At 38.6% G+C, this 72,089-nt stretch overlaps 2 protein-coding genes and 1 long non-coding RNA gene across 7 annotated transcripts; all 3 read left to right on the top strand.

Moving 5' to 3' along the window:
- Positions 1 to 35,440: 35,440 nt before the first annotated feature.
- Positions 35,441 to 36,748, top strand: LOC132129437 (uncharacterized). The gene is made up of 3 exons (XR_009428516.1): positions 35,441 to 35,684; positions 36,350 to 36,419; positions 36,492 to 36,748. It is a non-coding gene; the product is annotated as an uncharacterized LOC132129437 (long non-coding RNA).
- A 6,637-nt stretch (positions 36,749 to 43,385) lies between these two features.
- LOC132129067 (small ribosomal subunit protein eS21) lies at positions 43,386 to 45,265 on the top strand. Of its 4 annotated transcripts, none has more exons than XR_009428435.1 (6): positions 43,386 to 43,464; positions 43,823 to 43,903; positions 44,109 to 44,172; positions 44,456 to 44,527; positions 44,765 to 44,887; positions 44,930 to 45,265. XR_009428435.1 is itself a non-coding variant. In XM_059540488.1 (6 exons), the coding sequence occupies exons 2-6, from the start codon at positions 43,854 to 43,856 to the stop codon at positions 45,228 to 45,230; spliced, it is 252 nt and encodes an 83-aa protein (XP_059396471.1). In that variant the 5' UTR covers positions 43,386 to 43,464; positions 43,823 to 43,853; the 3' UTR covers positions 45,231 to 45,265. The 4 variants fall into 4 exon arrangements, 2 of the variants coding, with proteins under 2 accessions (XP_059396471.1, XP_059396472.1); XR_009428434.1 differs by having other exon boundaries at positions 44,922 to 45,265; XM_059540488.1 differs by having other exon boundaries at positions 44,765 to 44,820; positions 45,221 to 45,265.
- Positions 45,266 to 49,085: 3,820 nt separating this feature from the next.
- On the top strand, positions 49,086 to 64,814 carry LOC132129773 (acetyl-coenzyme A synthetase, cytoplasmic-like). 2 transcript variants are annotated; one of them, XM_059541527.1, is made up of 19 exons: positions 49,086 to 49,582; positions 50,502 to 50,697; positions 52,151 to 52,242; positions 52,331 to 52,434; positions 52,648 to 52,720; positions 53,417 to 53,492; positions 53,763 to 53,871; positions 55,656 to 55,703; positions 57,679 to 57,816; positions 57,920 to 58,090; positions 58,200 to 58,333; positions 61,473 to 61,605; positions 61,697 to 61,753; positions 62,295 to 62,375; positions 62,461 to 62,569; positions 62,680 to 62,748; positions 63,026 to 63,202; positions 63,392 to 63,466; positions 63,555 to 64,814. In XM_059541527.1, the coding sequence occupies exons 1-19, from the start codon at positions 49,456 to 49,458 to the stop codon at positions 63,680 to 63,682; spliced, it is 2,097 nt and encodes a 698-aa protein (XP_059397510.1). In that variant the 5' UTR covers positions 49,086 to 49,455; the 3' UTR covers positions 63,683 to 64,814. The 2 variants fall into 2 exon arrangements, with proteins under 2 accessions (XP_059397510.1, XP_059397511.1); XM_059541528.1 differs by lacking the exon at positions 55,656 to 55,703.
- Positions 64,815 to 72,089: the final 7,275 nt, after the last annotated feature.

Below are 72,089 nucleotides of genomic sequence, written 5' to 3'. Positions count from 1 at the left end.
TCTAGAATTTAAATATCTAAAAATCAAAGGTGAGATTTGATACAGTTATGTTTGCATGTGGTTTACTCTTTTTGTTTTTCTAAGGTAGAATATGCAAACCAGCGCTTTTCCTCTGCCTATATTTACTGTGGACGGTGCATTCCAGAGCATGGAATATACTGCAGTGACAACGTAGTTGATGGGATTCTCTGTTTGTGGGATATAATTTCCACATCAAATATGATTCATTCATGGTTTGATTGTTACTTGTCTACAAGAAAGGCATCCTTAAAATGTCAGCTTTATCTATAATGTATCTGTTTTGCATATTTATGATCAATATAATTATATCACAAAACACTAAAAGATAAATAGTCATGGCTTTGTTTAATGCCTTGGAAAACTAAATATTTGATAATAAACTAGCAAATTCTGGTATTATGTGGGAGGATAAGCAAACATTTTGTCGCTTTTGCCCACAACTGACCTTTCTCATTTACCCCAGTCTATCAGCACATTGAAACAGATGACACTGTTTACTATTTTCTCTTCATGCCTCTTTGATAATGATTATGATTGTCACAATCACTTTGCCTGGGGCCAATATAACAGACTGAGTATGAGAGACAGCTCTCTGATTCCATTATGGAAACTATAAAGCAGTCAGTCCATTCACTGGAGCCTGTAACAACATGCTAATTTGTTTGAGAAACACGTTAGTGGTTCACGTCATTCCGTGATGGGTATAGGCTCACAGTGGCTATTAACGCAATTCAGGTTTCACCTTATTACTGGTTATGCAATTACCTAATTAGGATGAGATTTAAGCTGATCTCAGAATGATGTCTGTATTGCTGGTGAGTTACCTGATGATTTTAGCTTGAGACACATTTCTGTCACAAAATCTCAAAATCCTAATTTTAAATTATGGTATCAGCAAACCATCAATGTCTCCATGGACATACAGGTAAGTAGAGTTCCCTTTGTAAAGCAACATTATTCTTCTTTTAATTCATGAACTGAAAATGTGTGATCTGCTCATTGTAAACTGACATTTTTTCAGCTGTACTGTGGATATTCACAGGCTTCCAATGTTCAATTGTAATGATGTACAGTATGTGATAAGTCATTCATTAAGCTTGTTCACACAAAAGCAGCAGGAATAAAAGTCTGCCTAAACACTTTTAGACATTATCCATGTAGCAATGGTAGCTACAGACTCTCTGAGGAAGATTATACATTAATTGTTGGATGCTCATGTATTATTTAATTATTACATTAAAAAAAGTAATAAGCATGAAAACAACTGTGTGAATTGCTTTAAATCTATAAATACACCTGTATCATTATACCTATGTTTCTACTTCATATATTGTGCCATTTAAAAAAAAAAATTACAGAGCAACGGAAAAGAAAGACAATGGCTCAATTTAAGTTTTAAAAAAAAATCTACAAATTTAGGAAATATATTCAAATTAAAAATATATATATTATAAAGGAAGAAATCCTGCACATTCCTGTAGTTTGTAAGAAATCAATCATGTAATTTTCTTTCAGTTGTTTCTGTCACGCTGTCTGGTCTCTGTTTCCCTGAGTCTCCACTAGTGGTCTCACTTCCCCATAGGCACCTCACCGCAAGCACTAAGCACCCCACAAAGCCTTGTCCCTTCATCACAGTAATTGCAATCCTGTTAATTGCACTCAGGTGTCTTCACTTGATAGTCATTACCCTGCCTATATATTCTAGTTCTAGTTCTAGTTCCTGTTCCTGTTCCTGTTCCTGTTCCTATCCCTGTTGTTTGTTTGTTTTGGATTGATTTCTGGTTTTGACCCCTGCTTGTTGGATTCTGATTTGGATTACCCATTAAAACCCACACTGCGTTTGGATCTCTCGTCTCCTGTGTTTCCCTGGGTTCCCGATCGTAACAGTTTCTTATTCACTTCTTTGTTTATTTAATGTTCGGTTTTGTTTCCTTTAAATATATTTATTTATTTTTTTACCCCAAAATGCAAATGGTGAGGGGGGTTACATATGTAACTGTAGAGTTAGTATGTGTAATAGGTATGTGTATCTATAGAAGCGTATTTTATTGCCATTCTCAAAAGACCCTATTGGTTTTGTGAAACATTAAATTTGCATGATATTTTTATCTTTTATCTTACGAATGTAACCATGGTTACCTGAGAGGGAACGAGACACTGCGTCCTCTGAGGGGACACTATGGGGAACACCTCGTCGTGACCCGTGTCTGAAGCATACTTTGAAAAACGCCAACGTGTTGGCCGGCGACAGCCTCTGACCTCACTACCAGCACGACTATAAATATGCGCCCGTAGGACCCGTCACTTATCTTCTTCGTGAAGCTTGCGTCCGAAGCATGGCAGGGAGCTAGAGGACGCAGTGTCTCGTTCCCTCTCAGGGAACCATGGTTACATTCTTAACCTGAGACGTTCCCTGTCAAGGGAACTTCGAACTGCGTCCTCTGAGGGGACACTATGGGGAACAGTATACCCACGCCGCCATGCTGAGGGGAGTGCAGACCAGAATCATGGCAAACACTAAGTACCAACTCTACCATTTCACCGGGAGTCGCCCCTGGGACGGTTCGACGGCTGTCTAAGACATTATCCCTTATGGCCAAAGGCCTAAGCTACATACCCAACTTACCTGTACGGCCCGGCCCGGGGTAGAGCTGAAGGCTTGGAATCACAAAAGATTTCTTTAAAGGGATACGGCTAAGAACCTAGCACTTTCTTCTACCAAGTCTTGCCTGTCACACAGGGGCTACTGCTAGCTTTCGCAAAAACTTGCCGAAAGAGCTGTCCCAACAGTACTCTAGTAGCGGCGCCCTGTTCTAGATAGGTATCAGACGATACCTGGGTGGAGTGGTGCCCAAGATGAACGGCGCTTTAACCAACTCAAGAAAGGGCACGAAGCAGCCACGCGAAGCCCTTACCATATAGGACTTTAGAAAGAACGCAGAGTGCTAGCGTGCGAACTTACCACAGTGTGGATTTCAAAAAGTGTGCAAAGACTTGATTTACAAATACTGTTCTAAGGAGGGGCTCTCGTGGCACTCTGATAGAGAAGCTTGTAGATGGAATGGCCCGGGAGCTGAACAATTGGAGGAAGGAATGTACAGACGAAGCCTCGGCCACATCTGTACCATGGCGTCAAGCCCCAATGGAGCTGGCTGAGTCAGAGGAAGCCAGAGTGGATAGTGCGATGCTCTCTCGAGCCGCAAAACCGATCCACCCAAATCTGGCCAACCTCTCCTAACTCTGCTTCAACACCTTGGTGCGAAGGCGCCATTCCCCGAGCCCCAGCCCCTGCCTCAGCAGGATGTCTGCTCTCACAGTGCGTCTCAAAACAGTATGTAGTACTGGAGCGCTCTGATGAAAAAACCGAGCATTCAGTCTCCTATGAGAGGAGGACTCCGAGCTCCGAGCAGCATGCTCATAGGCGACCCTTTTTCTTTAGAAAAAAGGGGGGCACTGCTAAACTACCACGAGAATTGCCCACACCGCCCCTCATGTTGAGGGAAGCGATGCTCGAGGTGTATAACAAATACACACTGGTTGAATGAAGCCCAAGGAACCCAGGGCTAATCATCTTAAAAAAGGGAACGAAACGGAGCGCGTAACCTCTACCGTACAGGATTTCAGAAAGTGCGGAGAGTCTTGCCTGCACACTTACCACTTACGTGGATTTCAGACAGTGCGCAAAGTGTTCACATGCACACTGACCACCATGTGGTTTTGAGAAAGTACACAGGCTTAGCGTGTGTACTGAAAGGTTACCTGACAACCACAATATGTGGGAGCTCACCTTCAGAGAGGCCTGTGAAGCCTACTACCTGATAACCACAATATGTGGGAGTTCACCTACAGAGAGGCCTAGAGAGGCCTACTACCTGTTACCAGATAACAACCTTAAGTGGAAACTGAAAGTTTACAGGATTTCAGAAAGTGCGCAAAATCTTGCGTGCACACTTACCACTTACATGGATTTCAGAAAGTGCGCAGAGTCTTGCGTGCCCACTTACGTGGATTTCAGACAGTTCGCAAAGTGTTCAAGTGCACACTGACCACCATGTGGTTTTGAGAAAGTACACAGGCTTAGCATGTGTACAGAAAGGTTCCTAAGCATCGCAGAGGCGCTGGATCGCACGGGAGAGGCAAGCTCCAACCCTCAAGCGAGGGGAGCATCGCCTGAGGCAGTACATACAGAAGAATTCCGTAACTACCACCTCCCCGGATGCGCCAAGCGGCCAGGCATCCCCTCAGGGTGACCTGTCCGGACATCCATGAAATTCCCTGCAGTGCTGTGCCAGTTCTGACCATCAGCCAGGCTCCTCAGGAGGGGGTGTGGGATGGACAACCGCAGAGAGCTTGCCTCCCACACACGGGTCCCACTCCGCGGTGGGTGTCGCGCCCCGGGGGGGCGGAACCCATGCGGCGCGGCCGCCTGCCGAAAGCCTGTGATCTTGGCCACCTAATCCCAGGGCACTGTAAAGGAAACTCACAGAGTTTGTTAGTAGACATATAATCACCAGCAACATAACACATATAAGCAGATAAAGAAAGGGTTACGTACTCACCCACCCTCCTGTACTGGAGTCCCGCTTACGGGGCGCACACTTCGGGTCCGGACTGTCAGTAAGGTGGTTACTATGAACATAGAACCAACCAAAACATAATAGGTCCAGGATAGGAGACTGTTATGTGAGAAACTTTCCACCTAACCTCGATCAGGTGGAGAGCTGGTGACTACAGGGGAATTAGGCAGGGGAGGATAAAAACAGAAGTTAAAACAGAGGTTAAAAACATCCAGAGCTACTAGGTATCGCTCCGATCCGGACGAGGACGCTGCCTCGTCTGAATCACATCCCTCAGACCCTGCTTACCTCTCCGTGACCCGCGATTCCTCTTGCCCCTGCCCTTAGGCTGGGGAGGAGCGCGAGCCGCGACACTAGCCCTCTGCGCCCATCTCCGATCCTCAGATCGAGATGGGCCAGGACCCTTTTGTTGTTCGGGCTCGGACCTGGACCTTCGTGGAATGAAGGATTTAAAGGCAGCTGAGCGCACCCTTGCCTCCCTGAACTCTTCGACCACCATCTCGACGGAGGTACCGAAAAGCTCAGAAGGCGAGACCGGAGCATCGAGAAGAAACCCCCTTTCTTCCTTCCCGATGTCTGCCAGGTTCACCGACAGATGTCTCTCCATTACCACCATAGCCACCATAGACCTACCAATGGCGGAGAGAGAGGTCTGTGGTTCGGCGCAGCTCGGCTACCTGGTCAGCTGAAAGGCCCTCGTCTGTATCCAGGTCCTTCAGCAGGTCAGCCTGGTAAGCCTGAAGCACTGCCATCGTGTGCAACGAAGCCACAGCCTGACCTGCTGCCGCATATTATTTGCCATTTAAGCGTGATGTATCCTGGAGGGGCTTAGATGGCAAAGAGGGAGATTTAAGAGAGGACTTTTCCCCCACAGACAGAAAGCTAGCCAGCGTCTCTTTTACAGGGGGCATCCTCTCATAGCCGTTTTCGTGCATGCCTTCGATATTAGCATAACTCGTATGCTGAAACCGATGGATGCGAGAGGAAAACGGCCTCTTCCATTCCTTTTCGACTTCTGCATGTAAGTCTGGCAAGAATGGAAGGCTCACCTGGGCTGGAGGGCTATGGTCAGACAAATAACGCTCATCGAGGCGACCTCGCGACGTTACTTTTCTGGCACGCTTCCATGGCAAGTCTAATTTTGCCGTGGCGCGATCCATAACCTCTAACAGCTCCCCATACGCAGGGCAGGAGATTGAGAAGGCTCAGCCTCAGCTTCTTCACCACTCTCAGACATCTCCTGCTCTTCCTGGGTAAAACCCAGCAGAGCACTAACTTCAGTGTCAGAATAGGTTAATGACAACGCATCTTCCTCCTGAAGTTTACTCTCGTTTGCCGCCAGAGAGTGTGAAAGGAAAAGTCCCTCTCTACACTCCTCAACGAGATCCACCTGTGATCCCCACGAGCTCATTCTCCTCCGTGCCTCAGCAACGGCGGCTCCTGAGCCGCGGGATCCAGATGGCTGTCCCTCTTTCCTCGAAAAGAGAGACAAACGAGAGCAGAGCTTTTTCACAGAAAAACGCTTGCAGTGCACGCAAATTGCCCCCTCGGGGACATCGCGCGCGTGCTCTTCGCCCAAACAAGAGACGCAAAGAGTGTGTGTGTCATCAGATGTCAAATAACGCTGACACGGATGCACACACTGTTTAAACGCCTTGCTAGTGGATGCCATGATAACAATAATAGATCGCTCTTACCGTTTTGGTCGTTTCTCAGATGCATGCTTCAAACAAAACAGTCAATGAAGACCAAGAAGATAAGTGACGGGGTCCTACGGCCCCCTCAGAGGATGCAGTTCGAAGTTCCCTTGAAAGGGAACAAAAAGTACAAACAATGTTGTATTGACTCTCTGAAATATAAATATATAATAACAAAGCAGCTGAAACTGCATCTACAGACTGCAGTCGTTAATTGTCTCTCTCTTCTGTCAGAGCGTGCCTGTGAACTTATTTTAGAGGCTTTTATTTATGAAATCCGCACACACTCTATTTATTTACTAAAATCCTGTACTCTATGCCAATCAGATGAGAGTGGGCGTGTCCGGGCGAGTCGCGCCGGGGTAGAAACAGAGCTGAGCAGCAGTGGAGATGTTTACTTGAGCATGGCTGCAGCTGCATGCAGTACGCAGAGCACACTGAACCCGTGCACTGGCAAACTGCACAGAGAGCATCTGCGGAAAAGTATAGATTCGCGGAGGAGACAAGCTGCGCTTTTCTTTCTCACTAATATATCTTTGGACGGACGTCTTGTGCAGAACAATGTGAGCGGGTCCAAGTGATGCCGAGTTTCAGTGCTCTGACATCGGCGTGACTGTGAGCGGACTGTCCGCTGGGGCGAGTAGCTATGGGACCTTCCCCAGCCTCTCTGTCCCCAGACTCGGACTGCTCAACGTCCCGCCCATCCTGGTTCTGCCGTCGGATTCTAGGTTCAGTGACGCCGGGAGTACCGAGATGTTCCTGGAGAGGGAGAGGGGCTTGTTCTCATCGCAGAGCAATCTCCTGTCTCCGTGCAGTCTGCAGCCCACTCCGCTCGGAGCGCGGAAGTCTCCGACCCTGCTGTCAGTGCAGAGCTGCGGCTCTTCGCTGGAGTCTCGACCGCGGTGGGTTCTGCACAGGTTTCTGAAGGGGGGTCACTTTAGAGGCAGTGCGCTCGAGATAGGACTGGTAATGTATTCTGATAGTTTACATGGACTTCTGTGAAAGACAGTCCATTTGGCCGTGTGTCAAAATGTAGTGAGCTACCTAGTGCACCTTGACTGCATAGTTGGGCGTCATGATTGCAAGGTTCTGAGGTGATCATCACACTTTACACTAGTATTATTTTACTTATTATGTAAATACTGAGTAATTTTGGTGAACAATATGGAATTAACGAGTATATTTTTTTTTCTGGGGCTTAATATAATTGCATTTTATTTATTTTTTATTTTATTTTATTTTTGTAGTTAAATATTACAGTATTAACATGGACACGTAATATAAAGTGTTATCTAACAAGTCTGAATGAGCATGTTTTGAGGAAAAGCACTAAACGAGTGGTTGGAAATATTTATATAAAATGGGACATAGCCTAATGTTGCCAACTGCAACACTCACTTCATTATTTTATTATTTACGGTACTAGAAATTTAAAACAACTGATCACAGAGGACAATGTACATTATACACTAAATGCAAAGTGTATGCATTTGTTTCTTCATGTGATTTTGAGTCATTTGACACATCTGTCCCATCGGAGTCTAATATGTTTGTGCTATAACTGAACACCACAATTTAAAGTGAATGAACCATCTGGGGTGATGGGATTTCTAGTTAACTTGTTTGAAACACACCTTTTTCCGGTTTGCTTCCAAAATCCTTTCCAAATTATTACCATTATTTACAAAGTTTATATATATATATATATATAGCCCATCAGGCTCCTAAACTCAAAACCAGCCTCCACACTTATTCACTTTATCAGTAAGATATTCATTATTCAATTCCTCACATTCTGAAAGTGTCAACCTGTTTGCACATTTGCTTCTTGTACATCCCTGGGTATCTTAATATATAAGACTATAGTTTACTTTCATGCACATTATTTTCCATTTTATATTTAATTCTGCAGTACATTATATATATATATAGTGTTCCTGTAGCTCAAGTGGTAGAGCATTGCATTAGCAAACAAGCAAGCGCAAGGTTGGGGGTTCGATTACCCGGGAAAACATGATAGGTAAAAATTGATAGCCTGAATGCACTGTAAGTCGCTTTGGATAAAAGCATCTGCTAAATGCATACATTTAATTTAATTTAAATTTTACTTTTTTATATTTAATTTGTATATTTTTATTGTTTACATTTATTTCATTCTTTTATAGCTATTTATGTATATTTTCATCTGTGTTGTACTCTTCAATAATTTAATAATAATTGCACTGTCCATAGAGAGGACCTGACTTACATTTCACTGCTGGTTATATATGCTCTATATAATTGTGTATGTGACGAATAAAAATCTTGAATCTTGAATCTTGAATCTTATGTATGTTTATTAATTTTTGTATGTGAATAAAAACCTAAATCTGTCAATTGTCTATAGAAGACTTGAAATGCTTGGATCTGCTCTAATTCATATGAATTAATTTTATGATGTCTTTATGAACTTTTTGAAGTGTCAAAATCATGTGAATTACTGAAAGAATTGTTTCCTGTAGCCGAAGAACCGCTTCTCAATATAATTAACTCATCGTTATCTTTAGGTCACGTCCCAAAATCATTCAAGCTGGCGGTTATTAAGCCTCTTATTAAGAAACCAAAACTAGATCCTAGTGAACTGGCAAATTATAGGCCTATTTCAAATCTTCCATTTATGTCTAAAATTTTAGAAAAAGTTGTGTCTGCTCAATTGAGAACCTTCCTGCACAAAAATGATCTGTATGAAGAATTTCAGTCAGGTTTCAGGCCCCACCATAGCACAGAAACTGCACTTGTTAAAATTACAAATGACCTCCTTCTTGCGTCAGATCAAGGCTGCATCTCATTGCTAGTTTTACTTGATCTTAGTGCTGCGTTCGACACCATAGATCAAAACATATACTCATAGATTGATTACAAAACTAAAATATGGAGTGCCACAAGGATCCGTCCTAGGTCCCCTTCTATTTTCAATATACATGTTGCCCCTTGGTAATATTATTAGAAAATACGGGATTAGTTTCCACTTTTATGCTGATGATACTCAGCTATATATCTCAATGAGACCAGATGAAACCTCTAAATTATCTAAGCTGACAGAGTGTGTTAAAAATGTAAAAGATTGGATGACCAATTTTCTCCAATTAAATTCGGATAAGAGAGAGATATTAATTATTGGACCAAAAAACACTACACAGAATCTTGTAGATTACAATCTGCAACTACACGGATGTACTGTTACTTCCTCTACAGTCAAAAATCTGGGTGTTATATTAGACAGCAACTTGTCTTTTGAAAATCATATTTCCCATGCTACAAAAACTGCATTCTTCCATCTTAGAAACATTTCCAAGCTACGAAATATGTTACCTGTTTCTGATGCAGAAAAGCTAGTTCATGCATTCATGACCTCTAGACTGGACTATTGTAATGCACTTCTAGGTGGTTGTCCTGCTTCTTCAATAAACAAGCTACAGGTAGTCCAAAATGCAGCAGCTAGAGTCCTTACCAGGTCAAGAAAATATGATCATATTACCCCAATTTTACAGTCTCTGCACTGGCTACCTATTAAGTTCCGTATCAGTTACAAATTATCATTACTTACCTATAAGGCCCTAAATGGTTTAAGTTCTGCTAAACCTAACTAGCCTTCTACCACGCTACAATCCATCACGCTCCCTAAGGTCACAAAACACTGGAATTCTGGTAGTTCCTAGGATAGCAAAGTCCACTAAAGGAGGTAGAGCTTTTTCACATTTGGCTCCCAAACTCTGGGATAGCCTTCCTGATAATGTTCGGGGTTCAGACACACTCTCTCTGTTTAAATCTAAAATAAAAACGCATCTCTTTCACCAAGCATTCGAATAATGAATCTCTTAAATTGTGAGTGTAGTTGCATCTGATCAAATGCGCATTTTTATTCTTTAGCTTGGGTTAAACTAATTAATTTTACTTTGTTGGAACAGCAGCTATGCTAATGATGTCTCTATTTGTTTCTATGTTTTGCCACGGGATTTACATCCCGTGGTAACTAGGATTTACACAAGCTCCAGTCTGGATCCAGAACACCTGAGAAGAGATGATGCTGACCCTCAGAGGACCTCAGATGATGCTAACCCCTGAATAAACAACAGAACTAACAAATATTGCTACAAGTGTGACTGCATCATATAATAATTATTAGTTATTAATAATATTAATAATTTTCATCATCTGGCTGACTACGTCTTGTATTAATTTTTCTACAAATCCTGTCATACATGCACAAAAATGTTGAACAGGAAAATATTTCAGAGATACTTTTTATAAGGATTTCAAGGAGTGCTAGTTACTGTGGCCAGTGTGTGCTGGAGAAAGCATTTATTTCATAATGTGACCCCACCCCCTTTACTTCAATCTAAAGTTAGATTTCTTTGTGAATTTTCTGAATGTAAGATTTAAAAATAACCCTGTAGATTTATTTCCACATCCTTCTCTGCTCTTTTTTAATAGGGGTGTGTCACAGTGTCTGTTCTGTGTATCCCTGGGTGACTCCCCATATCGTCACTCCACTTCAGGAACTGTTTTCACACTAGCCTTTATCTGGACTAATCACAGTTCATTGCATACATCTGTTCCCACTCACATTGTTTGCACCTGTCTATATACAGTATACCCTGTTTCTATCATTGTGATGGAGTCCTTGTCTCATGTCACCCTGTGTTTCATGTTTCCTTTCGGTTGTTCATGTTTCTTGTTTTGAGTGCTTACCTGTATTTTGATCTTTGCTTTGGCTGGATTATTGATTTTTGGATTCCCCTAATAAACACTGCATTTGAATCTACCAGTTTGTGTGTGTGTCCGTGACAGGGTGTCAATAATTCTGACCTGAACTAGATAACCCAGTTATAAAATATGAAACAAATACATGACACATTACTCTGTTTCTGAATAGAAAATATACATTCATACATAGGGATGAACTATAATGGATATAACTATATGTGACATAGTATGGCATCTGAATGTGCTCATGTCAAATTCATGTCAAATGTCAAATTCATGTACTGTTTACACAAAAAAAGGAACAATTTTGTTTATTCAAACAAGTTTTATTTACTTTTATAAGAAGATTAATATAGCACAAATAAATGCATAATTGTACACAACCAAATTTTCACATGGTTTTGAGAAAGATTTTACAAACATGCATGGTAAAAAACATTTAAGAGCATTTTTGTCAAAACATAAAAAATAAAATACTTTGGAAATCTTTGATCTTCATAGATATTCATTATATTTGGCTTTTACAACTGAAAAATAAAAGAATACATGATGGAATTCATATTACTGAGCTTATAAATAAGTGCATGCAGGCATTATTTTGTGAGGTAATTTTGCACATGTACAGCCTAATGAGATTGTGACTGGTTTTACTTCTAAAAAATAGCCAGTTCTGTTCGGGCAGACTTGTTTGAAGACCATATTGATATTTTGCAAAATTGGTACTGCCTTGAAATTTTGATCTGTGCATTTTCTACATGTGGCGTTATGGACCGTGGGAGGCTGCCTGTTAAATACCGTGTGTGGTCTGTGAAAAGAAAATAAAAATAAGACTCATAAGTTTTGGAGCACTGTCTCACATCGTATCATTTATCACAATCAAATTCTCAATCTTAAACAGCCCTTTAAATGGTATGGAATATCAAACAAATACTGACAAACAAATACTGTTAATACACTTTCAACCTCAAAGGAGTTCAGCTGATAAGAGTCAGCATTTTAAGTGAAGCCATATTAATCTCATCAACATGAACCAGCTGCATGCATAAGCATGTGCAAAGTACCTTATTAAATATGTTTCATAAAATAAAAAAGAACCTTTATAAAGCTGTTAATAAAATAATAGTAATGAACCAAAAAAAGCAAATAAGAGTGGTCTTCCATAAAAAAACACTTTGTTCTTTGAGTCCTTAACACCCAACAGCCTCTCATCTAATATCACTACACATAAGAAATGTTACTAGCATAAAAATAACTGAAGTAATTGTAGGAACACTTACTTGCACTCCCAAGTAGGATTGGTTTTACTTTTGTACTGTTTGCAGCCTTCAAAGTTTATGTACTTGAGTAATGGTTCTGTGGCGTTTCCCAAGAGTTCAGGAGAACATGGTTGATTGCAGTCAGAGCAGGGCAGCTTACAATAGCCATAAACAGACACGGCAGCAGAAATAAACACCTGTTTCAAACAGCACAAGTTAGTGGACACTCATACAGTATACGCCAAACTATACAACAGTCACTGTTTACTAGATTGACTCACCAACAGAGCAGAGATATTCATTCTTCACTTGTTCAGTGTCACTCTTGTACAGCTTCTGTCCTGTAAAGCAGAGTAGTAGTATTGCTATATTGTGCTTCAGACTGACTTTTTATACCTTGATCAGGATGCAACTGAGGATTTCTGCTGACGTAATCCACCTATCGCTTTCCTACACAACAAATTTGCATGAGACAAACAGCAGCGGTGCTTGTGCCTGTTCTGTTTTTCCATGATTTAATGACACAGTGACTATTCAGGTGAGGGAATGGGCCTTTTTTTCTCCATGATTAGTGAGTGACAGACAGTCGTACACAAAGCCCACTGAAGAACAAAGAGCAACTACAATGCTGTGCTGACAGTCATGATGCTCCAGGACAAATGCGCTCAAGTGTGCTCTATAAAGACATTTTTGCTTATTTTGCTTATGCATTGACAAAAGCAGTATAGAAGTAGACTTGAATTGAGAAGAAATAATATTGCAGTGCATTGTATTTTGTTATGCGATATTATTGTATTGTTATGTGTAGTTGTGTGAAGACAGTTGAAAAAAAAGAAAAAGAAATGAATATTTTAATATGGTGCTTTTATAAGATGTTGCTTCATATTTTAGCTGAATAACAAATATAACAAAAAACACACATTCCCTTTTTGATGAACGTAGAGATTAAAGACAATAATAAATGTTTCAAAATTGAATTAAATCTGCATATTTACTGTGGTAAAGGGATGTGTGCTTGTGAAATATGGAATAAATATATGACATTTTCAAACCTATACACATAAATCAATTTATTTGCTTGCAAAGCTAAACTTAATAATACATTTGGCAAAATTAAATGCCAATATTGATGATAACTGTGCACATTTGCATACACTGATTTTTTTACTATTACATTTATTACATTTTAAAGTAGAAACGACCACGTAACTGCTTCAGGCATAAGGTGCTTCAGGAATTCATTTTTTGTTGTGTTTTTCAGGTGACATATGCAAAACAAGTCATGTGCCTCCAAGCTATCGTTTGAAACCATGACGGACAATATTGAGAGCAATTGTTCCATGGGGATTCCTTTTGTGTGGGATTTCTTTACCACAATGATTCATGCAGTTAGAGGAATCCTGGACAAAAAGAGAATCTCCACTGTATCACCCAGATAGAAAATCCTCACTTTATACGTCATATCGAATACACTTTTCCGTTTCAAACTTTTACTTTCAACAATGTAACATATTCAAAACTATTCACACACTATACTTGAAAAATGACATCTCTTAAAATGTATTCTATTTTAAAGAATACTGTCTCTTCTGGGGTCTGTTTTGACTGATATTAGACTCTATTTACATAAATAGATTGTTTTTCATTTAGTTTTTGCTTGAAACATTTTTAAAGTAGGACAGAAAAAAGCACTGTAACTGTCACACACCTGGACTCATTTTGTGTGTTTTTGCCCCTGTGACCAAGTTTCTGTCTTCCGTGTGTGGTTTGATTAGTTCCCAGGTGTGTCTAGTCATTTCCGCATGTGTTCCATCTCCCTGTTAAGTTAGTCATGCCATCCACCTGTGTTTCCCCATTATCCCTTGTATAAATGCCTTGTCCTTTCAGTTCTGTTTTGTCGGGTCTACTCGTTACTAGTCACTTGTCAACTTGTCCACCCGTTTACCTGTTACTTGCCACTTGCCACTTGCCACCTGTTATTTACTACTTACCTTGCCTATGTTTAATTTAATAAATCCTTGTTTCGTTTATCCCTCGGCTCTGTGTTCCTTTCAGCAGCGTAAGCCGTGACAGAAGACCCGACCTAAAAAGAAGTTAAAAACTGCGTGTTTTCCCTCCGTTTTGTTTTCCGTTTTTTCACAGTCTTTTTGTTTCCGTAGTGTGTCATGGATCCCCTCTATCGCCCCGAATACCTCCTCCTCCTGCTGGAGCAGGAGGGACTGTCTCTCGAGGACCATACCAGACGGTTTCTGTGGATAGCTAATGCCACCAGCTACCCGGACCACGCGCTCTGCACCTTTTATCACGCCAGCCTGAACTCCAGGTGCAGAGCGTTGTCGCCCGAAGATGGTCCTCGGGAGGATTTCGCCGCTTTCATAGAGTGGAATCTGGTGAGAAATGGGTCACCTCTCACGGTCGGCCCAATGGAGGATCTCGCCAGGTCCACTCTGGACCCAGAGCCCAGCCTACAATCTCCCCACGGTACGAGGCATAAGCCCGAGCCCACCGATGACGGAGAGCCAGAGAGCAACCCGTCAGACCAGGTGCGAGAGCCGGCGACACTGCCCACCACGAGGGAGCAAAATGTGGAGCGCCAAATGGGTCAAAATGAGGGGGTTTCCAACGCACCTATGCCAGATCTTCCGTTAAGCCCAGGAAGGGCTCCTGATCTTCCGTTAAGCCCAGGAAGGGCTCCTGATCTTCCGTTAAGCCCAGGACGGGCTCCTGATCCTCCTGTAAGCCCAGGACGGGCTCCTGATCCTCTGTTAAGCCCAGGACGGGCTCCTGTTCCCCCGTTAAGCCCAGGACGGGCTCCTGTTCCCCCGTTAAGCCCAGGACGGGCTCCTGTTCCCCCGTTAAGCCCAGGACGGGCTCCTGTTCCCCCGTTAAGCCCAGGACAGGCTCCTGTTCCCCCGTTAAGCCCAGGACGGGCTCCTGATCCCCCGTTAAGCCCAGGACGGGCTCCTGATCCTCTGTTAAGCCCAGGATGGGCTCCTGTTCCCCCGTTAAGCCCAGGACGGGCTCCTGATCCTCTGTTAAGCCCAGAAAGGGCTCCTGATCTTCCGTTAAGCCCAGGACGGGCTCCTGAACCCCCGTTAAGCCCAGGACGGGCTCCTGAACCCCCGTTAAGCCCAGGACGGGCTCCTGATCCCCCGTTAAGCCGAGGACGGGCTCCTGAACCCCCGTTAAGCCCAGGACGGCCTCCTGAACCCCCGGTAAGCCCAGGACGGCCTCCTGAACCCCCGTTAAGCCCAGGACGGGCTCCTGATCCTCCGTTAAGCCCAGGAAGGGCTCCTGATCCTCCGTTAAGCCCAGGAAGGGCTCCAGCCCCAGAGCTTACTCCAATGCCTGCTCCTCCAAAATTCCCACCCTCCCACCCACTCCTGCCTCCTCCTCCGCTGTCGTCTGGCTGCCCCTCTGCTCGCCCTCAGCCTACCATCATTGTGGTGCGAGCTCAGCGGGACCGCCATCCTCCAGCGACGCCTTGGTCGGCGTCTCCCTCACCTCCGCCTCCAGCCTCTGAGGCCTGGACTCCGCCTCGGCCCGTTGACCCGTCGGCTCCACCATGGCTCCTAGCTCCTTCCTCTCCGCCGTGGCCCGGCAGTCCGCAGGCTCTGCCTGGCTCCCTCGTCCCTCCGGCTCCGCCTTGGTCTGGCGTCGTCCATCCTATGCCTCGGGACTCCACTCCTCCGGCTTCGCCTCATCCCTCCGTCCCTCCGGCTCCGTCAGGCTCCTTCATCCCCTCGGCTACACCTCAGTCCTCGGTCACTCTGGCCTCACCGCGGCCTTCCGGATCCACATCTCCGCGTCAGTCACCAGAGCCATCAGTTCCGCCTAGGACCTCCGGCTCCTCCCCGTCACCCTGGCTCTTCGGCTCTCCGTCTCCGCCTCGGGCTCCTCCTCCACTTGCTCCGTTGCCGTGGGTCGAGTCCCTGGAGTCGGTGACCATTCCTCCTCCATGGCTCCTTCCACCGTCGGCCCCACCTTGGGCCGTTATGGCTGTGGCCTGGGTCCTGCTGGGTACCTCCTGCTTCAGATCCTTCCTGTCTCCTCCCTGGCTCCTCCCTCCGTCATCTCCTCCCTGGCTCCTTCCTCTGTAGTCCCTGTCTGCTGGCCCCTCCTGGGAGGCTGTCCTCCACCGGAACCTCCTCCCAAGTTCCCACCCACGCCTCCCTTTGTTGTTTCTACGGTGCGAGGGCGCACCTACCGGGAGGGGGGAGTACTGTCACACACCTGGACTCATTTTGTGTGTTTTTGCCCCTGTGACCCAGTTTCTGTCTTCCGTGTGTGGTTTGATTAGTTCCCAGGTGTGTCTAGTCATTTCCGCATGTGTTCCATCCAGAGGTGGAAAGTAACGAATTACATTTACTCGCGTTACTGTAATTGAGTAGCTTTTTTGTGTACTAATACTTTTTAAAGTAATTTTTTAAATCTGTAATTTTACTTTTACTTAAGTATATTTTGTTTGAAGTATTGTACTTCGCTACATTTTAAAACACATTAATTACTGAGTAAAAAAAAATTAAGAAAAAAAAAAATCGCTCCCTGGAAACTACGTCAGTAAATTATGGGGAGGGCAAACTGGCGCTAAAATCACAAGAAAGATGCAGACGGACAAAACAGGCGTTAGTGGTGCAGACACCGCTGAAAACGAAACCCCGTCATATTCTGAAGTTGAACTCGAAGGAAATGAAGTGAACCCCTGGCCATATGTATGCTCTATTATGCAGTGTAAGCTGTACTTGCCTAGGAAGACCCAACTAGCAGCTTATAAAATCTCGACAAGACATCAACCATTCGCAAGAATGTAGAGGTAAGCTAAATAATTGCATCGTTGCATTGGTGGTTAAAATGAAGCTTTGACATTTTAGCAAGAGGTTTTGCACAAATTAGCTAAAAAGACCGTGGTGAGGAGTGTGCTATTTTTGTTTTAATGATGTGCGCGCGCATTTATAGTGCGTTCTTTAACTGTGTGATTCAGTCTCCTAAAATGCATTTAGAATGATCACAAAATTGAAGATATAGGGGCAGAAAATTCACATACTTATATAATTTCATATATTAAATCAGTTCAGTAAACAAGTTAATTAAGAGACTTGCGTTTTAGAAACCATATTGCCTTTTTTAGCTCTATTTCTACAACAGAAAATAATTCCAAACACAGCCACCAAAGCACAGTTTTGCGTCTCTGAGCAACGTGACAGTGTTTCCTTCCGGAATGAATCAACCGTTTAAATGATTCGGTTCAATCGCAATGACTCACTTATTAACAGTGACTTGCTGACACATACTGGCCATTTTAATTTCACATTTAAAGTGTCTTTTGATTTTTTTAAATAATTAATTTCTTATCATTTCAAATGAGTATTCAACATTTTATGTCTTGTATATCAAAACATTATTCATGCATTTGTACCTGCAGGTTAAATGCATTCTTGTCCTGCACTAAACAGTGTAATACATCTAAATGCCACTTCCAATGAATCTTCTTCATTTCCTCTGCATTAAAAGATGAGTTTGTTGATACTGATTTGCCTGGTAACAGCCCAAATGTTTTATTATTCTAAATAACTGATTCCTTTAATTAAAAACAACTAGTTTGAGATTAATAGACCTATCCCAGGGGTCAAACTCAGTTCCTGGAGGGCCGTAGCCCTGCAGAGTTTAGTTCTAACCCTGCTCCAGCACACATATCATGTAGTTTTCAAATAAACCTAAATGATTAGATTAGCTGGATCAGGTGTGTTTAATTATGGTTATATCTAAACTGTGCAGGACTGTGGCCCTCCAGGAACTGAGTTTGACACTCTTGGCCTGTCCCATTTCGACTCCCTCCCACTGTTAAAATGTAACTAAGTAATTTTTACTCTGAGTAAAGTTTAAATGAGCTACTTTTTACTTTTACTTGAGTAGATTTTTAGACTGGTACTTTTACTTGTACTTAAGTAAAATTTCATTAATGTAATGGTACTTTTACTTGAGTAGAATATTTTTGTACTCTTTCCACCTCTGGTTCCATCTCCCTGTTAAGTTAGTCATGCCATCCACCTGTGTTTCCCCATTATCCCTTGTATAAATGCCTTGTCCTTTCAGTTCTGTTTTGTCGGGTCTACTCGTTACTAGTCACTTGTCAACTTGTTTACCTGTTACTTGCCACTTGCTATTTACTACTTACCTTGCCTATGTTTAATTTAATAAATCCTTGTTTCGTTTATCCCTCGGCTCCGTGTTCCTTTCAGCAGCGTAAGCCGTGACAGTAACTATAGACAACAAACTAAAATTAAAGTTACATAAAGGTACATGGCCAGTCTATTTATTAATTTATTATTTGAGGGTTTATTATTATAAAAAGGTTTCAATTTTTTTTTTCAAATAAACAATCTAAAAAGACAACATTTTTGGAATTATCTAAATGTGTATTTTTATATTGTATTTCACATTCTATTTGCAATTTCACTTTTTTATCGGTTTAATTGATCATCAAATGTATTTTGTAATCAAATGGATGCAAACAATCATGTTCATCTTTGTAGCCCACACTCCAACCTACACATTTACTCTTATTAATGATTTGTTTCTACTATGGAAAGGTCACTTTCAGCATGGAAGCATTCTTGTCAACAAGTGACACCCACCTTTTCTTTGAACCAGTCCTGGACTGGCCATCGGGAGCACCGGGAGAATTCCTGGTGGCCCGGCGGCTGATTTGGTTTGTTTTGTTATTATTATTATTTTATATTTATGCCTTCTCGATGTACCAAAGTGATCATTTCCAATGGTGTCATTCGATAAGAAATAGAAAACAAATCATAAATCGAATAGTCTTGACTGTCAGCGCTGCACTACACCAATCAGCTTACATCTGTTCGGTGTTTCTGTCAAACCAAACATTATTATCCCCATTATTATCATCATTCAGAATGTGCTAAAGGACATCAGTATCAATTTTAAAGTTACATAAAAAAATTATAACAATTAGCAGAGAAAGATATGCACATGAATTTATTGTACAGGGAGGAAGCAATGCAGACAGCAACACGAATATATCAGAGTCACAGCTTAATAATTCAATATTGCGTTTTAATACGCTACCCATCAAAAAGTTTTTTAGCATTAAGTTTTTTAATGTTTTTAAAGAAGTCTGTTCTGCTCACCATGCAGAAGAAAAGGCAAAGAAAATTGTGTAATTATGTAATTTTTTAAAAAGTACTGTCTGACTGGTTTCACACATTTGGATGTACTTATTAATATCTTTATTTAACCAGGAAAACATTCCTGACCAACATAGGCAGCCCAGTTTGCATATACAAATAAACAACGTAGTTACAGCATACATTTCAAAAGCAACAAATAACTGGTTAAAAACAATTACACACTGTTAAGTTGCTCTCTAGATTACATAATAAGGATTTAAATTAATTATAAGATGCCAAGTTTAGTAACTTCATCTCCTTTCGGAGAAGATTCCAATCTGTAGTGGAATCATATTTAAAAGAGGTTTTACCAAGTTCAGTTCTGACAAAGGGCACACAGAGATTATAATTTGATTGAGAACATAATGAATGATTTCCAAACAAAGTCCTTTGTATAAAACAACAGAGATGATTTAGCTAATGAATAAATCAACAAATGCCAATGCATATTTCTCCAAATTAGAAAGTTAACTATGGCTAGATTATATTAATACAGTTGTCTGATAGATTTTATAGTCACAAGCATTCAGAAATCACACAAAATAAAATTAAGCAATTTTACTACAAAAACACCATTAATTTTGGGTAAGGGTTGCGAAGACCACATGTTTTTTGTTGAAGAAATTAAAGAGGCTGCAGCATTTCTGGACAGAAGCAATTATCAGGCATTTGGTGCCCTTTGCAGGCATTTGTAGTCATGTAAATTGTTTATTTTGTATTACATTATGTATTTTAACATTGTTATTCAATTAAACCGTATAATTGTTATTAATTAACCAATAGCCTTGTTTTATATAATACATTTTAAGTCATGAGAACTAGAATATTAAGTCAGATGTGTCGTTGTTGTTGGTGGTGAAATTATTACAGACATTAAAACATGTTACTAACGTTAACAATTAAAAAAGTTTCACAGGATTATGAATGTAGCTACCTGAAAGTGATGCATGGGCTTCATCTCAGGCTTTGTCTTTTCTCTGCGCCGATGTCTTTCCCCTGATATAGCCTAGTTGTCCATTAATTATGATGATCACTTAGAGGCAAATGATCCAGAAAGAAAATTTTATTAAATATTTTGTAATTTTTGTTTTTACAAAACAATACAATAAATAAATATTGTAGTATTTGCAGTAAACTGCAAGTATTGGAATAGTAAAGACAAAATTGCTTTCCCTGCTGTGGAGTCAAGACATTTGCAAATATGATTAAAATATGATTATGTGACAAAACTACAGAATGTCACATTTTAATATTAGGTCTTTTGACTCATACATGTTTTACCAAATAAAAAGGACAGCAATTTTAGAGTTCACCCCACTATTTGATGTGAGCATAAGTATCGGAACAGTTGAATTCAAGGCAGATGAAAAATATTAAAAGCTAATATTTAGTTGCAGATACCTTGCATGCAATCAGAGCAGTGAGTCTGCAATCCATAGACATCACCAGACTCTTGGTCTTATGTTTTTAAATGCATTTCTCCAGCCTTTAATGCAGCCAGTTCCAAATGTTGCTTGTTTTGGGGAGTTTCTGTCTTTAGTCTCCCCTTAAGCTGTTGAAATGAATGTTCAATCGAATTTAAATCTGGAGATTGATTTGGGCAATCTAAGACTTTACATGTCTTTGCCCTGATAAAGTCCTTGACTGACCTGGCAGGGTGTTTTGGCTCACTGTCCTGATCCAATATGAAGTGCTTTCTAATGATTTTGGTGGCATTTTCTTGAATATTGGTAGCCAAGATGATTTTGTACCCTTCATTCATTCTGCTACTGCCATCATACATTAAGTCATCATTAAAATGAAGAGGTCCTGTTCTAGAGACAGCCATGCATGCCCATGCCATGACACCACCTCCACCAAGCTTTACAGATGAGGTTGTATGCTTAGCATCCCATTTTTTCACACTTTTGCTTTCCAATCACTTAAATAAAGTTTAATCTTTGTCTTATTGGTCCATCAACTCAGTTCCAAAACTCTACTGGCTCACATTTGTGAAGAAGCTTGCTAGTTTTGCCCAAATGGGTGGAGTCCCACACTCTCTTGAACATCACCTGTGTACATGGAGACACACGACAGTTCCCCGCCCATCACCATCTTGGCCGCCCCAGGCACCTGGCCCATTGAAGTGGGGATCGTGAGGGACCTCCCTGTCCCCATGCTGCTCGAGAGAGACTGGCCGGGGTTCGACCGGCTGCTTCGTCGTCCAAAATGTCCTGCTTTACTGTGTCGTGCAACGAAGGGGGAAGGGAAAAAAACTACTGGTTGTGCCCTGGACAAAGACCAAGACTATGATGGCTGACAACCACAAAACACCATACAATGGATCCGTGACTGAGGCTTGGCAACATGCCATCGAGTGAGAGATACAGGCGATGCTGAAGTTAGGGGTGATAGAACCATCACACAGCCCATCGTCATGGTCCCAAAGCCTAATGGCAACCTCCGCTTTTGTTTTGACTTTCGACGCCTCAACAACGTCTCTGAGTTTGATGGCTATCCGATGCCGTGGGTGGATGAGCTTCTAGATAGCCTGGGTAGAGCCCGGTTCATCTCCACCCTAGACCTCACCAAGGGGTACTGACAGAGGAGGCCAAGCCAAAAACTGCGTTCTCAACCCCCAGTGGCCACTGGCAGTACCGGGTTCTCCCCTTCGGCCTCCATGGGGCCCCAGCCACTTTCCAATGAATAAAGGCCCCACCAATCCTATGCGGCCGCCTACTTGGATGACGTCATCGTGCACTCGGAGAGCTGGGAGGACCACTTGGAGCAGTTGCGGAGGGTGTTAGTGGGGTTACACTGGGCTGGACTGACCGCCAATTCCTGGAAATGTAATCTGGCCCTCTTTGAAGCTAAGTACTTGGGCTTCCAGGTGGGCTGTGGCCTTATCGAACCTCAGCAGATGAAAGTGGCCTACCTCCAAAACCCAGGTACAAGCCTTTTTGGGTTTGGCGGGGTAATATCACTACTTCATCCCTAACTTCTCCTTCTAAGCAGCTCCCCTGACAGACCTGACCAGGAAGGGGCAGCCGGAGAAGACTGCCTGGGGACCCGCCTAAGGCAAAGCATTCCGGCGAGTGAAAGCGGCACTCACCTCTGAGCTGGTCCTCCGAGCCCCAGATTTTAACGTCTCCTTCCAGCTGCAAATGGATGCCTCCAACACAGAGCCATCCTCTCCCAGGTACAGGATGGTGAGGAACACCTGGTGATTTACATCAGCTGAAAGCTGTCTCCAGCAGAGCAATGATAGGCTGCTATCGAGAGGGAAGCATTGGCCGTCAAGTGGGCAGTCCTGGAGCTCAGGGATTATCTCCTTGGTAGAAAGTTCACTCTTGTCACTGACCATGCACTCCAGGACTTCCACTTCGTCATGCGACATCGAGCGGGGATGGCCAATGCCAACACGGATGGACTCTCCCAAATTTGGGCAGCTTTCGCGAGTTTGTCAGGGTTCACTCCCCACTCAGCCCCAGTCTCCCCATTGTCCCGCAGGGCCAGGATGAAGCTTGGGGGGGAGGGGTGTGACTTGTGTCCCAAGCACTCATCAGTGTCGCCCTAGAAACCAAGGAGAAACACCGGGCTGGCTGGCCACAGCTGAGGCTCATTAAGAGACGGCTACAAAAGCCGCCACGTCACACACACTGGTGAGACCTGTCTCCAGAAGACTCCACGATAACTTTTACTCTTCCTTTCTTCAAAAAAGTAGTGTATTACCGGCCAGCCCCAGCATGTGAGCACAGCATGAACACCCAGCACTCGGAAGCACGGAGTACAGATGGCAAAGCACCGAGCACCAGCACACCTCACTCAGACACGTTGACACAGTTGTTGCCTTCAATAAGTTCACCCTCCGGAGCCTATTGGGGAAGTCGTGGCCTAATGGTTAGAGAGTCGGACTCCCAATCGAAAGGTTGTGAGTTCGAGTCCCGGGCCGGCAGGAATTGTGGGTGGGGGGAGTGCATGTACAGTTCTCTCTCCACCTTCAATACCACGACTTAGGTGCCCTTGAGCAAGGCATCGAACCCCCAACTGCTCCCCGGGCGCCGCAGCATAAATGACTGCCCACTGCTCCGGGTGTGTGCTCACAGTGTGTGTGTGTGTGTTCACTGCTCTGTGTGTGTGCATTTCGGATGGGTTAAATGCAGAGCACAAATTCTGAGTATGGGTCACCATACTTGGCTGAATGTCTCTTCACTTCTTCTTCTCTTCTCTTTATTGAGTTCCCCTTGTCATGTGATTCTTCACCCCATTACATTATAAAAACAAAATGAGCATGTGAGTCAGATCTATATATATATTATTCAGAAATAAATAAACAGGTCTGACCCACATACTCATTTTGTTTGTATATATGATAAAAAGTAGTTCATTTAGGAATAATATGGTCTTAAATTTGAATATCTAGAAATTAAAGGTGAGATTTGATACAGTTATGTTTGCATGTGGTTTACTCTTTTTGTTTTTCTAAGGCAGAATATGCAAACCAGCGCTTTGCCTCTGCCTATATTTACTGTGAACGGTTCATTCGAGAGCATGGAATATACTGCAGTGAAAACTTAGTTGATGAGATTCTCTGTTTGTGGGATATAATTACCACATCAAATACAAAATTAAAACAGTTTATGATGAATCTAATCCAGAAATCTTGAAATAGTCACTGTTTGTTCGTTAGAAATTTGATTCATGGTTTGTTTGTTACTTAAGAAAGGCACCCTTAAAATGTCAGCTTTATCTATCATTCATCTGTTTTGTCTATTTATGATCAATATAATTACATCACAAAGCACTACAAGATAAATAGTCATGGATTTGCTTAATGCCTTGGAAAACAAAATTTTTAGCAAATTCTGGTATTATGTGGGAGGATAAGCAGACATTTTGTCGCTTTTGCCAACAACTGACCTTTCTCATTTACCCCAGTCTATCAGCACATTGAAACAGATAACACTGTTTACTATTTTCTCTTCATGCCTCTTTGATAATGATTATGATTGTCACAATCACTTTGCCTGGGGCCAATATAACAGACTGAGTATGAGAGACAGCTCTCTGATTCCATTATGGAAACTATAAAGCAGTCAGTCCATTCACTGGACCCTGTAACAACATGCAAATTTGTTTGGGAAACACGTTGGTGGTTCACGTCATTCCGTGATGGGTAGGTTCATAGTGGCTATAAATGCAATTCAGGAGCCAAAAATAAGGTTTCAACTTAATGGTTATGACATTACTTAAATAGGATGAGATTTAAGCTGATCTCAGAATGATGTCTGTATTGCTGGTGAGTTACTTGATGATTGTAGCTTGAGACACATTTGACTCACTGGCTCTTCTTACACATTTTGTGTCTCTCTTTGTACATCAAAACTAATATTTTTATATGAACAAAGATCCTATTACTTAAAGGTACAGGTTATAGGACCTGCCACGAGAGGGCGCACTACCAAAACAATAACAATCGCGTGGTTTGATGACGCTAAGAAGGATCATGGAATGATGGGATTTGTTGTCTTCTACCCAACCGCTGACGGCCATCAATCAGATGGAAATATAAATCATGGATTTGCGCGAGTAAATTACATACAAAGTCAATGTAAAGACGTGATCAGACTATGGATCAGACACATCCTCGCGCAGGTCTAGAGACGCCCCGTGTTTGGCGTGTATGCCCCATAATACAAATCTTGTTGTTCGATATAATAGCATACGTTTTCTGTAAAGATCAAAAACAATAAAAAAAAACAACTCACCTGACGAGTAAAACACAAGCAAGAACGGCATCTCTTACTAGTTGAAGTTTGTCGCGAAGCTACTTCCGCATTTGTTCAAAACACAGTTGTCATGTGGTTTCTACATCAGTAAAGGCGGTAACAAAGGGTAACTAACACCATTGACGGGCGACTGCACTGCCCCGTGTCACTGTTTAGAATGGGAATTTTCTCATGATTTACAAGTAGTTGAAAACATTAGAGATATTGTTAGTAATCAGCTGGACAAAATCTGTAACACTAGCTTAGTGGTTTTTGGATATTTTACTGCAAATATCTTACAAATTTACCTTTAAGCTGATATTATTATTATTATTATTATTATTATAGTTCTATATATTTAATAATAATTTATTTATATTTTATGCACTTTCTATTTCACGCTAATGTCTCATTACAAATGTTGGTATATTATTTAGATGTAATGGGGCTGTTCTAGTGGGGACTGAACCCGGGTCTGTTGCGTTCACAGTTACTGAGTTAATGGATTGAGCTAACTCCCCACTAAATGAATCCAAGAGCAGGGGTGATCAAACGGCAAGGAGTCGTGGATCTTCAACAAAAGACAATCTTTACTAATAAAAAGTACAACAAAACAAGAGAAGCCGGGCTTCCAAGAAACAGTACAAAGAAAAATAGACACAAGGGTCCAAATACTTAAAAGGTCCCGTTTTTCGTGCTTTTTTGAAGCATTGATTGTGTTTACAGTGTGCAATATAACATGTGTTCATGTGTCGCGTGTAAAAAAAACACAGGATTTTTCACACAATTCACCTATTTGTATACCACTGTTTTCACTGTCATAAAAACGGGCTGATGACTTCCTTTTTCTATAAAGCCCCTCCTTCACAAATACGTAACGAGTTCTGATTGTGCCAGCGGTTCCTGTGTTGTGATTCGACACCAGCTTAGAGCATTGCTGTCCTTCTGGAAATGCGATTGGGCTAGTTTTGAGAAGCAAGTGGGTAGGATTTGTTTCGAAAACCTGGCAATCTGAACCATAGACAGTAAAAGAATGCATGTGCTGGAGATGTACTTCTAATCACAGGAGTGTTTTTACTGACGAGATGCGCATGAAAATCACATTCTATTTTTTTATGCACAGCCCTAACATCTAGTTAACAAAGCTAAACATTTTTTTAACATCTTTTATTACTATAGCTCAGCTTTTGATACTATTTGTCCTAAGATCAGTGGTGGAGGAAGTACTTAAGTTTAGTACTTAAGTAAAAGTACAACTACCCTGCAAAATATATACTTAAGTAAAAGTATAATTACTACATCAACATCTTACTTAAGTAAAAGTCATAAGTACATACTTTTAAATTTACTTTAAAGTATTTTTTTAAGTAAAAGTACAATCAGTTGTCTCAATGTCTGGGCTGTTCAATTGTAACAATCACAAACAATATCTATTGTGTACTGGAAAGAGTTGTTGTGCAATACTGACACTGTAAAAATCTGGTTATTTACTTATTACTCATTAAATAATAATTAAGCTAAGCCAATTATGACATACAATTTATTTTATTTTTACTATACTATTAAGAGCAGTAAAAAAACTCAAAAGTACACAGGTGAGTGTTATTCTGAACACTTTGATCAAATTTGTATGACCAGTTTATTCTGCTCAACAACAGTTGCTTTAGTCCTTTACCTTGGCCTGCATGGGGAAAATGTAGCTAAAACTGCATTTGAGGCTTATACTCCATTGATTACAGAAAATCCAAAAGCATTAGGCTAATAATGTATAACACATTAGAATGAGAAAAAAATAAGCACCAAACAAAATTTGACAAGGGTGAGTGCTTCTCTTAAAACATGCAAGCAATATTGCTATTTAGAACTCTGATCAACCTAACATTAACAGGACAAAAAAACATAACCTATGTGAAAAACAATGAAGTCAATATAAAGGCAGATGTTACGATTGATGAGCAGAAGAAACTTTTGTCAAAAACATTAAAAATAGTAATGTGTCCAAAGTTTTGGCCTGTACTGTATATATATATATATATATATATATATATATATATATATATCTATATATCGATATATATATATATATATATATATATATATATATATATATATGTTTGCAAATTCTAAAAAATGTCATGATATTGACGAAAAACAACTGTCATAGTGCAAAATTGTTCACAATCGAATCAAACCAAGATGTAGTTTTGCCTGCATGCTTACTTGTGAATGTCAACTAAATACCCAATGTTGAATGGTAAAGAAGCTAGGGGCCGACGCCGTATAAAAAGTTTGAAAATTTTTTCATCGAGTCAAAACAAACAGCTATTTTAGCCAACTACGAATGTACAGATATAGCAGTAGTTTGCTCATCTCCAAAAATGTAACGTACTAGCAAGCTATCGTCCCTGCTGTGCTAATAACCAGCTAAAGAAGTTGCCCTGTTAGGGTACCACTAACTTACGTCAAACAAATATTATACTGGTGTGATATGGTGGTTTTTGTTTTGTTGACATCCGTTTTTCTATAACAGTGATAGCACCATGTCATGGCAAGTTTGTAACTTAAATATGAATAACTAGCATTTCATGTCTTACCTCTATATGTTTCTTTAAATTTGAAGGGGAGTTTTTAAACGCCAACAGTTCTTTGTGGTAGGCACTTGACACATTTAAAATGCCAGGAGTCATTCTTTGAACCTTTAAATTCAAATAACTTGCTTAAATAAGGCCAGGGATGTCTCTCAGAATCAGAGCTGCAGGGCACAGGCTCAAGCTCAGTCGACGTTGTTGGCTCTTCGTCCATGTTTGATATTTGGTGTCCACCGTGTCCTTTTCTTCGATTTACATCAGTTCCACTTGTGTTGTTTCAAAACGCGCGCTGAGCGCGTGAGTTCTTTGACCAATCAGATCTCCGATCTGTTTCAACGTGCATTGGCCATCAACGCCAAAACGTCAGTCGACCAAAATTTTTTTTATGCAAGATTCGGAAGGATGTAACGACACTCATTTTATTAATGTAGTGGAGTACAAAGTACAGATAATTGCTGAAAAATCTACTTGAGTAAAAGTATAAGTATGCATTATTTTTTTACTTAAGTAAAGTATAGATACGTAAACATTTACTTAAGTACAGTAACGAAGTACAAATACTTCGTTACATTCCACCACTGCCTAAGATACTACTCTCTCGCCTTGCAGAAGTTGGCATCTCAGGTTCTGCATTATCTTGGTTCTCCTCATATCTCACAGATAGGCAATACTTCATCTCACTGTACAAGTCCAAATCTCCTAGTGCCTTGCTCAAACAAGGAGTTCCCCAGTGCTCAGTTCTCTGACCATTATTATTTATCCTCTATATTCAGCCTCTTGGCCAAATAATTCATCGTCATGGTTTTAACTACCACTGTTATGCTGATGACATCCAGATATATACTGCTTGTCAGCCAGATTCTACCCAGTCGATGACATCCTTATCTTCATGTGTCAGTGAGTTAAAGGATTGGCTACATTCTAATTTTCTCAGTCTGAACTTGAATTAAAACAGAAATTTTATGTTTCTAGCTTTGACCTTGCCGCTATTTCTATTTTCCATCAGCTACTGTTAGAAATGTAGGTGTCATTCTAGACCCATCGCTAACCTTGGATGACCACATTACCAAACTCTCCAAAGCTGCTTTTTTTCAACTACGTCGAAATGCACAACTTCTTCCTTTTCTGAGTAGAAAAGATGCTGAATCATTAGTGCATGCATTCGTTACCACTCGCCTAGACTATTGTAATGCACTTTTCTCTGTTTTACCAGCTCACTCCATTGTTCGTCTGCAGTACATTCAAAATTCTGCTGCCAGATTATTAACTTCAACAAAAAAATCTGCTCACATCACCTTTATTTTATTTACACTTCAAAGGTTGCCTGTATCTATTCGTGTGCAATACAAAATTCTTCTGCTCACCTTTAAGGCACTTAAAGGTCTTGTTCCCTCCTATCTTTCCGACTTACTATCTTCTTATATACCTTCTCGCACACTCCGGTCTTCTAATTCTGAACTTCTTTCTGTACCTAGGTTCCGCCTATCTTCAATGGGCGGCAGGTCTTCTTCCGTTATTGCACCCAAACTTTGGAATTCACTTCCCCTGGCACTCAGAATAGTCACCTCTTGTAGTGAATTCAAGTCAAAACTTAAAACTTATTTGTTTAATCAACACTATCACTAATTTACATGTGTATTTGTCCGTTTTGTTTTCCATTTTTATTTCTTAACTACATAATCTGTAGCATACTGTATTATTTGCAATATTTGCATTGGGCAAATGTCCAATTAAATTGTTCATTGTTATTAATTTTTGTTGCTTTGGTGTACAATGTTCAGCGTCCTTGAGCTCGGGAAAAGGCGCTATATAAATTAAACATATTATTATTATTATTATTAATATTAAACAGTGTTGCCCTATTTGTAATAAGTTACAGAAACTGTTTAACGCACCAACTTAAATAATAAAATACACTTACCGGTTGTGGTCCATAAACAATGCCTTCTCCAGACAAAGAGGGAACTGCTCCATCTTTCAAGAATAATCTTTTTGCGAATCCGGCATTAAACTGATTGAGCAAGCTGTCCTCAGCAAAATGTGCTGCACATAGTTTTACATGTGGATTATAATTTTCGGGAACCGAGTTAAACATAAATTGTAACCATTAATCTCCAGGTACAGCGTCCCTGGGAAGCCCAAACAAAGGTGATTGGACTCCGAGATGAAAATAACAGCGTTTTGACGACATGGCGACAAACACAAAAGCAACTCTTCCTCTTCTCCGTCGGAGCGCAACAAGACCACGCCCCCTTTTTTGTGTATTCATGTGGGCGGAGGTTAGTCAAAAACTTTTTAGTGACGTCATCACTGCAGGAACTAGAGGGATGTAGTCCAAACGGGTCTTTTTTGTAGGCGAATTCTGTTGAATAAAATATCTTGCTTGGCATTGAACTTTGAGCTTTAGAATTTTACAGATATTATTTATACTTTAACAACAACATTACACACTAACTAAAGTTTGAAACATGGGATCACGGAGAAAGGGGCCTTTAAACTTTAACAGACTTAGCTTGCAACAGGTAACATAGGCTGAACAATAAGACTGAACAATAAGGCATGGCACAATCACACTTAAATATGGCAAGATACAGGTGTGATGCATCAGGCATAATGAGTGGTAGTGTTCAGCAGGAGTCTGGTGAGGAGGAAAATAGCAGTCCAGTTAAGGGTTCCTTACATTAGACTAATAGGTCATTAAAATGCATTAAACGTGATATATATATATATATATATATATATATATATATATATATATATATATATATATACATATGTGTGTGTGTGTGTATATATATATATATATATATATATATATATATATATATATATATATATATATATATAATACTAATTTATAGTTATAACTATATATAAACATATTACTCATTTATAGGCTCATTACAATGTTATAAAAATGTATTATAGAATCATTGCATTCGAATTTTCTTTTCAGTTGATGTTGCTGATGACAGGACTGTCCCGTGCCGATCATATCCAAATGCAACTGCACAGCTGCTGAACTTCAAAGTGTTGCAAAAAATCTCAAAATCCTAATTTTAAATTATGGTATCAGCAAACTATCGGTGTCTCCATGGACATACAGGTAAGTAGAGTTCCCTTTGTAAAGCAACATTATTTTCTGTTAATTCATGAACTGAAAATGTGTGATCTGCTCATTGTAAACTGACATTTTTCCAGCTGTACTGTGGATATTCACAGGCTTCCAATGTTCATTTGTAATGATGTACAGTATGTGATAAGTCATTCATTAAGCTTGTTCACACAAAAGCAGCAGGAATAAAAGTCTGCCTAAACACTTTTAGACAGTATCCATGTAGCAATGACAGCTACAGACTCTCTGAGGAGGATTATAAATTAATTGTTGGATGCACATGTATTATTTAATACATTTAAAAAAAAGTAATAAGCATGATAGCAACTGTGTGAATTGCTTTATATCTATAAATTCACCTGTATCATTATACCTATGTCTCTACCTCATATATTGCACCATTAAAAAAAAAATTGAACAGAGCAACTGAAAAGAATTAAAGTAAATTGCAATGACTCTTTTTTTCTCTTAAATAATTTCTGTGGTGGATATGGCCCTCCAATAATGAAATATAAAAATCATCCCATAGCATCCTTTATTCAATTCAATTTAAGCTTAATTTAGTAAATAAATTAAAATAAAAGAAAAATATTATAAAGGAAGAAAGAAATCCTGCACATTCCTGTAGTTTGTAAGAAATCCTGTATTTATTAAGGGTTCAATCATGTAATTTTCTTTCAGTTGTTTCTTATTTCCATCACATCTTTGTTTATTTAATATTCTGTTTTGTTTTCTTTAAATATTTTTTTATTACCCCAAAATGCAAATGGTGGTTGGGGGTACATAAGTAAATGTATTGTTGGTATGTGTAATAGGTTTGCGTATATATAGAAGCATATTTTGCTGCCATTCTCAAAAGACCCTATTGGTTTTGTGAAACATTAACACTCACCTACATCAACCTCTTTCCAACACACTAAATTTGCATGAGATTTTTATCTATTCCACCATGTCACCTTGTGAAATGTTATAATCTCACCACAAGGAAACACATTCACAGGGTCATTCCCCCTTATGCAGCAAGTTTTACATGTACAGTATACATAATGCAGAAGGAAAACAAAACCTACAAACAATGTCATACTGAGAGAGATGATGCTGCAGGGCAAGTGAGTTCAAGTGTGCTCAATTAAGATATCATTGTTAAAGGAACGGTTCATACAAAAAAATACAATTTGGCCTCAAGAGGTGATTTTGTTCCATTATCAGAACAGATTAGGAGAATTTTATCATTAGGCTACTTGTTCACCAGTGCATCCCCTGCAGTGAATGGGTGCTGTCAGAATATGAGTCCAAACAGCTGATAAAAACATCACAATAATGCACAAGATTCATAAGTTAACAGGAGAAAAATGTAGAAAAGTTAGTTCATGCATCCATGACCTCTAGACTGGACTATTGTAATGCACTTCTAGGTGGTTGTCCTGCTTCTTCAATAAACAAGCTACAGGTAGTCCAAAATGCAGCAGCTAGAGTCCTTACCAGGTCAAGAAAATATGATCATATTACCCCAATTTTACAGTCTCTGCACTGGCTACCTATTAATTTCCGTATCATTTACAAATTATTATTACTTACCTATAAGGCACTAAATGGTTTAGCTCCTGCTAAACCTAACTAGCCTTCTACCACGCTACAACCCATCACGCACCCTAAGGTCACAAAACGCTGGACTTTTGGTAGTTCCTAGGATAGCAAAGTCCACTAAATGTGCATTCTTATTGTCCAGTGAGAAAGTTTGTTCCCTGACCCCTGTCTATCCTCTCACATCAAAATCCAAATGTTTTGGGGTGTTTTCATTTGTAAATGGTTCTTGATCTGTGCATATTTCTCTCCTGATTCAGATGAGGCAACTGTTTCAGCAGGAAGCAATGTTAAGCAAAGAGGACTTGTTTTTATATAGCTGAAAGCAACAGTTAAAACGATCTACATCTTGTTAGGATGAGTGCATTTTTAGAAATGTTTCATTTTTTGAGTGAACTTTTTCTTTAAGGTGTAAAGTATATGCAAAATAGTGAAATTCAAGGCCGTAGACAGAGGAATGACTGAGAGGAAGTCCCTTTTCTGTCATTGTAACTCATCTGATGGACCATGGACAAGAGTGCCCACGAGCTGTTCACATCTCCCACAGACTCTCGTAATGGTATTTTGCTGCAGGCCTTTGCAAGCTGGTATCTATCGTTTAGCACCTGGCACATGACATCAAAAAAAAAAACAATGAAAACAGAGCAGGTGTGAAATAGTGTACTGTATCTGTTGAAGTTAGTTCTTTCAGTAGCTTCCCCACAAAAAAAAGGTCGTAATTTATGTGGGATTGCGCATTGAATGTGACATTTTATCTATTGAATAGCTTGTGACATATAGGAATCTCTACAATGTATGCATGGCCTGCAGTGAACTCTGTAGACCTCACCCTGGTATAATATTTTATCTTCTAATATCTTAAATACCTCGCCTCCACCCACACTTTGAGATGCGTATCCTGAGGTTCACTATAGTTCCTGTGGTCAGATCCATCCCTTGGACATGAAAATTCAACTTATCCCTCTGATTCCATATTTCATAAATTCTCTCAGTTTTTTATATTATTAGAAGTCATTATATTATAATGGTTAAATTTCAACAACAAATTATTCAGTTATATCATAAAACGTGGGTGGATTAAATTTAAAATAATTTTTGTGCATGCATACATGTGTATGAATGCATGCTAATTAAAATCGTTTAACAGTCTGTTATGAACCCAGTTTGGGTCATATTTGTCGGTTGCTTGGTTGTTTTCTTTGTTTGTTTTGCAGGATGGAGTTAGGGTCAGTGGCATCATGATGGCTGAGATTAAATTTTAATTTCTAATTTAATTTTACTTTAATAAAAGTTATTCCTTTTTCTTATCATGATCCAACATGGTGTCTCCTTCTTTGTTGCGGCTTGCCGTGACAAATGGGGGCTCGTCCATTAAATTTGAAAAAAAACGCTGTTGTTTTCAAAATGGTTTGAAGGTGCTTTGTATTTGTTTGCGTTTGGTTATTTTGTAAGAAAATTCGGCATACTGGTTAACCGAAGGTTGTAATGTGTGTGTTGCTTTAAGAAAACGTGATTACGTGGTTGTTCCAAGAGGAAGCTGTATGTTAATTCCAGATGTCTTGAGAGCCGATATTCTAAACAGAATACATGATGGGCATCAAGGTCTGACGAAGCGTAGGGAGCGGGCCAGTACATCTGTGTGGTGGCCGGGCATTTCATCTGAAATCAAACAAAAGGTTCAGTCCTGTCAGATATGCCTAGAGATGAAACAGACACAGCATAAGGAGCCCCTCATCTCGACACCCCTTCCAGACAGGCCTTGGAAAAGGCTAGCTATTGATCTGTGTGAGCACAACAAGCACGCTTATCTGATTGTGTCTGACTATTTCTCTCTGTTACGAACCCTTTTGTTAAAAGTGGCTACGTAAGGGTTGCACAACATAAAGAAGGACATGTGAAACACGAGTACGCTGCGTTGACATTTATTACTCACAAACATATAGAAAACTCACGCAACACGCTTCACTGACAAAGAAACATAACCTTCAAATAATATGAAGGTAACCAATATTAACAAGAAGAACAACAAAGTAATTTAACTAAAATAAAACAAAAGAAAGAAAAGAAAAACTAAAGAAAAGACAAAAGCTTGTTTGCTGGTTCTCCCCTCTGCTCCCATGCTCCGCTTCAACGTCATTATTATAGTGAGTAATCAAACGAATCCAACGAGACGCAGATGTACAATGATCCACAGGTGTCATCCACCTAATGACAAACTCAGACAGTCATCACTAGAGAGGAAACAAGACAGAAACCGTAACACTCTCGATTTCTTGAGATTCTTCACATGCCAACAACTACCACCTCAGAAGTAGTGTTAAAACTGAAAGCACTTTTTGCCAGGTTTGGCTGCCCTGACGAAATAGTTTCAAACAACGGTCGGCAGTTTGTGAAGAAGTGAGTCCCAAGAATTTGACTTTCTGCACATCACATCTAGTCCACACCACGCTCAAGGAAATGGACATGCAGAGAGGGCAGTGCAGATTGCTAAGAAAATTTTACAACAGAAAGATCCTCTTCTGGCTCTGATGAGCTACAGGGCAACACCTTGCATCTCTACAGGTGTTAGCCCGGCTGAACTACTTATGGACAGAAAGATTTAAACTACACTTCCAATGCTTGAGACAAATCTTCAGCCTCTGTGGCAAAATCTGACAGATGTAAAGAGAAAAGACTCAATGGAAAAGCAAAAGCAGGATTTCTACACTGTTAACCCTTGCTGTATTTTCTAGGGTAAATAACTGTAAAATAGCCAGTGTTTTGCTGTATCGTCTGGGAACAGTAATATGAGGTGCATCTTTAAGAATTTATGCAGCTCAAATAATAAATTACAGTAAATTACTCTATGTACTCTATGTACTCATTACAGGTACCAACTGTAACATTGTAACATTGATCAGTAAATTACTGTCCGACACTACTCGAGTGCATTATGTCACATTATATTATGAAGTGTACACGTATTCAGGCAGAAACCAAGGATTTATGCATTAACACACACATACGCACGCACTGACTGCCTTATCCTAAACTCGAAGGTGTTGCCCCTTTAAGGCAGCCTGGTGGTCAAGTCATTTGTTTACTTTTCAGTGTGCATCATTAGTCAACCAGTTGCAATGTTTTCACGTTTTAAGCCTTAAAATGGAACCTTCCTCAACGAGTAACTAAACTGTTCAAATATAAGTGAGGTTCCTAGAATACCTTATGTGAAGTTAAATCGTTATTATTTGTTCTTGGACTTCCTTTGTTTCCAGAATGCTATATGGTTAGCTGAGTTTTGAGCCTCTCCTCACCACTTTCAGTTACATCCCTTAGTGTTGCAAAATATTTAATTGATCAAAAATTTACCAACTCAAATTGTTTATTTATTTAGTAATGTTTTATTTATTCATTTAATTGGTTAGTCAACATTTGCCACAATGTACACTGTACAGATGCAAACTGTGCAATGTGCCTTTCCACCAGCTTAGTGTTTTTTATGCACATATATAAAGACACCAACATAAAACAAATTTTCAATATACCTGTGGAATGCAGAAGTGCCCTTGTACATTTCAGAAATTCTCCTCGTTTAGGTCTTATATGCACAGAAATCGCAGGCTGTCACAAAAACAAGATAACGTTATACATAGGCATCCACAGGCGAACCTCCACTGTCAGGTCCTAGGGTGTGCATTTGTGGCTTGTAATTTTTCAGAGCTGTGCTATTAGAGATGGTAGAAAAGTTTGCTCACTCCCTTTAATGCACTATTTTTTATTTAAATAATTAAATAAAATTATTAAAATAAACCTTTTTAAAGGGAACATTGCTACGCTATTTTCAAGGAAACTTCCACCAAGATGTCAATAGAGACTGAGCAAACCCTACCAGACACACCAAGGCTCATCATGTTTGGTAAGCATAAAATATATAGTAAACAACCTATATGTTTCTTTGCAGTTTTTATGGTGACTTTTCCTTTTTCAGGAGATAAACTTCTAACCTCATCTAAGTGGATGGTCAGCATTGAGGGGAAAGTGACACATTGCATTGAAGTGAAGCTGGATTTTACTGCAGCACTCTCTGCGCTTTTTGGTTGCTTTTATGTTTTTAATATTGAGTACCAGGAGTCAGCCAGTGCCACACTTGAGCTTATTCAAAGGTAAGTGATAAAAATCAGTATGTCGAATCATGGTTTTATTTAAGGAATGTCTTTTTTGCCTAAATGTATTTGTTGTTGTACTTGGTTCTCATAATACTCATAATCCACATGTCCATACATTTTTGCAGAGCCTTACCTAATTTGAATAGAAAAAAATCTAATTAAGTAAGCAAAAGCAGTATTTCTTAAGACTTTCATTTCAAAGATTTTTTGTTGAATTATTACAGGTTTGGAACAACATGTGGGTCAATGGTGACTGAGTATTATATTTTGTCAGTACATATTTTGTGTGTGTGTGTGTGTGTGTGTGTGTGTGTGTGTGTGTGTGTGTGTGTGTGTGTGTGTGTGTGTGTGTGTGTGTGTGTGTGTGTGTGTGTGTAACATTGTAAAGGAAGAAAACATTATTTCGATTTGGTTATAATTTTATTCTAAATATTGATTTAATTAATTTGCTTTTATTGAAAACATGCTTGATTAATTAAGTTACTAAAATACACTGGCGTTGTTGTTTATTTATTTTCCTTTTGTTATTATATTGTTAAGGAAATAAGAATACTTGTATTTTGTTTATAATTTTTACTGATGTTGTAAGATGTTATTTAGCCAATTCTATATGTAATGTGGTTGTTGTTTTTTTCTTTCTTTTTAGAATATGTTCTGAATCTGATTGGTTTAATTTTGTGATATATTTCATGTTATGTATTTGTTTTTCCAAAATTAATAAAATATATATTGTATGAATATTTTATAAGCTTTCTCTTTAAAAAAAAAAAAAAGAAAAAAAGAAAATAAGATTATTGTAGTCATTCTGGTGTTACAGAAATATATTATATACAGTAAATTTATATGCAGTATTATACTGAGTGGTTTCGTGTCAATACAGTAAATGACTGCCAACACTCCTGCCAGTTATTCACTGTAATTCTTTATTTACAGTATATAACTGGCAACACTGTTGCCAGTTAGTCACTGTTAGCTGGCAATAGTATTGCAAGTATTTTACTGTAAAAAAAACCTGGTAAGGTCTAACAGTGTACTTTAATCATCACCATGGAGCTAAACACTTACTATTGATGAGGATTGGTGATGCATTACTCACTAAGTTAGACCACCAAAAGTCCTGGGGAACAGCTGCTGTGGTCACAGGCATGAGTACAACTCCTTGATTCATCCCTGATTCAGCTGGAGGAAGTCAAACTGATCCAAAAAGAACAATCATAATATGAACAGCAGCCTGAGTCTACTTTGAACACTATGGGAAAACTTTGTCCCAGGCCCCAAACACACAAACTGAACCGCTGATGACTAGATCTGGCAGAATAAGCAAACCAGTGAATAGATTAGATTTGTGAAAACAAAAGGGAAGAAGAAAGAAGGAATATATGCTGGTCATATTTTGTTTAATAGAGATTAGAAACAATTTCATTCAATGTGGTTTGAGTAAGTAAAATTTTAAAATACGTTTTGTTTTGCTTAATGATGTTGAAAATTTCATAATACTAACGAGAAATATTTAAGGCTGTTCAGAAAAGAAAAAAAATGGGGGAGATGTAATGTGTGTGTTGTTTTAAGAAAAAGTTATTACATAGTTGTTCCAAGAGGTAGTTCTGCACATATTGAGTTCACTGCTGAAGATGAGAATAAAAGGAAAGTAAAATCAGAAGAGTGGTAGTGCTATTGGTTGGGGTGTTTTATGCATCATTTTGAAGGAAATATGCATTGGATTTATCTGTTTCAAGGATGGAAGGTGATTAATTGATGGTCTCTGTAGTTTGGTGTTCTCTCTATGCAGATTAAAACACTTATAAACTTTTTTTTTAATACTGTTTGAACGAATAGCCGAGGCAAGAAGTTGGCCTAGTAAAGAACATACACTGCTTTTACAATGCGTGCTTACTGGCAGGGCTCAAGAAGTTTATTCTGCATTTTCACCTTTAGATTGCGAAGATTATAATCTTGTTAAAGCTGCAATCTTAAAAGCGTATGAATTAGTACCGGAAGCATACCGACAAAAATTTCGGACCTTGTCCAGGGGAGTTAATGAGGCTCATGTTGAGTTTGCTAGAGAGCTCACTAATGCAGTTAACCATTGGTGTATGGCTATGATGTAACCACATTTGAGCAGTTGACCAATTAAATAGTGCTTGGACAGTTTAAGAACTTTGTTCCTGCTCGTATTGCAACATATATAAATGAGCAGAAAGTTGACACAGCTGCTAAAGCTGCTGAATTAGCTGATGATTATGTTTTGACACATAAAAATTGTTTTGAGCTTTGGAAAAGAGATGAAGTGTTTGAGGATAAAGTAGATCATACACCTAGAAATGTGTCTCTGGTCTGCAATTACTGCCATGGTAAAGGCCACTGGAAGAATGAGTGCTCTATACTAAAAGCTAAGACTAAAGGGGGAAAGGCTCCTCATGTTCAGCGAGATGTTCTTGTGGCACCAGTGTTAAACCCTGTTTTAAGATCCAGTGATGTTCCAGTGATGATATTGAGGGACGCAGGAGCGTCGGAGTCCTTTATTTTGCAGAATTTGCTGCCATTTTCATCTTTGAGTGACACTGGTACTAGTGTGCTTATTAAAGGAATTGGGTTAAATGTTTTGTCTGTTCCTTTACATAAATTAATGTTATCATTTCAACTTGTGAGTGGAGAGGTGGTGGTTGGTGTGCGTCCTTCTTTGCCAGTGGAGGGTGTGGATATAATAATGGGAAATAATTTGGCTGGAGACAGGGTTTGGGCTGATACCTTTTCACCTCCGGTGGTCTCATCTTTTCCTCTCCAAGGTCCTGATGAGAGTAGCAAGAATTTTCCAGAGGTATTCACGGCATATGCTGTGATTTGATCCATGGCCTCTGCACAATCAAAGTTCTCCTCTGATTCTGTTGTAGTAAGATCAAAATTTTCTTTGCCTGGGGATTTTTCTGTTTCTCTTTCAGAATTGATACAGGAACACATTTTAGAGAATGTGATGTCATCTGAGGAAATTAGACATGTTGCTCATGGTTATTTCTAGTGATGCACCGATACTGCTTTTTCCAAAACTCGCCAGATACCGAAACTTTTATTTTTGGTACTTGCCAATACCGATTACCGTTACCGATATTTTTTATGCATTTCATCTCTATAGTTTAGAAGATGGCAATAAAATATCACAAGAACTCAGAGTTAAACGGAGTAAGAACAAATTCATCTTGATAATGTTAGATAACTTTGATAGAAAGGTATATAATGGATTACAATCAACCCAAATATATTCAGACAGCTTTTATGACAATATTTACACATCTATCAATACTTAGTCAGGCAAACCTTAGCCTTAATGACTGCCTGTTGTCTCCTGGGCATGCAGTCATCCAGGTTCATGCAGACTTGGTCTGAAAAAATGTTGGTCCCAAATTTGTTTTACTGGTAGTCCACTGTTTTAATAATTTTTGGGTATAATTTTTCACAGTTTACTTTATTTTGCTAACCTTACTTACATAAATGAACTATAGTGCCCTACAGCACCCACTAGTAAAAAATATTTTTAAAAATTATATCTGGAAGTTTTTGTTACTCTCTGTGTATTTTTGTTTTATTTATTTATTTATTTATTTTTTTGCTCTTTGCTTCATCACCTGTTATTTAATAGCATTAGAGCTGCTCCATTGCAGCGACTTATTACTGTAATGACGCGCTTCGCTGTAATAATGAAGGGAACCACTAATTAGAAATCTGATATTTTTCACAAATAGAAGTCGCGCTTTTGTTGTCATTTTTATCTGAAAAGTTCTGCGATTTATATTCCAAAAGCCATTCATATAATGCAGAAACTCTCAAGCAAGCAAAACACTCATAACATGTACATGTATTTGTACTGGTGCAGAACGAGAGGGACCGTAGTAGCGTACTGCCGAGTACGTAACACACAAGCTTCACTTTTGCCAGAAATTCATGTATGCCTAAGGTTGAAAATAAATTATGTTTATAGTAAATGCCCCTATAAATTGTCTTTTTTTACGATTTAGTTTTAATCCATATGCGTGTGCTAAGTGAGTAAATGTCAAAGACCACAACAGAAGTGGGGGAGCATAAACTCTCTCTCCCTCCCTACCATGAAGTAACTTGTGCATTGTTTTACTTGAGCCAAGGTTGAGGCCATTGATCGATTTCCTTCTCCTAGTACAAAGAAGGAATTGATGCATTTCTTGGGGTTAGTGGGTTACTATAGGGGGTTTTGTAGGAATTTTTCTACTGTAGTAACCCCCCTCACTGATTTGCTGAAAGCAAAAGCAGCTTTTGTTTGGACTTCTGTCTGCCAGGAAGCCTTGGAGGCAGCTAAATCATTGCTTGTTTCTGCTCCTGCGCAACTCCACAGTTTGATCGCTCTTTTAGGTTGTGTGTGGATGCTAGCAACAGGTTGGTGCATTTGGTGCAGGAGCTGTATTGTTACAGGCCGATGATGCAGGCATCCACCATCCAGTTAGTTATTTTTCTAAAAAGTTTTCTTATTATCAGTTAAATTATTCTGTGGTTGAGAAGGAGGCATTAGCTTTAATTTGGGCCCTGCTAAATTTTGAGGTGTAAGTGGGATCAGTGTCGGACCCATTGGTCATGTATACAGACCATAATCCACTCACTTATTTACACACTTTAAGGTGCCCAAACCAGCGATTGACTTGTTAGTGCCTCTTTCTACAATCATATGCCCTTGATATCTGACACATCAAAGGGGCCGACAATGTGTTGGCTGACGCATTGTCTAGAGCTCCTTACTCTTCTTAGCTATTGATTTGTCCATGTTCAGTTTTACTCTGATTCTCTAAAATTGCTTCTACAGGGCCCATAGTTGCTGAGGACATTGGGAGTATGACAGAGTGGTGGGTGCTCTCCAGTAGAGATCTTCACGGGTCCAAAATGTATGCCCGAACCCGAAAGAGACCCGTAATGTACTGCACCGAACCGACCCGGACCGTCTAATATTTCAAAAGCTGGACCCGGACCCGTGTAGATCTGAGAAATGCCTACCCGGACCCGACCCGGACCCGTCTATTATTTGAAAGCTGGACCCGAACCCGTCGGGAAGACACAGACCCGACTGGACCAGATTGTCACATATTCCACCTTAAATTGCTTTTACAAGTCAATAAACCTGTTGCGAAAAATACAGCTTTTTGTCTTACCTAATTTAAGGAGCCATAGTCTCTCTACCTGACTGCCTGTGATGCATTACAATCCTCCGACAAGAAAGTTATCCATGTTATTCCTCTCGTTATTCCAAGTCCAAGCTTAATCCACTCATTATTTCAGCTTCAAAAGTCCTCTTTATGTCACGGTGACGGATGACAAATGCTACTGTGCACATGTACATTCTGACTCGACCTTCTGTGCTCTCTGCTCTGCGTCGAGTCTGAATCTGACCAATAAAACTTTAAGATTAAACGGTTTATTTATATTATTATAAAAATGGAAGAAAATGTAAAGCGCGGCTTGGCGGTCAAAGTGTCCCTCACTGGTTGCCATAGAGACATGAAACGCGATCGAGACTGCACATGCGTGCTAGCTATATCAACCTAAAATATGCTTTAACGCAATTTGAGCATCATAGAAAACATTCATGTGACAGTTCACCTCAGATTGTGTTGCTGATTTGAAATATATTAAACATTAGTGTGTCAAGTCTGCAAGCATTATTACCGTGCGGGCACTTGCACTGCACCATGCATACTTGCATGATCACGGCCGGGTGTTCTCCGAGTCTGATGACTCCGATTGCACAGGTATTACACACAATGTTAAACAGACCCGGGACCCGAGGTAATAGACTCGAACCCGACCCGGACCTGGCTGATCATTTAAAATATAGACCCGAACCCGTACGGGTCCCGGGTCGGATCCCGGGTCGACGGGTCTCGGGTGCACTGTGAAGACCTATACTCTCCAGTATGTGGGGGTTATCGGGTGAAGGGTTAGGTTGGGTTTCATAAATGGACACCCTTTTCTATAAGGGGAGGGTGTTATGAACCCAGTTCGGGTCATATTTGTCGGTTGCTTGTTTTTTTTTTTTCCTTTGTTTGTTTTGCAGGATGGAGTTAGGGTGAGTGACGTCATGATCGCTTGAGGATTAACACCTGTGCTGGAACTGATGCCGGCAGATTTAACTTGCGCACTGCTCGCTTTCTTCCTTTGTGTTCAACTTGGTGTTCAGTATACTTTAATTTGATAAACATGATGAAGTGTGCTGTTCTTGCTTTTATCTATTTTTAAACTGATGATAAATGTAGCTACGTATGTGTCTATCCATCCACTCATTTAACCACATACACACACACACACACATATATATATATATATATATATATATATGGTTAAATGAGTGTGTGTGTGTGTGTGTGTGTGTGTGTGTGTGTGTGTGTGTGTGTGTGTATATTTTTATATATATATATATATATTATAGATCAGTGGATTTGTTTAATTTTGCCAGTTAATATGCATTATTGTTTATCAATAACTATTAACAGATATTTATTTGTATAGTTTCCCATAAAGAGCTCTTTTTTATTAGTATTTTTATCGAGAACATCTAAACAACATTACAGAAAAAAACGGCATCAAAAACAGAAACTCCAAAGATGATGAAAGCAAATAATAATAATAATAATAATAATAATAATAATAATAATAAGTAAAATAAAAGGAGACATTAACAATAATTTTTCCCATAAAGAGTTCGCACTCTTATTGTGTCTTACGTGTGATTTCACTTCCTGGCCTTTTCCCTTTCCTTTCCGCGTCGGCCATTTGTGATAATCGGTAAGAACATCACGAGCTCTAGTGTACAGTGAGATTTTTTACTGTTTTGAGCAAATATTTATAACATATTCCTCACACCATTTATTCACGGAACTGTTTTGTACCGCGTGTGTCACATATTCGCCGAGTAGTGTGTTTGGAGCGTGTTTTATCGTGAGTGAAAGGTAGCGGGGCTTGAGTTGCTACACGTGCGGGAGAGCAGTACTCTCAGGCCCCGGGGCTGACTGAACTCTCCCCAAATCAAATACACGTTAAAATACAACAGTCAGTTCTGCTTCAAACTTTTAAAGAAAGGTGTTGATGTGTAAATATAGCTAGTTTCTGTTCGGATACTGACTGGTTTGATTGTTTGCTGCAGACTGAGCTGATAATCATCAAATAAAGTCAGGATGCAGAACGACGCTGGTGAATTCGTGGACCTGTACGTCCCTCGCAAATGGTGAGCTAAGATCGAGAACAAACGCTTGTTTGCTTTAGGAACTTCTGTCATTTAATCCTTTTTATTAAATTCCGAGAATTTTGATAGTATTTTGAACTGTTCGCACAGTTTATCTAGAAACGTATTTGCAGTTAAAATACTGGTTAAAATATTTTGTGAGCACATTTGTACAAAATATTTTTTTGTTTATTCTTTTTTTTTCTAGTTCTGCTAGCAACAGAATTATTGGTGCCAAGGATCATGCCTCCATCCAGATCAACATTGCTGAGGTTTGGCACTGTTTTGAGCACCACAAAACTATTTTATTCGGTTGATATGTGTATCTACACATACATATTATTAGATTGCATGCATATTACAACTCTAAAAAGCAGGTTAGGCTATATACATGAAAAAAAAATATTTTTCATTGACAAAATTGATGTTGTAACTGACACCAGCTGAAATGACAACTGTTAGATACCAATAGGTATATTAGTCTATTATTGTATTCCAGCCAACAAATGCTCATAGTTCTGATGGTTAATGTGCTGCTGCTTATGGTTTTTACAGGTGGACAAGGCTACAGGGAGGTTCAATGGACAGTTCAAGACTTACGCCATCTGCGGTGCTATCCGGAGAATGGTCTGTTCAAGCACGCTTTAGAGAATAGTTCACCCAAAAATGAAAATTTAGCCTCTGGCCATCAAAGATGTAGATGAGTTTGTTTTATTCGGAACAGCTCTGGAGAAATCTAGCACTATATAACTTGTTCACAAATTGATCCTATGTAGGATATTAAAATGTCATTTGGAGTGTGTTCATATAAATGTGAACGCATGGATTCGTGTGGTCTCGAGACGTTTGCTTTGTGATCTGCAGGGTGAAGCTGATGACTCCCTCCTGAGGCTCGCAAAGAACGACAGCATTGTGGCAAAGTAAGCCCATGTCAGTGAACTGTGGCTTTTTCATCTCCTTCTGGATTTTTTATTTTTTGGGGGGCAGGTTGCAAATGCTTTTTGAAACCAGTAGTGTTAAGTTTTTGAGTGTGTGAAAAGAGATTTTACACTTGCTGTAAGATTAGGTTTTCCTGTTCAGCAGCTGATTCTTTGCTTTATAACCAGTATCAGTGAGCACTTTGAAGAGTTACAGCGCAAAATGTCCTTACGTGAAATCCTTTGTATTAAAGTCTTTTCAAAAAAACTAATTTTAATAACTCTCATAGTATTCACTGAATTTCTGCAGTTGATCAGATTTGTGGTGTAATTGTGGTCTGTTTTTGTTACATGCGGATGCGAAGTATGTTTCTCTCTAATGATTGTGTTTTTCTCTTTACAGGAACATCTAAAGGAATTTCTTTGTAAAATAAAACCTCAAATTGGACACTTGTGTCTGTGTCTTTAATAGATGGTAGAAGTGCATGAGAATTATTAATGGATGCTTGTTTTGTTTTAAGTAATGTAAATAAGTAAAATGATCAACTATGAAAAAATCAATTACCAATTATTGTAAGATAAATCAGAAGGGAGTTCTTTTAACCATCATAGGAAAAGAGAACCAGTTCTGATGTTAGGAGTGTATTTATTTGTCAGGACCAGGTTTACTAAGATTTACTGTAGGTCACAATTTGTGAATGAGCATCAGAAGAGGAAAATTTATTCATATACAGGTCCTTCTCAAAAAATTAGGATATTGTGATAAAGTTAATTATTTTCCATAATGTAATGATAAAAATTAAACTTTCATATATTTTAGATTCATTGCACACCAACTGAAATATTTCAGGTCTTTTATTGTTTTAATACTGATGATTTTGGCATACAGCTCATGAAAACCCAAAACGCCGGTCTCAAAAAATTAGCATATTTCATCCGACCAATAAAAGAAAAGTGTTTTTAATACAAAAAAAGTCAACCTTCAAATAATTATGTTCAGTTATGCACTCAATACTTGGTCGGGAATCCTTTTGCAGAAATGACTGCTTCAATGCGGCGTGGCATGGAGGCAATCAGCCTGTGGCACTGCTGAGGTGTTATGGAGGCCCAGGATGCTTCGATAGCGGCCTTGAGCTCATCCAGAGTGTTGGGTCTTGCGTCTCTCAACTTTCTCTTCACAATATCCCACATATTCTCTATGGGGTTCAGGTCAGGAGAGTTGGCAGGCCAATTGAGCACAGTAATACCATGGTCAGTAAACCATTTACCAGTGGTTTTGGCACTGTGAGCAGGTGCCAGGTCGTGCTGAAAAACAACATCTTCATCTCCATAAAGCTTTTCAGCAGATGGAAGCATGAAGTGCTCCAAAATCTCCTGATAGCTGGCTGCATTGACCCTGCCCTTGATAAAACACAGTGGACCAACACCAGCAGCTGACATGGCACCCCAGACCATCACTGACTGTGGGTACTTGACACTGGACTTCAGGGATTTTGGCATTTCCTTTCTTTGGACCACTGAGCAACAGTCCAGTGCTGCTTCTCTGTAGCCCATTTCCTGTGCACGGTGGCTCTGGATGTTTCTACTCCAGACTCAGTCCACTGCTTCCGCAGGTCCCCCAAGGTCTGGAATCAGTCCTTCTCCACAATCTTCCTCAGGGTCCGGTCACCTCTTCTCGTTGTGCAGCGTTTTTTGCCACAATTTTTCGTACACAGACTTCCCACTGAGGTGCCTTGATACAGCACTCTGGGAACAGCCTATTCGTTCAGAAATTTCTTTCTGTGTCTTACCCTCTCGCAGGTCGGCAGTCTTACCCATGATTGCGGTTTTGAGTAATGAACCAGGCTGGGAGTTTTTAAAAGCCTCAGGAATCTTTTGCAGGTGTTTAGAGTTAATTAGTTGATTCAGATGATTAAGTTAATAGCTCGTTTAGAGAACCTTTTCATGATATGCTAATTTTTTGAGACAGGCATTTTGGGTTTTCATGAGCTGTATGCCAAAATCATCAGTATTAAAACAATAAAAGACCTGAAATATTTCAGTTGGTGTGCAATTAACCTAAAATATATGAAAGTTTAATTTTTATCATTACATTATGGAAAATAATGACCTTTATCACAATATGCTAATTTTTTGAGAAGGACCTGTACTTGAGTGTCAACGCTAGCTTTTGGAGAGGGTTCAGCTGCAGTAGAGATAATGGCCAGATGGAGGCGATAAACGGAGGTGATTAGTTAGTGAAACTAATTATATTAACCATCCGAAGTAGTCAGTGTTGGGAGTAATATAAAGGCATTATGTAATTTAATTATAAAATAAATGTAAGTGTGATCAGGTACTAAGAGATAATGTGAAATTAAATTACAGTTGTGAGATGTTATCTATTACAAAGGGATTTACATTTGAATATTTTCACACATACAGATCTAATTGATTTCTTTCCCAAATTGCATTGGCTGTTCTAAAATATGAGACACCAATGTTTCAGGAGTTTAGGACACATGTTTATTCAATAACTTTTATTTCATATTTGGGCTTATGTATTTATGTTTAACTGTTTTTTTTTTTTTTTTTTACAAAAGGCATTGTTAGATGCCAGTGTTTCCTGTCATAGTTATGAAAATATTTGGTTTAAAAAACAGTATCATAGTTAATAAACCATTTTTTATGGTTTTAAAACTGTATTTAACCTCAGAACAGTCTCAAAATAAAAAGCTATTAAAGTCTAATTTTTTTTGGTAGCTGTACTTTTAAAATTAAATTTTTATAATCTTAATTCATGTGATGAAGGTTTTTGAAAGTCTGACAGTAATCAGGGTTGAGTCCTACTGTAAGGTTAACCCTGTCTGCTTTAAAAGTTTCAAAATAACTAACAGGTGAAGACATTTAGAACGTCAGAAATTTAGAAAAGTAATGAAATTTAATCGGTTACATTACTCTAATAATTAAAAAGTTACATGTTACATTTTAAATACTGTAACTTGTAATCTGTAACTTCTTACCAAAGTAGCCTTCAAAACAATGGAAGTAATGCACTAAGAACAAACACTTAACACACGTTTTGGTGCACACTGTCTGTTTTTTATAGGAAAATACCATTTTATAACTAATAGAATGGTTAGTTTGTGTGTTTCTCTTTTTTTCTGATATACCTATCTATACCCATCTACTTTTAGTAAAAAAAAAAAAAATGCTATATGTATATACCACAGTCTATGGTATACACTGATAACAGCTTGTAACGACGGGCCTCCGTCCAGTAGAGGTGCTGTTGAGCTCAAACAGCCTCCCACTGGAGGAGCTCCTGTGCGCCGCAAACGTTTCTTCCTCTAGAGGGCGACTGGAGGCCCGGACATCCGAAACCTTCATAGTGCTGCATTCAACTCCAGTGTATGACAGTAAAGTTACTCCCTTCGCCACTGCTTTTGAATATTAATCGTTTAAAGTTAATCTCATCTGGCATGCTTGAAAGTTTAGTCGGAAACTGGAATTTGATTACCAATAATAATAATAATAGAGTTATTCGTATCGTTTAAAAGAGATGTTACAATACCAAATGTTATCCCCATAGACTATATGGTTATCCCTTACTGAAAATTTTTGGGAGAGAAAACTTTTGCAAAAACCACTTAATGTATCGTTCAAAATAATATTCATATATGTGTACTTTTGATTTAAATTGATTTAAACTTCACTAATAAATTCCCCGAACTTTGTGGTGTTGATAAATTCCGTACGTAATAATAATAATAATAAATGCGAGTTTAAAAATAATATGTGACTTACAATGCCCCATTGTATATTTTTCCCTTTTTTTGATTATGTTATTATATAATTTTGTTAAAAAATATCAAGTAAGCCTACCGTGAATAGTTAAAATAGGAGAGGGCCAATAAGAAACAACATCCGGTAGATTAAGCCCCGCCCACAGAAGAACGTTGGCTCACGCTAATTACTGTTCTAGTTGCGTTCATTGTTTCTCCGCTTCAATGGCTGTCCTCCTGCAGACACACTGAGGATTTGCAATCCACGCGTGGAAGAATGACTTATCTCAAACTGCATGCACGTCTAATTTGATTGCATATTTGATTAAGTTAAAAGCTGCATTTCCTCTCTAATGCCGGGAATTTTTCCAGCTTTAATCGACCTTGCACAAGATAACCTCAAACTGGAGGACAACTGCTGTCTGTTTGACAGCTCTCAAGTGCATCTTCATTTATATATATATACATATATATATATATATAAATCTATATATATTCTGTCTGTACGACTTAGGCCTACTCTAAGTCCAAACTTACATTGTTATTTCGTCTGCAATCGTCGGAGTAACATTTTAGCCTGTTTATAATAATAATATTTGCAAGTCCAATATTAAAACGCGTCTCGGACAGCTTTCCCCTTCCTTTAAGAACTAAATCGGAATCGTCGCCGCTTCATTCAAACACAACAGCAGCGCCAATCTGGATTCATCTTTTCTCTTATTTGATTATATTTCAGACTCAAATGCACACAGCGGCTGTTTGGGAGTGAAACTCACTCTCCCACACGGAAGTGACTCACACACGTTAGGCCAGTGATCGTTTGTGTTTTCTAAGTGTATTTGTATTAGTTGCGTCTATTGAATTAAATATCAAAATGATTCCTGACAAGGCTCCAGGCGAGGATGTGTTACACGCTTCAGGAGACTTGAAGAAACAAGCGCACATCCCCAGCTTTGAGAAATACAAGGAGCTCTACATCAGATCTGTCGAGTCTCCTGAGGGTGAGTTTCATTGGGCTGCTCATTAACAGGTTAAAAACGGTTTTGTTTTGTTTTGTAACTCAAAGCATCGTGCCCCTGTTAGACAGCAGTTTTGGACATCTGTAACCCACCTATTTAAATGTAAACATTGCATTAAATCTGTTATTGTAGGATCTAACCAGCGTAACTCGATTTAGTTGTTCGTGTATATTGAAGGTGTTATTGCTATTTGCAATATCATTCAATGTTGTTGTTGTTGTTGTTTTAATTCTAAATACTTAAGAAAAATCGTTACTTGGCCCACATGCACTTTCTAAATAAATAAAAATATATCACATTCCCTTTTAGATATGCTTAAATAAACCATTATTCTCTGTTTATACTAGTACAATTGAAATAAAATATAATTTCTGATTTTAATAATAACATCTTAATATGCTTGTTGTTGTTGTTGTTTTATTAAAATGCATTTTAAAAAATACAAATTCACACTTTGTCCACATGCACTTCCTTTAAAAAAACACCACATGCCCTTATAATATGTTTAAAAACATCACCCCCTGTTTATAGTAATAGAAATAAAACATTGTAATAGTGTTTTTGTTGTTATTTTTAATAGTAAACATATTAACAATTGTTGTTTTTTTAATACTTTTAAAATATAAAAAAACTGTTTATACTAGTACAATTGAAATATAATGTTTTGGATAATAATAATAATAATAATATGTTATTCATGCATTTATTATTGTTGTTTTTATTTTTTAAATATTTTTAATAAATAAGTCCTTACTTGGTCCAAATGCGCTTCCTTGAAAAGATGACCATTTTTATTTATTAATTATTTATTTAAATGTGTCTATGGTTTTGCTCTGTTGATACACAAGTTCTGCATCAGCTGTGCATAAATGTTCTGGTGTGTTTGTTCTGTTGTGTCCAGAGTTCTGGGGAGATGTCGCCAAAGATTTCTTCTGGAAGACAAAATACACCGGGAAGTTCCTGGACTACAATTTCGATGTAACCAAGGGTGACATTTTCGTGAAGTGCATGGAAGGTGCCACAACCAACATCTGCCATAATGTTTTGGACCGCAACGTCCATGAGAGGAAACTGGGTGACAAAGTGGCTTTTTACTGGTAAGTTTTTGGGAATTATGTGGTTTAAATGTTTCGGTTTGCTCCAAAAGTTGTGCATGTGACATTAAGTCTTTTCTTGTATTTTGAGAACGGTGTTAGTGTGCTGAATTTTAACGTGTCCACTTTTAACTGTCATTTTAGCCAATGTTATTATACAAAACAACATACAGTACACGTAATGACTCTGAATCAACATTGGTTTATGATGATTGCTCATGGTTCAACCTACAAACTTTCAGTAACCAGTCCAGTTCTTTAAGCACAAGCAACACAGTTACATTCAGGTTGAGACCCGGATTTGTGGCCATAAATTTACAAGGTATAAATCCCTTCCAGGTTACCTGAGTCAATATAATATTACTGGGCCTGGTCTATTAATACATTAACATGGCAAATGTTGACAGACGGGTAAGAAAGAGCAAAACAACTGAGATAAATTTAGACTCTCGAGCTGTTTTAGTAAATCATGGACGCTTGAACCAGGTCCCTCCAGTAGCGCTCCACCCAGAATGAGGTGCATCTGCAGTGCTGCGTCTTCATAGAGTTTATTTCTTCATGTGCATCGCAGTGGATCACTTTATCTGTGCTGGATGTTGTCCAAGCAGTTAATGAGGACTTTTTTTTGGCAGTCATTGTTCATTGGCATTCAGATCTACAAAAATAGCTTGTAAACTCTTTACGTGCAACAAATGTTGTCCAGGCAGTTGCTTTTGCAATGCCAGTTTAGCAGTTGTGAAGTTTTCAGCCGTTTCTTGTTACGACATAAGTATAAATCATTTCACTTCTGCAGTTGTTGTGTTTTGCCAGACTTTTCCTTTCTGTCTCAGAGCACGGTTCTAATTTAAGAACGTCAGCTGACATACAAAGTCAAAATAAAAAGCTACTTATTAACCTGCGGGGGACATTCAATGGCACTTCTCACAACAAAATAAGTGTTTTCAGATGTTTACAGCAATATCAGAAACATTGAGAGTGAAAATTGAACATACAGGTGAAACTAGGAAATGCAAAAACATGTTTTGTCAAACTGCTCCGTGTCTCATGTTCATACATTGCAGTTGAACACAAGTGACAATATACATGACTGGTGGATGAATGAACTTTGTTAGACTATACAGTATGTTGGAAAGTTGTTGTTTTTTTCTTAAAGAAGTCTGTTATGCTCATCAAGGTTGCATTTATTTGGTGAAAAATGCAGTAAAAATGAATATATTATTAAAATTTAAAATAACTGTTCTCTATATTTATATAATTTAAAACGTAATTTTTTTCCTATGATGCAAAGCTGTATTTTCAGCATCATTACTCCAGTCTTCAGTGTCACACGATGCTCCAGAAATCATTCTAATATCTACCAATGTGGAAAACAATTGTGCTGCTTAAAATTTTTGTGTAAATGTGAATAATTAATGTCGCTTATGATAGTCATATTTCTGGGTGTTGTTTTGGACAGGGAAGGTAATGAACCTGGAGATGAGAAGACCGTGACCTACAGAGAACTGCTTCAGCAAGTCTGCAAGTTCGCCAATGTCCTCAAGTCACAAGGTAAAACTGATGGTGTAATAGTAACCAGCAGCAGGTTAAAGATCTGATATTGTGTATTTAGACAATGTCCTTTTCTTGGACTGTGCAGGCGTGAAGAAGGGTGACCGTGTATCTATTTACATGCCCATGGTGGTGGAGCTGGTGGTGGCCATGTTGGCCTGCGCTCGGATTGGAGCGGTCCACTCTATTGTGGTCAGTCCTTTGTCTAATCTGGGATCTCAGCTGTGTTGACCAACCACTATTTTTTTAACACATGTAAAGACAAATTACCCATACTATTTTGCAGGGTGTGATCTCTATCAGTGCCCCCAACCATGTGGCGCTGTGTCAATGTAATTCATAAGAAAAATACAATAATTTGTTGCAACAGTATATTTACTCACATTTTTGTGTTCACAACCCAAGTTTGCGGGTTTCTCTGCTGAGTCGTTGTGTGAAAGGATCATGGACTCACAATGCTGTATTCTCATAACGGCAGGTAAGAAAAAAATCAGATGTGATTTACTCAAAGTGTGTAATCTTAGAGCAGCTAATCCCAAAGTTAATCAACCGCATTTCCATCTACAGCCGAAGAGCGCAGCTTTTCACATTGTGCACAAGACTGGGGATTAGACTTGGTGTTAATTGTATTACCATCAAAAGCTGTTGAGCCTGCGGCTGCGATCTTTGAGTAGTGACAGGAAACCAAATGCTGAGAGTTTGGCAAGTTTAGAAAAGAGAATGAGTTTCGGGGATAAGTTTGACCCCCTAAACTATCAGTAAATTGTCTTTAAAGAAACTAAAACTAAAGAAAAACTAACTTATGGTCAGGACTTTCTAAGAAACATGCTCTTCACAATGTTTTTATATTGCTTTCTTGCTGACAAATGTCAGGATATATACATTGATTGTCATTGTAAAAGAGCCGTTCCACTGAACCTAATCTTGTAGGTAGAGCTGAAGTCTTTTCCACTGCATTGAGCTTGATGCAGAGTTCATGAGATCATTAGAGGATTGTGAGTGGACTATAACCATCAAATACACATTTCAGCCAAGATAAGACCAACATCTGTTATCACCTAATAAAAGTTTACTGTCTTTGTCTTTTTGGGATTATCTGTGAATAGCAGATTTTAGGTAAATGAAAAGTTAATAGAAATTGTTTTTGTTTGTTTCTCTCCCTTTCCTTCCCCAGATGGTTTTTACCGCGGTGATAAGCTGATCAGTCTGAAGCTTATAGCTGACGAGGCGTTACAGAAGTGCAGGGACAAGTATGATTATTAATTAGTTGTGCAGTTCTTATCATATGTGCATGAACTCACAGTTATTAGGTTTAGTTTGTCAAACATTAAAAACTAGCGATAAAAGATGATGATAGGAGATTGAAAAAATTATGCTTGTTTTGAATTTGGTTCCCGAATTCATTTCTGAATCAGTTCCATTTTTGGTCCCTGAATGATTCTTAAAGAAAATATTTTGAGGGAGAAAGACTGGACTGGATGTTGTTTCACTTAATTTTTTCATGTCTTTTACACTGTCAGGTCTTTCACAGTGGAGAAGTGTATAATGCTAAAACACCTCACAAAGGAAGATGAAGCTTCATCTGGATCACTGTCGCCCCCAGCGAAACGCGCCTGCCCCGATCTGCAGGTGAACTTAACCTCTTCTTAACCAGCTAACAGGCTTCACACTTTCAGCTTTTTTCATCTTAATTAGTTTCTTGTTCATTTGGACATCTCCACATTGCTGCAGGTGTTTTCTTTGATCAAAATACAGTAAACATAATGGTAATATTGTGAAATATTATTATAATTTAAAATAACTATTTTCTTTGTTAACATCAGTGTTGGGTATAGTTACTTTGGAAAGTAGTTAGTTAGGTTACAACGTTACCATCAATTAAAAGTAATCAGTTATGATACATCGTTACCTATTCATAAAAGTAACGCGTTAGAGTACTCATGCGTTACCAAAAATTAAAAGCCGTTTGCAGCGGCTCACACTTGACAGACACAGCCCCCGGCCCCTTTAAATGCACCTAGAAGACGTGACTCCCGACAATGAATAACGTCAGTCATCCGACTAAATTAACACTGCAGGATAACAATAACAGGAAAGACAGTCAGCAATAGGCTATTCCACATGGCGTTTTATTTATTTATTATCACAGAACATATTATTAATCAAAATTCGCACCTACCCAGCCCGGGTAGCCTAGGCTACTGTATATTATGAGCACCACAAGATAACTCCTGATTTTTCTTTAACTTTAAATAATGCAGTTATCAAAGTACAAGTATGCTTACTTGTAAACAAAACCTTAAACAGGCTTGCAGATTTAAATTCATTTAGAAATGATGAACAACCAGCCAGCCAACGATCTAACAGAAATTAACAGACAAAAATGATAACAAACCGAATTAAATCCTTCACTGCCACACAGGCAAATGACAAATCGCTTAATAGCCGAACTAATTATTATTAAAGTTTCACTCACAGTCACAAGCCTAAATTCGCTTTAACACAGTCCATAAACCAAACGCTGTCCTCTCTGTTACTGATTACTTACGCACGAAACTAACGCGTTAAGTTACACATTTCAGGAAAAAAGTAATTAGAGTACTCTAACGCGTTACCCACAACACTGGTTAACATATTTATAAAGCTGAATTTTCAGCATTATTTTTCCAGTCTTCAGTGTAACATGATCCTTCAGAAATCATTCTAACAATCTGATTTGCTACTCAAGAAATATTTCTAATTATTATCAGTGTTGAAAACAGTTGTGCTGCGTAATGTACATTTTCAGGTTTCTCCTCATGAGCACATGAGGCCATGGTTTGACACTATCCTGAGATCTGGTTTGTTCAAACTTTCTTTAATTTGCTAATGATGCATTTTTAAACTTAAGCCCTATGAGTTTAGTTTACAATGTAGGTTAAAAAGAAGCCACACTTTGTGCATGAAAAAAAATCAAGCCTTAATGTATTAAAACACCTGAATCAACGGAGAGCTGTCTACGTAAATGGGAATTCAGATTCAGATGAAAAAGTATTGCATTATCCCTGTGTTAAGGTTTCTCAACCGTTAACTCTTGTCCTGCCCATCTCCTGTGAGTTCTGAGTCTTGCATTGTCCTGAGTGTTACAGATATCTCATGGTTATTTATCAAAGGTTTTGTCACTGTTGTAAATCCATAAAGGCGTGGCATGATTTCTGAGCTGTTGTGCCGAAGACCTTTGCAACAGTTGAATGTGATGTGTGTACATTCATCAATGCAAGATGACCTATTTCAAAACCCTAATTCTAATAATGTCAGTCGGACTTCTATATAAAATATCTTTGGCATTTCATCTCTTCCTTCAATGTGGGTCCACGTCTGTGTGTCCCTTTCCTCTTTTCGGTGTAAGTAATCTCTCCATTAACCCCCTTTAGCAGGAGAAACAGAAAGAAAGAGTAAGGAAGGTCCGTCCCCCCCCACAGGTATTTCATGTCTCCTTTGTGCATAACTTGTATTGTTTAAACTCCTCATGTGTTATTAACACGGGTTTGTGTGCTCATGGGCGGCTCTCTCACTCTTTGGATGGCTTAAGACCTTTATCACTATTCTCAGAACGCAGTGTGTGTGTGTGTGTCTGTCTATGTGTGTTTGCTTTTGCAAATGCAATTTACACATGCATCAGGCTTGGTGTTCAACAGTATGCTATGAGACCATGATTTAAAGGCATATCCTTGATGATTCAAAACTTGATGTCTTCAGAGCATTAATGTCTTAATGCATCTCAATGTATATAAAATGTTAACTAATTCTCTATTACATAAAAAAAATTGAGATATCAGCTGCTGTTCAGAATTCTAACGTTTGTGAATGATGATTTCCATTTGATCTGATCGCCAATTCTGATCCATGAGCTGGCACTGAAAACCTTTTACTGTGCCTAGTAAAAGTACTGATAGTCACAGCTCTGGTAAATGACTGCTGTGTCCTTGAGTCCATGTTCTACATAATCTCCTCACATAAACTTTATTGGTCCGCTAGTGCACCGTTTCCTCACAGGTGTCTAGAAAGCTCTTTTATGGTTCTAGTGACTAGACTCTGATAGCTCTCTCTTGTGTTAACAGTTGTATTCTCTCTGTGTAGTCCAACACTAACTCTCTCCTATGAGCTCTATGCAAATGCTTGTGTCACTTAAATGAACTCAAGTGCTCATGTAGTTTTCCCTCAGTCTCTGAACTGCATGAAAAACTAGATTTGTAGAGTTGTCTGTTATGTTCATGTCTCTCTTTGTTTGTTCGTCAGTGTTTTTGTGTTTTGTTAACTCAACCTGATGTTTTCAGATGCTTTCTCTTTCAGTTTTGAGAACACGTTTGACTTAAGCAGACGGGCTTCTGCGCTCCATTCACTTTGGTTAGATTGAACTGAATGAATCAAATAAGTCTGACTGGAGTAAATACCACTACGAACCTCTAAATAACGTGTTATAAGCATTTTTTATAAGAGGAGTTGTTTTCCACTTCAGTAACTCTTCACCGTAGAATTGAATTGAAAACCCATTGTAATCAATAATACTTGTGGAAGTCTATTATAGAGCATGTGGACTGGAGGGTTTAAAAGCATGTTTTAAAGCAATTGAAAAACATGCAAATTATTGACTAAAAATAGTTTATTTAGCTGTGGAATTGAAATATAAATCTATTAAAAATAGTTTGAAATAAAGCTATGATAAATAGTATATGGAAAAACATAAATCAAAATGAGAAATGTTGTCCTGGCAATAATTACAAGTTATAGTACTTGAATTACTAAATCTGAAATGAACATGAAAACTGAAAATACCTAAATAGAATGTAGAATAAAAATAGTTAAATAGAAATAAAATTTAAAAAAGCATAACAATGTTACTAAAGCTTAAACTAAAATGAAAATTTTCTACATAATACTAAAATAACACTGATCTGGTTGTGCGTCACCAGTGTAATTACTCTTGCTAGAGTTTGCTCTGTATAAATTGTGCTTGTAAACCAGGAAGTAACCGGAATTAGTTATATATAGATGTTATTTTAACATGATTAAAAAAACACTTTCCAGAAAATATTACAAGTTTATCCAGTTTATGAGATGACTGGCTACAAGAATAGTGATCAAGTACATAGATAAAGCAAAAGTTACACACCTTCATTTTGTTGCACTACTTCTACAAAACAACCAAATTCACTTGAACAGACATGATGTTATAACTACAAACTGGAATGAAGTAGGGACTTCTCTTTACTTGAAAGCAGCATTAGTTCTGTTCAGCCCAGCGTCATTACAGTTTGCGACCTTCTCAGACTGATTTGATAACATGATGTTCCCTAAACGTTGTACTGTTCTCTGAAGTGTGACACCAGCAAGAGTGAACAGAAGTTATATGGGACGAGGTAACGATGAGCGCTGTCTGTGCTGTGATTGGTGCAGGTGCCGTGGAATCCTGAGGTTGATTTGTGTTGGCACTCTCTGATTGGTGGAGAATCAGAGGAGTGTGAGCCTGTCTGGTGTGACTCAGAAGACCCCCTCTTCATCCTCTACACCAGCGGCTCTACTGGGAAACCTAAGGTAGATCCTCCAAACAACCCAGTCCTCCTTCAACTGTGTTATATTTGCTCTCCATATAAATCTCAAATATATATTTATACCTCTTTTTGTACCACTCCACTAGGGAGTATTGCATACAGTGAGTGGCTACATGCTCTACACTGCGTCCACCTTTAAGCTGGTGTTTGATTATCACTCTGATGATGTGTACTGGTGCACTGCGGACATTGGTTGGATCACCGGTCACTCATACATCACATATGGGCCATTGGCAAATGGCGCGACCAGTGTGTTGGTGAGGGGAACACCTGATAAACACTTTTTGTGTCCAATTTTGCATTACACAATGTTAATAATATAATGACTCATCTACATAAGCATTTATTGTTGTCTTCTGTTTCTAGTTTGAGGGCCTTCCCACATACCCGGATGTGAGCCGAATGTGGGAGATTGTAGATAAATATCATGTCTCTAAGTTCTACACAGCCCCCACCGCCATCCGGCTCCTGATGAAGTACGGCAACGAGCCCGTTCAGAAGTACGTTTGTTGTCTATTGTGTCTGTCCCAGATTTAGTACACTATAGAGAAGCTTTCCACAGTCATGGAGAATCTGCTAAAATCAGACCGTTGTGATTTACGAACTTAGAAGTCATGGAAATGTAAAAAAAATCTTAAAATATAATAGGAAATGTGCATTACTGTTCAAAATGTTATGCTTGGTACATTTTATTTATTCAAGAATTTAATACTTGTATTGAGCAAGGATGCATTAAATTAATTAGATGGAGTCATTCTACAGGCTTATGTTGTTAAAATATATTTCTATAAAAAAAAATATATATATATATATATATATATATATATATAGTACCGACCAAAAATTTGGACACACCTTCTCATTCAAAGAGTTTTCTTTATTTTCATGACTATGAAAATTGTAGATTCACACTGAAGGCATCAAAACTATGAATTAACACATGTGGAATTATATATGGAATTATATACATAACAAAAAAGTGTGAAACAACTGAAAATATGTCATATTCTAGGTTCTTCAAAGTAGCCACCTTTTGCTTAGATTACTGCTTTGCAAACTCTTGGCATTCTCTTGATGAGCTTCAAGAGGTAGTCACCTGAAATGGTCTTCCAACAGTCTTGAAGGAGTTCCCCGAGAGATGCTTAGCACTTGTTGGCCCTTTTGCCTTCTGTCTGCGGTCCAGCTCACCCCTAAACCATCTCGATTGGGTTCAGGTCCGGTGACTGTGGAGGCCAGGTCATCTGGCGCAGCACCCCATCACTCTCCTTCTTGGTCAAATAGCCCTTGATGCCTTCAGTGTGACTCTACAATTTTCATAGTCATGAAAATAAAGAAAACTCTTTGAATGAGCAGGTGCGTCCAAACTTTTGGTCTGTACTGTATATACTGTGTATATATATATATATTTATACAGGGTTTCCCATACATTCATTAATTTGTGGCGGCCCGTCACGATATCAACGCTGACCGCCACGGATTGATTCAGATTTTTAAACCATTTATTATGGGTACAATTGTATTTTATTGTAGAGCTGCGCGCTGCTCCCTCTCACAAACTGACAATGGAGGCACGCACGACTAGCCCCTCCTCTTCGAACATGATCTGAATCAAAACATGAGCATGCGTTAGTTAGAGGACGGATCACCGGTGCTTAATGCTTATTCCCCCAGCGAAGATTCCAGAATCAATCCGGAGTTGAATGGTTAGTAATGAACACTGTTGCTCAACATAACTCTGAGAAGTTAGTCTATGTTAAGCGCTGTCGCGTTTCCATTACAGATTCGCGCAAAACTTTTTTTTTTTTTCTAAATATCGATAAACAACTATTGCGAAATGACGGTGTTTCCATTAACCGATGTTATGCGACTAAAACGTCATTTTTTTTCCTCTCGTCGTGATCAGTCATTCCAAAAATCATGGCAACGGACGTTGGTAGGTTTATATATATCACAACCACCAGACTAGACATTATATTATTATTATTATCTACAGGTTCAGGTTAGTTTGTGTTGGTTTTTGTCCACCTCAATCTCCAGGTTTGTGTGTGTGTGTGTGTGTGTGTGTGTGTGTGTGTGTGTGTCAGAGTCTGTGTGTGTCAGAGTCTGTGTGTGTGTGTGTGTGTGTGTGTGTGTCAGAGTCTGTGTGTGTGTGTGTGTGTGTGTGTGTGTGTGTGTGTCAGAGTCTGTGTGTGTCAGAGTCTGTGTGTGTCCACCTCCAGGTCCAGTTTGTGTCTGAGTCTGTCTGTGTGTGTGAGTCTTTTTGAGTGTGTGAGCCTGTGTTTGAGTGTGTCAGTAAGTTTGTGTGTGTGTGTGTGTGTGTGTGTGTGTGTGTGTCCATCTCCAGGTTTGTGTGTGTGTGTGAGCAAAATTTGCAACAAGAAGTCTGTGGAGTAGTCATAGCATTAAAAGTGTAGCAATGGCATAGCAATGTAGCAATAGCAATGTCTTTAAAGGGATAGTTCACCCAAAAATGAAAATTCTATCATCGTTTACTCACCCTCAAGTTGTTCCAAACCTGTATGAGTTTCTTTGTTCTGCTGAACACAAAGGAAGATATTTGGAAGATTGTTTGTAACCAAACAGATCTCGGTCCCCATTGACTACCATAGTATATATTTTTTCCTACTATGGAAGTCAATGGGCACCGAGATCTGTTTGATTCTGTCATTCTTCCAAATATCTTCCTTTGTGTTCAACAGAACAAAGAAACTCATGCAGGTTTGGAACAACTTGAGGGTGAGTAAATGATGATAGAATTTTCATTTTTGGGTGAGCTATCCCTTTAAGGTATCTGGCACTAAGTGTTGGCAATGGAAATGTGTACTTGTCACTAAATATATATATCACCACACCACGCCATGAAATTTTTTTAGAATATACAATTAATTTTCTTTTCTCTTTTTTTTTGTGAAATCCTTATATAATAGTCAAGAATAACTAGAAAAGTGTGAGAATTTATTGGACAAAGTGTGAAAAGACTGACTAGATGGCTGACAATCTAATAAAGCTCTTTAAAACTTGTCTTGGTTTAAATAATATGAAATATTTTTTTACTGACACTCTGTGTAGTATTTACAGTATAATGTTTAGGAATAAATATTTTGTATTATGAATGTGTATAGTTTTATTGCCCTTCCCATTGCCGGAGAACACTTGATGATAGCACTCGATCTCTTTGTGTTATGTAAGTGCTCTGTATTTCTGTCTCGCTTGAAAAGTCTGAAATCAGAGCTGTGTTTATAAGACCGTTCACTGAACATTAAGTGCAGTGTGCTTTTGCATACAACTGGTGCCAGTATGTGCCAACTTTCTGACCTCAACCAACAGCACACAACCTTGATACAGCACCAATAGATACTTCTACTCATTCTTCATTATTACTGTTTTCCACATTTTACAATAATGAGTGAAGTCAACAAAAGTGAAGTCTTCAAAACTATGCAATTAAAAGTGCAAGTACTGGAATTATGTAGTGACTATTTTAGTCAGACTTGTTTTCTTTGCCATGCAACACAACTTTTTTGTCTTTAAGACTAATTGAAGTTGTTTAAGCGTAAGTGCCTAGATCATTTTCTTGTACATTCAGGTGTGTCCTAGTTTTTAATGGTACTCAAAATGGTTTGTGTTTGTTGTCATCAGGTATAAGCGGACCTCCCTGAAGATTTTGGGGACCGTAGGGGAGCCCATAAACCCTGAAGCCTGGCTGTGGTACTACAGCGTGGTGGGAGAGAAGAGATGTCCGGTGGTGGACACCTTCTGGCAGACTGAGACGGTATGAACTGGACTCTAACCACCCTTGTAACTAACACCCATGTTGCTTTCAATCTGTCTACAGTATGGTCTTTTGTTTGTGTCTTCCTCAGGGTGGGCATGTGTTGACCCCTCTGCCGGCCGCTACTCCCATGAAGCCCGGCTCTGCTGTGAGTGAACCTGTGATATGAGTGAATTAATAAATCAATAAAAAAAGTTTGGGGTTGGTAAGATGTTTTTGTATTTGAAAGAAGTATCTTATGCTCACCAGGAGACTCGTTTAACTAAGAGAAGTTTTTTTGGTGCTCAAAAAACCTTTCTTATTATAAGTATTAAAAGCAGATGTGCTGCTTGATATTTATGTCGAATCTAAAAAAAAATAGCATTTATGTGAAATATAAATTTTGCAACATTATAAATGTCTTCAATGCCACTTTTTAGTATTTGAGTGCATTCTTGCTAAATAAAAGTATACTTTTTTTTTATAAAAAACTATTTTACGTATCCAAAACTTTTGAACAATAGTGTTTATATTTGTCATGTTGCTAAAAGATATAAGGCTGATGCAATGTTCGTTACCACAGAATATGTAAAATAATTCTGTTGGTTTCTACAAAACCAAAACATATTTGTTTAATTAAGTGTAGTATGGTACAGTAGAATTGCTTTTATTAATTACTGTATGGTGGTTGATGTTTTTTCATTTTGTAGACATTTCCCTTTTTTGGGGTTGTACCTGCTATTCTGAACGAGTCAGGAGAGGAACTTGAAGGCCCAAGTGAGGGCTATCTGGTAGAGTGTTTTAAATGTATTAACCCTAATTAATCAGCTACATTATATCCATTCAAGCTTATATACGAGTGCTTCTCTTCCTCAGGTGTTTAAACAGCCTTGGCCAGGTGTAATGAGAACTGTGTATGGGAACCACGAAAGGTTCGAAACCACCTACTTCAAGAAATTCCCTGGATACTACGTGACTGGAGATGGTAATTTGTGATGTGATTCATATTTAGTTTTACTATAAGTGGGCATCGTATAACTGTGTGAAGTGAGAGGAGGTTTGTGCTTTAGTTAAGGGTGTTATGTGTCTGTCCAGGTTGTCGCAGGGATAAGGACGGGTACTACTGGATCACTGGAAGGATAGACGACATGCTGAATGTGTCTGGTGAGTAGAAGATTGTTCTTTTAATCCCAGTATGGAGAGAGAAGATGTGTGGACTGGACCTACAGATGCTAAAACTATGCAGATTAATGAGTTTGAGAAAAATGCTAATTATGAAGCCCAGGCCCCACGTTGTAATTATTTGCCTCTTGCTCGTTTTCTATCTCTACTGATATGACTCTAGAGATCTACAAAGCACTGAAGTGGTCTAATTACCAACAAAATGGCCTGTAATAGAGCAAAAGCTTTGATGTATTGGTGCTGGATCTGTTTCTTCCAGGGCACTTGCTGAGCACTTCAGAGGTGGAGTCGGCTCTGGTGGAGCATGAAGCTGTGGCTGAGGCAGCGGTTGTGGGGAGGCCGCACCCTGTTAAAGGCGAGAGTCTCTACTGTTTTGTCACCCTCAATGATGGAATCAGCTACAACCAAAAACTGGAGGCGGAGCTTAAAAAGCAGGGTATGTGTAAATCGTTCATTCAAGAATTACGATTCTGTCATCATTCAGTCACTCTCATGTTTCGTCCCACTGACTTCCATTCATACGGATTTGAATGCGGGACACAGGCAATGCAAGCTAATGTGGATTTTGTGTTCCAAAGTTCAATGTATTATATGTATGTATATGTGTTTTTGTTTTTTCACACAGTGAGAGAGAAGATTGGTGCCATAGCTACACCTGACTACATTCAGAATGCACCCAGCCTTCCAAAAACCAGATCAGGTATTAGTAAAGGACTGTTTATTGTTAGTATTTACAAAAAGAAATTTAAAACTCAAGATGATGCTTAAGTGTTCTTCTGTTTTATTAGGTAAGATCATGCGGCGTGTCTTGCGGAAGATAGCATGTAATGAGCAGGATCTAGGTGACGTGTCCACATTAGCAGACAGCTCTGTGGTTGAACAACTGTTTGAGAACCGCTGCTGTTCTGGTGTGTGAGCACCCGAGGCATCCATCACACCGCCACCGTCTGGCCCTGACACCAGCTTCAGATCTGGACGGAAGAGGATCAATCTGAGCTACGTATAATGGAGTTTAGGATAACGCTAGTGGGCAGACAAAAAAAAAAAAACGGCTTAGAGATGTATAAGTTTTGCCGACTTTAAGAAATCTCTAGGAAACCCAAGGTTTGGGTTTGGCATAGTTTTAACTGCATTTTTTACAGGACCCACTTGTATGTTAGAAATCATTGTGTTACCCCCAAAAGTTTATTTTTATTATGTTTAATTTCCTCCTCTTTTCTCCATGTTCTTTTCATTCATTAATCTTTATATGACTACAATGTCCTGCTCTAAATGTGCCAACATAACCTCAAAGCATTTTTTTCTTCATTACTTAAACAGGAAAATAAGACCGTATATGTCATGTTTTTGTTGTGTACTATGTAATAGCGCCTTTTAAAATCACTCCGCTTTGGTTGAAGGTTTAATTGTTAACATTTAAAACTACACGTTGTGTAGAGCTTTCAGTACAAGCCAGAGCATGCATTAATATTTACCTGAATAACATGGTATCATGCAGGAGCCTTCAATGTTAAACCATTTGTCTACCATGTATATTTTATCCCTGGTACAGTCTGAAACTTTGTGATAAAAGTTTGTGTGAGAACTGCTTCTATATTTATCCAGGAAAGTTATGAAAGCGCTAAGATTGACTGCATGAAGGCTGTATGTTAATTTAAAAAAAATGCATTCAACAGAAGTGAATGACATTGATGGAGAAAAGTGATCAAATTCCAGCCGTTTCATGAGTGTGCGGTGCACTCATGCACCAGTACTGCATCTCTGGACTGTATTTGTTACTATTGTCTAATTGTTTTCTTCCATCTTGGTATTAACTGTTTGTTGATCAAGTTTAGGATATTTCATAGCTCTTATTGTGGTTGAGTATTAGTGGTCAATGCTTTTGTCAACCCTGTCAGCGTTCACTAGCCTGTATGATGAGCGACTGAACCTTTGAAGTTTAGATTGTTTTTTTACCCTTATGTTCCTTTTCATTCATTTTCTTGTAACCATTTGAGCAGAGCAATGTCTCAAGCTGAACTATGTATTAAAGTGCTGAAATATTAAAATGGTTTTGTCATGTTTATGGTTTCTGCATGTGACTTTTGCATCCCTTCTACTTTTTCAGCACGAATTATGTGCCCAGCTACATCTGATTCAAATATTATGCTAATTAACAGTAAGCGGTGGTTTCAGACATTACAGTGCTTCACTCGCACTGACTCTTATTCTGCCTGAAAGATTGAAAAGACCGAGCTGAAGCTGGAGCGATTCGACCAATCAGATGAAAGCAGCGTTTCAGCTTCGCCCACAAGTGCGAATGAAATATTAAAGCCATAAACTGAAATGATCAAAACGTACACGGGCCAACTGTCTTGTCCATGTTCTCTCACTTGAATCCTCTTCTTGAGATTTGAGTCTCAGACCTTCTGCAAGCCCCGCCTTGTTCACGCAATGATTGACATTGCGCGAGGGGGCGGAGACATGATCGGCTCGGAATGCATTTTCAATGTGCACATTGAATTTTGATACATTCATTGCGGGACATTGAATGAAAATGCAATCGTAAGTGTCTTGACTGTGAGTGTTAATGCATTTAAGAAAAATAGCATTTAAATGATCATTTTGCAACAGTTTTTGCTTGAACATGTTAGACATATCTAATCATTTCTGTAATACATTTTCATTTTCATTTTGCAACTTATAAAGCGTTAAAATTAGTATTCATTTTACATATTAAAACTGGTGTATGAAATGGCAAATGAAAATTATGTAATTTCATTTTCATTTTGCACCAAACGTTGCACAAATGTATTGGTAAATGTAAATACAGAAATGCATTGTCATTTTACATATTGCATTGTCATTTTGCATATTACATCCCAAATTGAATATTGCTACCCATATGCTTCCATAGAACTGAATCCATTAATGAATCATTCTTTCGAGTCTTTATTCACCGGGTGATCCAGATTATAATTTTGAACTGAATGATTCGTTCAAAACATCGACTCACTGAATCAGAATGATAACAACAGTGAGTGTTCGAATTAACACCTCACGGAAACGAAAGATTAGCAGTAAACAACAACTTCAGTTTCTTTCTCACACAAAACTATTGCAATACCTCGTCAATTCGTCTGAGCAACTGTTTACAAATGTTTTATGGAAAACACCTGTGAATATCTTCATACATTTGTGTTTCACAGAAGAAAGAATGTCATACAGGGTTGAAACAACGTGGATGAGTAAATAAGGATTTGCTCATTAATAAGCACATACTTACTTTACTATGTGTATATGCAGGTAGCCTACGTTACTCTTCTATCTTTTTTGTCCATGTTTCAATACACATAAAGTCAACAGACCTCCACAAGATGGCGATGATTCCCAACTGTTCCCTTCAGGAAGACAGAGAAGGTCCTCTCTTTCTACTAAGGAAGGATCCAAAGCAGGTTTATAGCCTATTTCCATTACATAAAACCCTTTTCTGCATGAACTACACACATGTCCAGTTAATTAACTCATAGGTTCATGTTTGATGGTGTTTTGCCGGTTGAAAAGCCCACTGACCATCTGTTATTCAAGTCGTGTGAAAGTGATTGAATAATTCATGCCAGACTGCTCAGTTTGCTTTCTGGGGATTGTGAGGATCAGAGGGCACTCCACTCATTTTCCTTTGTGTGTGTGTGTGTGTGTGTGTGTGTGTGTGTGTGTGTGTGTGTGTGTGTGTGTGTGTGTTTGTGTGTTTGTGTGTTTGTGTGTTTGATGGGAGGGAGTGAAGAAGACTGAGTGGTATTGAACTAAAGTTTCTCCTCCCATATTCAGCTGGAGTATATTTAATATACATCATTTGTCTGCAGCTGGTGAACTCGTCTTACTCTCTTCATGAACCCCTTGTTGATGTTATTGATTTTCATAACACCAGGCTGTGTGTAATTCTGCCCTGTTTTCGTTTCAGTCTATTTCAAAAGTATAATGACCCTCTTTTACACACACTTACACTTTCGCCCTCTTCAACAGATTTCATTTTCTCCTTTTTTTGTGTGTTATTATTACCACATGATTTCTACTTCCATCCGTGTCTCCCAGTCCTTTCATCTGTTTGTTCTGTGGTACTTCAGGGAGGCAGCAAGCTCTGTGTCAGATAAGAGCTCAGTATTCTCCTGGAGGTTTTGCTGTACGGCTGAAAGCTCTAGTGCATCCTTGTCTTTGTGTCTGTTTGGCTGAAGGGCATCAGGTCTGGTGTTTGTGTGGACTGGGATGCACCGCAGTGAGAGGAAGGTGAAAATACACAATCTGGTTTGACCTGAGGCTATTTCTTTGTTGCTGGTGGCATTTAATTAAAAAAATAAAGACTCTTATGCTACTTCATTGATAGTCATAACTCATAAGCCATTGTAAAAACACATTCAGATTCACATTCAGGTATTCCATGTGGAAAGTAAATTTTGTATAAATGTGTATATGTTATATATTGTATATATTTATATATAACGATTGGCTCAGTAAGTAATGTTTACTGTGATATAGTGATGTTTCATTTTTTTGATAAAATAATACTTTTATTAAAAGATGCATTAATTTAATCAAAAGTGACAGTAAAGACATTTACGGTGTTACAAAAAATGATTTCCACAAAAATAAACAGCACAACTGTTTTCAACATTGATAATAATAAGACGTTTATTTTTCTTTTCTTTTTTTTGAGCAGCATATTAGAATGATTTCTGAAGGATCATGTGACAGAAGACTGTAATGATGCTGAAAATTCACAAGAGTAAATTACATTTTTAAAATGCATTAAAATAGAAAAGTTATTTAAAGTTGTACAATATTATTATTGTTTTTACTGATTTTTTTGACCAAATAAATATGCAACCTTGGTGAGCACAAGAGATTTCTTTCAAAACAAAACCTGAATTAACATATTTTAATTGCCTAATTCACCCATTGACTAATATTTCAGGTGGATTAAAAAAAAAAAAATGCTGTAGCCCCATCTATACACACAGAGAGAAAGCATAATCTGTCTTTACTCAAGAAATATGATAGTAATACATAAGATTCATATGCACATTTATCTTGTTTTTATAACATCAAATTGGGCCACTTTTCTTTATCCTTCATTAATATGAAGCATATGGCATTAACGGAGATTTCTGTAATTGCATAAGAAAACAGATGCTTATGACTTAATATCCATCAAGATTCTTGGATGCAGATTGATCAGGATAACTGGCTCTGATATTAAGATTTATAGTCAATATCCACCAACAGTGAATTCAGTCTGACAGAAATGTCATGGTGCTATTGTCAGCTTCATGAATGCCCCCCACACACTCGGTTTATATCCTCAGGTTGAGCCTCCTGTTGAAGCTGTCTGCATCGTTTCGTCTGGCAGACTGTGGGACACCCAGGGCGGTCTCTCGGGGGTGTGTGTTTGTGTGTGTGTGTGTGTGTGTGCTGGCCCAGCTGTCGTCAGCATTTGACCACTGAACATATGCAGAATGGAGCTGCTGCCGTTGTTTCTCCTAATGGGCCTTCATTATACACACACTTGTCACACTCTGGGATACAGACAGGCCTGGGACAGGTGGGAGAATGGAAGGGCTGAAAAGATACAGAGCAGGGAACAAAAGGAGTCACGACGGATACAAGAGCCAGAATGCATGTACAAGCTAAGAATAACAGAGATGGATTAACAGGGAGGAGAGCAGAATGATGATAAAAATAAGCTTTTCAGGAAAAAAAAGAATTTGTTACTATAGTATAATATGTAAAAAATTGTTTATGGTAAAATGGAATGACTTTGTTGATTCATTTTGAATAGGATTAGTTGATCATACTTAATAGGTCATTATAAAGAGGTAGTTTTACCGAATCACAAACTTATTTTGAATAGGATAAATTGCAAATATTTATAAAGGACAGTTTTACAAATTTTTCATGAAAAAAAAGGACTCTGTGGAGACATATGTGAGCATTTTTCTCTTGGAGAAAGATCTCAGTTTGCTCTCGTTTCGATATCCTTATTGTCTGGAATAACTTGAAATATTAAAAAGATCTCATTTGTTTTCCTGTATCCAGGTAATCCCCAGAAAGTCTCCAGTGGAGTTTCCCATTCATTTCCCCAGTACAGGGGGACAACAAGAGTGATGTTCTTCCATTACCCATCACGTCTTTCAGGTTCCCCTCTGCTTCACTCCCTCTGAGTCTGATGGGATCTGAAACTGAAAATTAGGCTCATAGAGAGAAATAGGGTAGAAATGGAGAAGAGGAGAGAGAGGGGTGTGTGTATGCAGCAGCACATGAACATGAGAGCAGCTGGTCACAGCACAGACTGTTCACTTCCCTGTCTGCCATCACGGACGGCCTTCCAGCTCACTAAACTCAACCGATACCGCAGGTGTTTAATAGCTGCTTTTAGACATGTAAACAGAGATAATTTACTTCTTGTGTTAAATCAATTATCTATAACTCTAGTGTCAGTGCAGACAGATTTGTTGATTATAATGGGATTATCTTTGTTGCATCACATCAGTTCCTTTTATTTTTATGTCTTTAGAGGAATTTTCTGGGTTCTCAACTCGTCGCTACATTCAGAAAAATAAGCAAATATCACATTTACAATAATGCATTTAGTCACTGATGCAAAGCATTGAACCAAATTAAACATTAAAATACACATTTTCCAAAGTATATTATTTGATGTGATACATTTATCATTAACCTTGCAAAGTTCAATTCAGTGTGAACATTAACATGAACATGTAAAGACTTGCTTGTTTTGCTCCATAGAATTAATTCTGTTGTAAGATTGCTGTAAACGCGTAGATCACTGTTAATAATCTATTGCAATTAATATAAAAAAAGATTATTTACTGTAATCACAGAAGTACTATCCCCTTCCTTGAGTGAAAAACCTTTTTAATTAAGAAAAGCGAACATGCAATAAGCAATGCAGATGCTGTCCTCATTAAGAACCGATCATCAGATGGCTTGTGGATTTACATTAAAGAGTAAAATCTTGAGCAAACCTCTGTGTAACATGCTATGTTATTTTATTTATTTATTTATTGTGCTGGTTGATGTAATGTGATTTAAAATTACTTTAAACATTTTTCGGAAGTATATTTACCCAGTATCATTTAAAAGCCCCATTACTGATGATCAGTAGAAACTGGTTATTGATTCTGTTGTATTGAACTCTGGTGTTGTGGATGATTTCCAATTAGTTTAACATAGTGACAGTGTTACAGACCCAGACTAAGCTGGCACTATTTTGACTGACAAAGACATGGAAACCCAATGCTGTGTCAGGAGAAGCCCTACTTAGATCCATCAGAGATTTCTTACAGATAGTTTCAAGAAAACTTTTATTCTATTGCACCATCCATCTATTATTTCCATCTCTCATGTTTACTCTCATTGGTCTGTCTGTTCCTATTCATCTCCTTTCATTCAGACCTCATGGGAAACATCTTAAGATGATTCAAAAACATTTTCATGTTATTATTTCATTACTAAAATAACTTTCAGAAGCCATTCCACCGGTCTTCAGTGTCTCATATACATTATTCTCATTTACTGATTTGCTGCTCACTAAATATTTATTATTATTATCTGTTGAATACGGTTAATATATTAGTCAAAACTGTGATACATTTTTTACATTATAAAATGTCTTTACTGTTACTTTTCAATGTATCCTTGCTGCCAAATTTACGATTGATTCTGTCCATGTACAAATGAGTATGTCACTGGTTTATTTTACTAGAGGTTTGACAGTGTTGGAATTGTGTCTGTTTTTTGTGTGAGAGCAGAGGACACTGGTCATCGAGTTCGTCCTCCCTGTTTGTGTAATCATCTCTGCAGCCAGTCAGCCAATTAAAATGAGCAGGACACAATTTTATAATCAGAAATATTTATTAGTTTTCATACAGAGAAAACTACTTCATCTGAAATGTTGCTGTGCAATCTATGCCAAGTCATACTATGCAATCGTGCATATTTATGGGGTTTATTTGTACTGTACTTTATACTTTAATAATCTTAAATATTCAGGATAGTCCCAGCAATTCCACAAGGGCTCAAGTGTGACCGTCCGTGAAGGTCATTATACTTCAGGAACGGGAGATGATGTTGGCCAGAGGCAGTACGGGGCTTTGGCTTTCTTCCCTTTAGAGGCCTGTGAGACATTATTACATTCCCTTCATGTCACCTGCACAACTGTCTTTGTGCATTTTCTGCCTGTATCTACATTTGCATGTATTTACCTCCAGAGGGTGATTTGATTGGACTGGAAAGAGAGTTCAAGACTAAATATGTTTTTGTGGCTCAGGTGAGCCGAGCTTCTCAAAAGTGTTTATGAATTATGGATGGTGTTCTTGCTGAAAGAGAAGAACTAAGAGTGCTGATTTTTTTCTGGTGTGAAGTACACTGTCTGCATATCAACAACTAAATAACTGGTATGGGCCATGGGTGAACTATTATTGTAAACTATTGTTGTTTTAATATATCAGTTGTTTTGATATGCATATTTCTCAGCCCAACTTCTTTTTTCAAGATGTTTGTCATGACAAATCAAATACATCACTGTATCTTTTGGTTTAATGTCTGTGTGCTTTCTAGAAAGTTTGAATCATGGATATGAAATGGTGCCATTTAATAAGCCCTTGGCAGAAATCTCAGCTGTAGTATTCATAGTTTTGCACAAATTCATAATTCTCAGCATGGTTCAAAAGCTATTGCTAAATTATTAAAATATGACCTTTTAAATGTATGGGAGATCTAAGGGTTGTATTAAATGGTCAGACTGCTTCACCTCTCATTCCTTTTGATGTCAAGTGAAAAGGTAAAGTCAGATATTCTCGTTCTCCCTTCACAAACATTCAGATTGTTCCAGCTTTGGCAGACATACACGTAAGCCTGACTAAAATGAAACAAGACAATGAGGTTAATTGAAATGTTCAGAAATAAATGGAATTGTCAGATTTCAACTTATTTCATATAGGTTTGTGATAAACTATTGAGACACGGACTAATAAGGTCTTTAAAGCCATTGTGAACAGACTCTTCATTAAGTTCTGCAGTCTGTGAATAAAGTATTGGCTTTTTTTTCTTTTTTTGAAAGAAATGTATACATTAATTTAGCAAGGACACATGAAATTGATCAAAAGCAATGTTTTCAATGTTATATTATTTCAAATAAGTTATGTTCTTTTGAATCTTCTATTTATCAAATAATCATGTAAATCATGAATCATGTAAATAAGTATCACAAGTTTCCCAAAACTATTTAGTAGCACAACATTTGTGACACTGATAATAATCAGAAATGT

Source organism: Carassius carassius, chromosome 46, assembly GCF_963082965.1.
Source record: "Carassius carassius chromosome 46, fCarCar2.1, whole genome shotgun sequence".
Classification (NCBI taxonomy): domain Eukaryota; kingdom Metazoa; phylum Chordata; class Actinopteri; order Cypriniformes; family Cyprinidae; genus Carassius; species Carassius carassius.
The sequence above is the reverse complement of the archived record's forward strand: the minus strand, read 5'-3'. Positions and strand labels throughout refer to the sequence as shown.

What these genes read in the sequence shown, in the direction of transcription:
- LOC132129773 (XM_059541527.1), top strand. Translation starts at nt 49,456, where the DNA reads ATGATTCCTGACAAGGCTCCAGGCGAGGATGTGTTACACGCTTCAGGA. An exon ending in TTACAGAAGTGCAGGGACAA is followed by an intron (nt 53,493 to 53,762) that starts GTATGATTATTA and finishes TTACACTGTCAG; the next exon opens with GTCTTTCACAGTGGAGAAGT. An exon ending in GGCAACGAGCCCGTTCAGAA is followed by an intron (nt 58,334 to 61,472) that starts GTACGTTTGTTG and finishes TGTTGTCATCAG; the next exon opens with GTATAAGCGGACCTCCCTGA.
- LOC132129067 (XM_059540488.1), top strand. Translation starts at nt 43,854, where the DNA reads ATGCAGAACGACGCTGGTGAATTCGTGGACCTGTACGTCCCTCGCAAA. An exon ending in CTGTACGTCCCTCGCAAATG is followed by an intron (nt 43,904 to 44,108) that starts GTGAGCTAAGAT and finishes TTTTTTTTCTAG; the next exon opens with TTCTGCTAGCAACAGAATTA. An exon ending in GCGGTGCTATCCGGAGAATG is followed by an intron (nt 44,528 to 44,764) that starts GTCTGTTCAAGC and finishes TGTGATCTGCAG; the next exon opens with GGTGAAGCTGATGACTCCCT.